General features: G+C 43.7%; 1 pseudogene; it reads left to right on the top strand.

The window, feature by feature from the left end:
• Positions 1-38297: 38297 nt before the first annotated feature.
• Positions 38298-55648, top strand: LOC134337803 (protein DEK-like; annotated as a pseudogene).
• The last annotated feature ends 12420 nt before the right edge of the window (positions 55649-68068 follow it).

Here is a 68068-nt window from a genome sequence, read left to right as displayed (position 1 = left end):
TTGACTAAAAGCTTTCATAAATACATGAAGTGAAAAAGATTAGCGAAGGCATCTTATAATCAGAAATATGTGAAGATTGGTGAAGATTTGTGAAGATTGGTGAAGATTTGTGAAGAAATATGTGAAGATTGCTGAAGAGATACGTGAAGATGTAGATATGTGAAGATTGGTGAAGAGTCAGAAGGTGAATGTATAAGGGGGCAACAAAGGTATGAATACTACATTGAGTATGTCTTCAAACAAAAGGCACTGATAATCACCCAGAGAAATTAGGCAACGTTAGATGTCAGTGAGTGGGAGAAAGAGAAAGAAATCAATATTAGTAATGAAAAGATGTTCAGGGAGATGATGATATTGAAGCCCAGGGTCCAAAAGTCTGTGGACAAAGGAGACTACAGTGACTGGAGTCAGGAGCAAAGGAGAGAGCTCGGCAGCTCAGAGTGAAACCGACTTTGTTGAGTTTCTGTCACCTGGAGTGACAATTCTTCCCCTGTTCTTACCTCTTCTAATGCAATACCTTCCTGTCACGGTGCCATATTTCAGGATTGTTTTCGACATTTTCATCACCTTTGGAATTTTGAATAGGTGGTCCACTGGATAGAAATGAAATAGCTTCTTCTGCTGACTGGAGAAATTGAAAACAAAATTAAGAATGCTAGAGCTGTCTCTTGCCTTACCATCAGGAGAATTCTCACATGGCTAAATGGGAGCTCGTCACAAAAGCATATTGACGGTAATTCCTTGCTTTTGTTTCTTAATTGACTGTCTTCAGAACCTTCTGCATTAGGGCATCAATGGAATGTTTATCCAATTTCAGGTCTTTGATTCTTGTTGTGGTTTCTGTGACATGCTAGGAAGCAAGCACATAAGTAGAATATAATTGTGAAAATTCGATACTCCTCACTATTCACCAATTCATCCCTAATTCATTTTTAAACATTTATTAACATGCTTCATGGACTTTCAATGAGACAAAAGATCTTTCTCCATACAGATGCCCTTCTACTCAAGGCTTGATATTGTAAACCCTCAAGACTCCCCTCAAACGCAAGATTTTCGCACAGTTAAAAGTACGGTGAAATTTATTTGTGATATGCATGACCAGAAATGCTTTCTCTCTGTCTGGTGGATTTTATTTCAAACATTTTTCCTTTCAGAATTTTTTATATATCCTGTCATTCCGAATTTTAGGAACAGTTTCTTTCCCTCTGCAATCAGGTTTCTGAATGGTCCATAAACTCTCACCCTCCCTCTCCCTCCAACTATCTATCTATCCATCCCTCTCTCTTCCTCTCTCTTTCCCTCTCCCACCCTCTCTCTCTCTCTCTACTTATATGTTGTTTGTCCATCGTTGACGTCGATGAGGACCTCGACACCATTATGATGGTGTTGAAACTAGCGCGTGACTTGGATTTAAGTGAGGGAGAGTTGCGCAGCGTCAGCCTCACTCTCTCTTCCCAATTCCCATCTGGATCCAGTGGCAAGACAGAGTTGAGGCGGCTGGAGATGGGACTAGGCGCAGTGGATGACCAGGACGTCTTCTGTGTCTTGTCCTGCTCTACACGTTCCACGACGCTTGCAGAGACCACCTTCTTGACCGTTGGACCTTCCATTGGTCTTGTCCACTCAATCCGCTGGAGTCTGTCTTCACATGCTGGGATAGACAACTCCCTATCTCACCGAGGGTTTGAGACCCGTCGGCTACCCTCACCTGGTTTAGCCGGCTTGTTGAAGCCGTTGCTCAGGGTGTGGCCACTGTCGCATGCAAACAGCTACGGGGAGCCACAGGTGAGAGCTGAGTGCCAGGTGGGGACCAAAGGTGGACTAACAGCCCTGAAAAGGACGTGACATGTTCCCCCACCAGAGGTGCTACCCCTCCCTGACACCCCATACCCCAAAGTATATATATATATATATAATTGTATATTTTATATGTTGCACCATATTGCTACCTTAAAGCAACAAATATAACAACATACAGTTAATGATAATTAGTGTGATTCTGAGAAGTTGGTAGTGAATCATAAATAATGCAAATAAATTGATGTCAAACTTGAGTAAATTTATTATCTAAGTACACATATGTCAGCAGATACAGTTCCTATAGCTCTTATTCAAAATAAGAGAAAATAATATAAGCAGTAGATCTGGAATCAAAGAGTCATAGATAACTCTGTATACAAATTTATATTACAACTCCTTTGCAACACACACAAGATGGTGGAGAAACTCAGCAGATCAGGCAAGAGCTGTGAAAATGAATAAACAGTCAACGTTTCGGGTCGAGACCCTTCTTCAGGACTGGAAAGGAAAGGGAAAGATGTCAGAATAAGAAGATGGGGGAGGGGAAGGAAGCTAGCTAGAAGGTGACAGGTGAAGCCAGGTGGGTGGGAAAGGTAAAGGGCGAGAGAGGAAGGAATCCGATAGGAGAGAAGAGTGCACCAGAGCAGAAAAGAAGGAGCCGGGGAGCCGGGGGGAGGTGATAGGTAGGTTAAGAGGCTGGAGAGGAAAAAACTACAGGAAGGAGAAGTTTATTCATGTCATCAGGTTGAAGGCGACCTAGACAGAATATGAGGGGTTTTCCTCAACTCTGAGAGTGGCCTCATCGTAGTAAAAGATGAGGCCCAAGTCAGAACCGATGGCCAGCCATTTTACTTTCTATCCCCATTCCCTCGTTGCTTGTAAAAAAGGCACAACAAAGACTCTTCTTCCTCAGAAAGCTGAAACAGGCCCGACTCCCACAAAAGCTGTTGCTTAACTTCTACAGAAGCACAGTTGAAACCATCCTGACCAACAGTGCCACAGTGTGGTATGCCAGCTGCACAGCGGCTGAGCGACAAGACCTGCATCGCGTGGTGAAGGCGGCCCAGCGAATTGTCAGGATGGAGCTCCCAGGGCTGGACACCCCCTACTCCAGCAGACTCAGGAGGAAAGCAATCAGCATAACCAGAGACACCACACACCCCGGCCACTCCCTGTTCGACCCGCTGCCCTCCAGCAAAAGGTTCAGGACACTAAAAGCCAGAACAAATAGACTGAGGAACAGCTTCTATCCCAGAGCTGTGGCCTCCATCACACCACTCCCACAGAACAATGACTGAAACTGTGAGCACACACATGTCCATACAAGGACTCAAATACTTGCACTAATGGCACTTTGTGCATTACTGTGATATTCTGGTGCTGTTGCAACTTATTTTCTGTTATTTATCTATTTACTATTGTTTTTCTATTACTGTCTTGTTTTTATCTACCACTTTATTTAATTGCCTGAGAGGAAGCCAAACAGAGTTTCATCGTACCTATGTATAATGACAATAAAGATCATTCAATTCAATTCAAAACAGGAGGCCACGGGCTGACATGTCAGAACAGGAATGTTCCCACATTCCAACCCACCTGGCTTCATCTATAGCCTCCTAGTTAGTTTTTCTTCCCCTCCTCCTATATTTTTATTCTGACGTCTTCTCCCTTCCCTTTCAATCGTGAAGAAGGGTCTCAGCCCGAAACATCAACTGTTTATTCATTTTCATAGAATTTCTGGAACAAACGGGACCTTTTCAGTATGGCAGGCAGTGACTAGTGGGGTACCGCAAGGCTCAGTGCTGGGACCCCAGTTGTTTACAATATATATTAATGACTTAGACGAGGGAATTAGATGCAGCATCTCCAAGTTTGCGGATGACACAAAGCTGGGCGGCAGTGTTAGCTGTGAGGAGAATGCTAAGAGGATGCAGGGTGACTTGGATAAGTTAGGTGAGTGGGCAAATTCATGGCAGATGCAATTTAATGTGGATAAATGTGAAGTTATCCACTTTGGTGGCAAAAACAGGAAAACAGATTATTATCTGAATGGTGGCCGATTAGGAAAAGGGGAGGTGCAATGAGACCTGGGTGTCATTATACACCAGTCATTGAAAGTGGGCATGCAGGTACAGCAGGCGGTGAAAAAGGCGAATGGTATGCTGACATTTATAGCGAGAGGATTCAAGTACAGGAGCAAGGAGGTACTACTGCAGTTGTACAAGGCCTTGGTGAGACCACACCTGGAGTATTGTGTGCAGTTTTGGTCCCCTAATCTGAGGAAAGACATCCTTGCCATAGAGGGAGTACAAAGAAGGTTCACCAGATTGATTCCTGGGATGGCAGGACTTTCATATGATGAAAGACTGGATTAACTAGGCTTATACTTGTTGGAATTTAGAAGATTGAGGGGGGATCTGATTGAAACGTATAAAATCCTAAAGGGATTGGACAGGCTAGATGCAGGAAGATTGTTCCCGATGTTGGGGAAGTCCAGATCGAGGGGTCACAGTTTGAGGATAAAGGGGAAGCCTTTTAGGACCGAGATTAGGAAAAACTTCTTCACACAGAGAGTGGTGAATCTGTGGAATTCTCTGCCACAGGAAACTGTTGAGGCCAGTTCATTGGCTATATTTAAGAGGGAGTTAGATATGGCCCCTGTGGCTAAAGGGATCGGGGGTATGGAGGGAAGGCTGGTACAGGGTTCTGAGTTGGATGATCAGCCATGATCGTACTGAATGGCGGTGCAGGCTGGAAGGGCCAAATGGCCTACTCCTGCACCTATTTTCTATGTTTCTATATTTCTGCCTGACCTGCTGAGTTCCTTCAGTATTTTGTGTGTGTTGCTCTGAATTCCCAGCATCTGCAGAATCTCTTGTGTCTAAAATTCCTTTAAAATTCTATAGAGACTGGTGCTGTCAATTTGTTTCATTGGCTCACCTAGATTATTGAATCAAAATTGACAAAAGAAAGTCCAGTTATTACCTGGAAATGATACTATGATTCAGATTTGGACAGTCTGCAAAATTTATTTTTTCATTTGGGTCCTAATGAAGGGTCTCAGCCTGAAAACCTGACTGTATAATCCTTTCCATAAACGCTGCCTGACCTGCTGAGTTCCTTCTCCATTTTATGTGTTCTTTATTATTTTCCATGCATTTTCTTCTCTCCTTTATCCTGCACATGGTCACTGCTTTCAGGGGAATGACAGCATGCGTTCAGATGTCAAATTCAATCACTTGCTCAGGGAGTAAAAGTAATGAAAAATACAGCAAAAATAATTCAGTGGCAAGCACAAAGACAACAGAAAGGTGCAAAGTAGTGCACAAAGAAATGCTGAACGGGCAATAATAGCAGAGGTTGAATTAGTGTTCGAGAACATAGAATAGTACAGCACAGTACAGGCCCTTCGGCCCACAATGTTGTGCTGACCCTCAAACCCTGCCTCCCATATAAGCTCCCACCTTAAATTCCTCCATATAGCTGTCCAGTAGTCTCTTAAACTTCACTAGTGTATCTGCCTCCACCACTGACTCAGGCAGTGCATTCCACGCACCAACCACTCTCTGAATAAAAAGCCTTCCTCTAATATCCCCCTTGAACTTCCCACCCCTTACCTTAAAGCCATGTCCTCTTGTATTGAACAGTGGTGCCCTGGGGAAGAGGCGCTGGCTATCCACTCTATCTATTCCTCTTAATATCGTGTACACCTCTATCATGTCTGCTCTCATCCTCCTTCTCTCCAAAGAGTAAAGCCCCTAGCTCCCTTAATCTCTGATCATAATGCATACTCTCTAAACCAGGCAGCATCCTGGTAAATCTCCTCTGTACCCTTTCCAATGCTTCCACATCCTTCCTATAGTGAGGTGACCAGAACTGGACACAATACTCCAAGTGTGGCCTGACCAGAGTTTTATAGAGCTGCATCATTACCTCACAACTCTTAAACTCCATCCCTCGACTTATGAAAGCTAACACCCCATAAGCTTTCTTAACTACCCTATCTACCTGTGAGGCAACTTTCAGGGATCTGTGGACATGTACCCCCAGATCCCTCTGCTCCTCCACACTAGAATTAGTGTTAGAGAACATGTAGGCGCCACCAGGAAGGCAAAGTGAAAGAGATGACGGGTTCAGGCGTCTCAGACTGACATTCAGCTTTAAGATCACCAGCATATGCTGTGGAATTTGTTGTTTTGTAGCAGTAGCTACAATATATAATAATGAAAGCCGTAAATTACAGTAAGGAATATATATATATATATATAGATATAATTATATAATATAATTACACACACACACACACACACACACACACACACACACACACACACATATATATATATATAGAGAGAGAGAGAGAGAGATACGTATTTACCAAAGGAGGCATAAGCCCAGCCCTCCCTTCCGCTAGCCTGCAGGTCACCCTTGGGCAAGGTGTAGCACATGTTTAGCAGGCAGACAATCTCTGAAGAGTATAGATAATGCCTGGAGTCACCCGTCTTGTAAAGACACTGCCCAGAAGAGGGTAATGACAAACCACTTCTATAGAAAACTTTTCCCAGAATAATCCTGCTCACCACAATCATCTACGTCATACAACACGGCACATGATGATGATGACAGATGTAATTAACTTAAGCAATGCAAAACAGAAAAAAATATATAGTGAGGTAGTGTTAATGGATTTGCTGTCCGTTTAGAAACCTGATGTGGAGAGGAAGCACCCGTTCCTGAATCATTGAGTGTGTGCCTTCAGGCTTCTGTACCTTCCCTCCTGATGGTAGCAGTGAGAAAAGGACATGCCCTGGTGATGGGGGTCCTTAATGATGGGTACCGCATTTTAGAGGCATCGCTCCTTGAAGATATCCCAGATGCCGGGGAGACTAGTGCCCATGATGGAGCTGACTGAATTTACAAGTTTCTGCAGCATTTTTCCAATCCTGGGCAGTGGCCCCTCCATACCAGATGGTGATGGAACCAGTTAGAAAGCTCTCCATGGTACATCTGTAGAAACTTGCAAGTGCTTGGTGACATACTTAATCTCCTCAAGCTGACAGCTGTGAGGAAGAAGCTGTTCTTGCATCTGACCATCCAGGATTTTAAGCTCCTGTATCTTCGTCCTGAAGATAGAGGCAAGAAAGGAGTGGCCATGATGGCAGGCATCCTTGACGATTCTGTCCTGCCGATGGTCTGGATTGAAGGAAGCGACAAGCCTCCAATGCGCTGGACAGTGCTCACCTCTCAGGCTCTATCAGTCTAGAGCAGAGCAGTTGCTGTGCCAGGCTGAAATGCAACCCACGAGGATATTGCCTATAGCACATCTGTGGAGGTTCGAGAGAATCTCTGTGGGCAAGCCAATTCTTCTCTGATGCCTAAAAATAGTGTGTAAGCTGATGTGCTTTCTTGATCACTGCAACAGTGTGGAGGGGACAGATGATTATGGATACCTGCAAACTTCCTGGTAACAGCATTGTTCCAGGGCCAAGGTGCAAGACACATTACCAACAGCACACAGCAAGCTGCACATGGCACAAATTGCACATTTGGTTACGATTTCAGAAAAAAAACTATACAGTCACAAAAAAAAAGCAAATAACGTAGCCCAAGTTCCGGGGCTACAGGATGGGAGAATTGATGGCAAGTTGTCCTGGCACAGCTTGCTCTTCCACTGAGCGAACACAGGAGGGCAGCACTGACGGGCGGTGGGGGTGGGAAGGTCAGCCCCCAACCCAAGTATGGATTCTGGAGGTCTTCCAGCAAGACTTCCCCTATTCCACCTCGGTATCTCCCCTCCTAAGTGGCTGCAACAGGCAAGCCTGCAGCTTCAGCCTAGTCTTCACCACAACTGAGGCAATGGAGATTGTCATAGTCATAGTCGTACTTAATTGATCCCGGGGGAAATTGGTTTTCGTTACAGTTGCACCATAAATAATAAATAGTAATAAAACCATAAATAGTTAAATAGTAATATGTAAATTATGCCAGGAAATAAGTCCAGGACCAGCCTATTGGCTCAGGGTGTCTGACCCTCCAAGGGAGGAGTTGTAAAGTTTGATGGCCACAGGCAGGAATGACTTCCTATGACGCTCTGTGTTGCATCTCGGTGGAATGAGTCTCTGACTGAATGTACTCCTGTGCCCACCCAGTACATTATGTAGTGGATGGGAGACATTGTCCAAGATGGCATGCAACTTGGACAGCATCCTCTTTTCAGACACCACCGTCAGAGAGTCCAGTTCCATCCCTACAACATCACTGGCCTTACGAATGAGTTTGTTGATCCTGTTGGTGTCTGCTACCCTCAGCCTGCTGCCCCAGCACACAACAGCAAACATGATCGCACTGTCCACCACAGACTCGTAGAACATCCTCAGCATCATCTGGTAGATATTAAAGGACCTCAGTCTGCTCAGGAAATAGAGACATCAGCTTTGCCAATGAACCAGTGAACCAGACTTCTACATCACAGGGCCTTGCGATCTCAATCAAAACATCCTAGACAATCACTCACACTGTGCACCGTCCAACGGTACACAAATCCAGCTCGATCGCTATGGAGCAGCTTGCAGATGGGGTAGTTATTATACACTTCATGTTCAGTACTCAATGTTCTTAGTATCTAGCAGGGACTTGCAAACATAAAAAAAGAAATATGAGGAGAACAAATACTCCTTTTATTTGACCTGGAGAGGCTGCTCTGTCTGAATGCACTGCCATCTTAGCAGAAGGTCTCCATCCCATAATTTTTGTCAATCCAGCTGATAGCAGTAGCATCATCAGTAAACTTGGTAGTGTTAAAGATAAAGATTAAAGGTTTGCTATATTTGTCACATGTACATCGAAATATCAAAACGTGGAGTGAAATGTGACGTTTGCGTCAACAACAGTCCAAGTACGAGCTGGGGGCAGCACGGAGACAGCGCTGATTTAGCTGCACACTCCTACACGCACAAGGAGCAGAGCAGGGCAACAAGCATGGCCTTTCTCTTTGCTTGCAGTAGGATGGCGGCAGATGCAAACACAGCAATTTTTCTTTGTAAAGTTAGTTTTTTACGATTCAGACACAACTCTGCTCCAAGAACGTCGGGTACTGCAGGGCTACCCCATCAGTGAGCTGTTCATTGATTGGAGTAGCTGGACCAGTGTTGGTGGCGGAGACCGCCATGCAGTCGAAGGGGCTGGCCAGGATGTCGGAGGCTGGAATGGTGGAGAGGAACAGCTGAGGTAACAAAGGAGCTGGTTGGGTTATCGGGAAAGGAGGCAGCTGGGATACGGGAGGAGCCTGTCAGGATACCGAAGGAACCGGCTTGGGTTCGGAGGAGATGACCTGGCTGCAGACCCCAGCGCCTGCTACTCAGAAGCATCGGATTTGGAGCAGTATAACCATGGGAGATTGCCTCTGACACTTCACTTGCGATCACAAGACTCTGTTGGACAGTGATAATGTAAGTTGCTGCAGGTCTGTTACCCTTAGAAAAAAGTGCAGTCGATGTTTTGGGCCGAGGTGTCGACTGTCTGTCCTGCCGAAGGGTCTCGGCCCAAAACGTCGACTGTACTGTTTTCCGTAGGATCTGCCTGGTCTGCTGAGTTCCTCCAGCATTTTGTGTGTGTGTTGCTCGGATTTCCAGCATCTGCAGATTTTCTCTTGTTTGTGGCCTATTACCCTTGTCTGGTGGTAGGACAGTTGACATGGGAACTGCATAGCCATGGTCGTAGGGAGAACTAGGCCACAAGCCTCACGCTTGCCTGCTGCTGCAGGCCAGGTGGGAGATGCGGAAGCGTTTACAGCGTGGCGTCCAAGCTCAGCTGGGGCCTGGCCTCTTCCATCAGTCAACGTTTCAGGCCGAGACCCTTCGTCAGGAGGGGCCCTATAAAGAAGGTGGGGGGAGGGTGGGAAGGAGAAGGCTGGTAGGTGCCAGGTCCCCAGCACTAAGCACATCTTTCCCTCTCCACCCCTCTCCGCTTTCCGCAGGGATCGTTCCCTCCGCAACTCCCTGGTCCACACGTCCCTCCCCACGGATCTCCCACCCGGCACTTATCCCTGTAAGCATAAGTGCTACACCTGTCCCTACACCTCCTCTCTTGCCACCATTCAGGGCCCCAAACAGTCCTTCCAGGTTAGGCAACACTTCACTTGTGAGTCTGTTGGGGTCATCTATTGCATCCGGTGCTCCCGGTGCAGCCTCCTCTGCATCGGTGAAACCCGACGCAGATTGGGGGACCGCTTCGTCGAGCACCTCCGCTCCGTCCACCACAACAGACAGGATCTCCCAGTAGCCACCCACTTCAACTCTGCTTCCCATTCCCATTCGGATATGTCCATACATGGCCTCCTTTACTGCCATGATAGGGCTAAACTCAGGTTGGAGGAGCAACACCTCATATACCGTCTAGGTAGTCTCCAGCCCTGTGGTATGGACATAGAATTCTCCAACTTCCGGTAATTCCCTCCCCCTCCCTTCCCCTATTCCTATGTCACTCTTCCCCCTCCCCCAGCTGCCTATCACCTCCCTCATGGTTCCGCCTCCTTCTACTACCCATTGTGTTTTCCCCTATTCCTTCTTCACCTTTCCTGCCTATCACCTCCCTGCCTCCCCTCTCCCACCCCTTTATCTTTCCCCTTACTGGTTTTTCACCTGGAACCTACCAGCCTTCTCCTTCCCACCCTTCCCCGACCTTCTTTATAGGGCCTCTGCCCCTTCTCTCTACAGTCCTGACAAAGGGTTCCGGCCCGAAACGTCGACTGATCGTTTCCACGGATGCTGCCCAACCTGCTGAGTTCCTCCAGCGCGTTGTGGGTGTTGCTTTGACCCCAGCATCTGCAGATTATTTTGTGTTTACTCTTCCATCAGTGCTGTCCTCCTGTGTTTGAGCAGTGGAATGACAGGCTGGACGGTGTGCATCTGTACAGTGCTGGGAGTCTGTATCATTGACTGCTGGACATTATTGCTCAAGCTCTTGGACTATATAATATATATGTCTTTATGGAGTGAATATACTTTGAATCTGTTACTCATTTTTTCTGAATGTTTGCTTGCTATTTTGAACGTTTTTCACCTTGGCCCCAGAGAAACACTGTCTCATTCAGCTGTATCTGTGTATGGTTTGAATGATAATTAAGCTGGATTTGATTTGATTTGCTTTTGAACCAATCCCATGCGGGTGTTGGGGCCCAGCGGCTGAGGGCCTGGTCTGAAGATCTGCAAGACCACTGGGGAAGTTGGAGGTCCAATGTTAGTGAGTTTGTAAGTCAACTAAAGACTGCAGGCCCAGAGCACCCCTGTCCTGGGGGTTTGAAGACTGTCTGTGTTTGTGAGTGGGTGGGAGAGGGGGTGTAGGATTTGTTAGGCTGCAGTTGTTTCATTGCTGCTGTTCAATAGGTCAATAGTTCCATTTAATATCAGAGAATGTATACAATATACAACCTGAAATTCTTGATCTTCGCAGACATCCACAAAAACAGAAGAGTGCCCCAAAGAATGAGTGACAGTAAAAACATTACAACTTCAAAGACCTCCCCTACTCCTCCCTCCCACGCACAAGCAGCAGCTAAACAACGACCCTCCCCCTTCCCCCACTTACTTCAGCAAAAAGCATCAGCACAACACCCTCCACCCACCAAGCACGGAATAGCAAAGCCCCCCAAGAAAGACAATGATCTGCAGAACAACAAAAACTAATTGTTCACCCTGACAATTTGACATACAACTCTTTCTCTCCAACTAAAGGGGGAGAAGGGTGTCACACTTTCACGGGGAGAAGGGTGTCACACTTTCACAGGGAGGGGGAGTCATAAACAAAACAACTCGCCAATTTAAGGTGATAGGGTCTGCCATGTCGCTTTTATTCTGAGTTCTCTGACTCGAGGATTGGCAACAGACTTTCCCCCACCAACAAGAGGAAGACAGAGAGCGCGCGATTCACCGAGTACCAATCCCCCAACAGCTGATCTGCTATTTCCGATTTTCCTTTACCTTCTGCAACAATTCAGACAGCAGCCATGGCACAGAATTGGCTCATCCCCAGGGTGCGAAGCCTCGGAACCCTGAGGGCACTCTCGTCTTCCAGGCTGCATCCTTGGGATATTGAGAAAACAGTCTGTCGATGAGCTCTGGGAGTGGGTCTCTCCGCCACAAAGAACCGAAGTTTGAGCATAGCTATAAGTCATCAGCAGAACATAGTCTACCTTGAAAAGGAAGGAAAGTGGGAATTAAAGGTAGAAGTTAAGCAGTTTCCACAGATAAGCCCAAAGTAGTCATAGTCGAGCACCATTGCAGCTATGTTGATGCTGGAACGTGTGGCAAACCTTACGTGCTGCTTCCAGTACATCCTCAGGTTGTGTTGGTTGTTAACACAAACTACATGTTTCAGTCTATGTCTCAATGTACATGTGATAAATGAATGAATCTAAATCTGAATCTGTGAGTTCTGGTGTTGAGAGTCGATGAGATGCATGACTGAAGTTCTCCAGTCCAAAATAATCCACTCAGCTCTTTTTCATTCACATGAGACCATAAGATAGTGGGGCAGAATTAGGCCATCTGGCTCATCGAATCTGCTCCGTCACAGCTGACTGATTTTCTCTCTCAGAATCACTTCATTGTCAGTCTGTGAAACGTACCAGAATTGATTGATTGTTCTTCGATGCCAAGCATAAAACAGAGGACAATACCGTAACAGAAACACAATAGCCGCCAACAATTTAGAAGATAATAGTGCAAACAACCATAAGCAATTGACAATTGGCACCAATGTCAATAATCTCTTCTGTCTTGATACTCTCCAACCTGATATCATGAATATCAATTTCTCTTTCTGGTAACCAAATTCCGTCCCCACTCTATTCCCCACTTTGACCTTTTACTCTTGCTCACTTGCCTATCACTTCCCCCTGGGTCCCCTCCTCCTGTCTTTTCTCCTACTGTCCACTCACAAATCAGATTCTTTCTTCTCTAGCCCTTGACCTTTCCCACTCGCTTGGCTTCAGCTATCACATTCCAGCTAGCCTCTTTCTCCACCCCCAACCTTTTAATTCTGGAATTTTTCCCCTTCCTTTTCTGTCCTTGAGAAGGACATGTTGAGGAACCCATTCTAGGCCATTCTAGACTGGGTATTGAGCAATGAGGAAGGGTTGTGCAAGGCCCCTTGGGTAAGAGTGACCATAATATGGTGGAATTCTTCATTAAGATGGAGAGTGACATAGTTAATTCAGAAACAAAGGTTCTGAACTTAAAGAGGGGTAACTTTGAAGGTATGAGACGTGAATTAGCTAAGAGAGACTGGCAAATGACACTTAAAGGGTTGACGGTGGATATGCAATAGCAAGCATTTAAAGATCGCATGGATGAACTACAACAATTGTTCATCCCAGTTTGGCAAAAGAATAAACCAGGGAAGGTAGTGCACCCGTGGCTGACAAGGGAAATTAGGGATAGTATCAATTCCAAAGAAGAAACATACAAATTAGCCAGAAAAAGCAGCACACCTGAGGACTGGGAGAAATTCAGAGTCCAGCAGAGGAGGACAGAGGGCTTAATTAGGAAAGGGAAAAAAGATTATGAGAGGAAGCTGGCAGGGAACATAAAAACTGACTGTAAAAGCTTTTATAGATACGTGAAAAGAAAAAGATTGGTTAAGACAAATGTAGGTCCCTTACAGTCAGAAATAGGTGAATTGATCATGGGGAACAAGGACATAGCAAACCCATTGAATAACTACTTTGGTTCTGTCTTCACTAAGGAGGACATAAATAATCTTCCAGAAATAGTAGGGGACTGAGGGTCTAGTGAGATGGAGGAACTGAGGGAAATACATGTTAGTAGGGAAGTGGTGTCAGGTAAATTGAAGGGATTAAAGGCAGATAAATCCCCAGGGCCAGATGGTCTGCATCTCAGAGTGCTTAAGGAAGTAGCCCAAGAAATAGTGGATGCATTCGTGATAATTTTTCAAAACTGTTTAGATTCTGGACTAGTTCCTGAGGACTGGAGGGTGGCTAATGTAACCCCGCTTTTTAAAAAAGGAGGGAGAGAGAAACTGGGGAATTATAGACCAGTAAGCCTGAGATCAGTGGTGGGGAAAATGCTAGAGTCAGTTATCAAAGGTGTGATAATAGCACATTTGGAAAGTGGTGAAATCATCGGACAAAGTCAGCATGGATTTGTGAAAGGTAAATCATGTCTGACGAATCCGATAGAATTTTTTGAGGATGTAACTAGTAGAGTGGATAGGGGAGAACCAGTGAATGTGATATATTTGGATTTTCAAAAGGCTTTTGACAAAGTCCCACACAGGAGATTAGTGTGCAAACTTAAAGCACATGGTTTTGGGTGTAAGGTATTGACGTGGATTGAGAATTGGTGGATAGAGACAGGAAGCAAAGAGTGGGAATAAACGGGACCTTTTCAGAATGGCAGGCAGTGACTAGTGGGGTACCGCAAGGCTCAGTGCTGGGACCCCAGTTGTTTACAATGTATATTAATGACTTAGACGAGGGAATTAAATGCAGCATCTCCAAGTTTGCGGATGACACGAAGCTGGGTGGCAGTGTTAGCTGTGAGGAGGATGCTAAGGGGATGCAGGGTGACTTGGACAGGTTGGGTGAGTGGGTAAATTCATGGCAGATGCAATTTAATGTGGATAAATGTGAAGTTATCCACTTTGGTGGCAAAAATAGGAAAACAGATTATTATCTGAATGGTGGCCGATTAGGAAAAGGGGGGGTGCAACGAGACCTGGGTGTCATTATACACCAGTCATTGAAAGTGGGCATGCAGGTACAGCAGGCGGTGAAAAAGGCGAATGGTATGCTGGCATTTATAGCGAGAGGATTCGAGTACAGGAGCAGGGAGGTACTACTGCAGTTGTACAAGGCCTTGGTGAGACCACACCTGGAGTATTGTGTGCAGTTTTGGTCCCCTAATCTGAGGAAAGACATCTTTGCCATAGAGGGAGTACAAAGAAGGTTCACCAGATTGATTCCTGGGATGGCAGGACTTTCATATGAAGAAAGACTGGATGAACTGGGCTTGTACTCGTTGGAATTTAGAAGATTGAGGGGGGATCTGATTGAAACGTATAAGATCCAAAAGGGATTGGAAAGGCTAGACGCAAGAAGATTGTTCCCGATGTTGGGGAAGTCCAGAACAAGGGGTCACAGTTTGAGGATAGAGGGGAAGCCTTTTAGGACCGAGATTAGGAAAAACTTCTTCACACAGAGGGTGGTGAATCTGTGGAATTCTCTGCCACAGGAAACAGTTGAGGCCAGTTAATTGGCTATATTTAAGAGGGAGTTAGATATGGCCCTTGTGGCTAAAGGGAGCAGGGGGTATGGAGAGAAGGCAGGTGCAGGGTTCATAGTCATAGTCATAGTCATAGTCATACTTTATTGATCCCGAGGGAAATTGGTTTTCATTACAGTTGCACCATAAATAATTAAATAATAATATGTAAATTATGCCAGGAAATAAGTCCAGGACCAGCCTATTGGCTCAGGGTGTCTGACCCTCCAAGGGAGGAGTTGTAAAGTTTGATGGCCACAGGCAGGAATGACTTCCTATGACGCTCTGTGTTGCATCTCGGTGGATTGAGTCTCTGGCTGAATGTACTCCTGTGCCCAATCAGTCCATAATGTAGTGGATGGGAGACATTGTCCAAGATGGCATGCAACTTAGACAGCATCCTCTTTTCAGACACCACAGTCAGAGAGTCCAGTTCCATTCCCACAACATCACTGGCCTTACGAATGAGTTTTTTGATTCTGTTGGTGTCTGCTACCCTCAGCCTGCTGCCCCAGCACACAACAGCAAACATGTTAGCACTGGCCACCACAGACTCGTAGATCATCCTCAGCATTGTCCAGCAGATGTTAAAGGACCTCAGTCTCCTCGGGAAATAGAGACAGCTCTGACCCTTCTTGTAGACAGCCTCAGTGTTCTTTGACCAGTCCAGTTTATTGTCAATTCGTATCCCCAGGTATTTGTAATCCTCCACCATGTCCAAACTGACCCCCTGGATGGAAACAGGGGTCATCGGTGCCTTAGCCCTCCTCAGTTCTACCACCAGCTCCTTAGTCTTTTTCACATTAAGCTGCAGATAATTCTGCTCACATCATGTGACAAAGTTTCCTGCCGTAGCCCTGTACTCAGCCTCATCTCCCCTGCTGATGCATCCAACTATGGCAGAGTCATCAAAAAACTTCTGAAGATGACAAGACTCTGTGCAGTCGTTGAAGTCCGAGGTGTAAATGGTGAAGAGAAAGGGAGACAAGACAGTCCCCTGTGGAGTCCCAGTGCTGCTGATCACTCTGTCGGACACACAGTGTTGCAAGCACACGTACTGTGGTCTGCCAGTCAGGTAATCAAGAATCCATGATACCAGGGAAGCATCCACCTGCATCGTTGTCAGCTTCTCCCCTGGCAGAGCAGGATGGATGGTGTTGAACGCACTGCAGAAGTCAAAAAACATGACCCTCACAGTGCTTGCTGGCTTGTCCTGAGTTGGATGATCAGCCATGATCATACTGAATGGTGGTGCAGGCTCGAAGGGCCCAATGGCCTACTCCTGCACCTATTTTCTATGTTTCTATGTTCCTTAGTCCTGAGGAAGGGTCTTGTCCTGAAACGTTGACTGTTTATTCATTTCCAAAGATGCTGCCTGATCTGCTGAGTTTCTTCGGTGTTTGTGTATGTTGCTTTGGATTTCCAGCATCTGCAGACTCTTTTGTATTTATAATCTCTCAACCCCATTTTCCTTCCTTCTCTCTTTAACCTTGAATGTTCTCACTAATCAAGAACCTGTCAATCCCTGTTTTTCATACTTCCAATGACTCGGCCTCCACAGCTGCCAGTGGGAATAAATTCCATGGATTTGCCATTCTCTGGTTAAAGAAATTCCTCCTCATCTCCGTTCTAAAGGGACATAAGGGTTTAACGGCAGAGTGATATAAGACCACAAGACACAGGAGCAGAATTAGGCCACTCGGCCCATCGAGTCCACTTCACCATGGCTGATTCAATTTTCCTCTCAGCCCCAGTTTCCTGCCTTCTGTCTGTATTCCTTCATGTCCTGACCAATCGAGAATTTGCCTTAAATACTTGACGTCCACAGCTGCCTGTGGCAATGAATTCTGCAGATTCTGCACAAATTCCTCTTCATCTCCATTCTAACAGGACATCTCTCTATTCTGAGGCTGTGTCCTCTGGTCTTAGACTCTCCCACCATAGAAAACATCCTCTCCACATCCACTCTATCAAGGCCTTTCACCGTTTGACAGATTTCAATGATGTCACCCCTCATTCTTCTGAATTCCAGCAAATACAGGCCCAGAGCCATCAAGCACTCTTCATATGACAAGTCATTCAATCCTGGAATCATTTTCATGAACCCTTTCCAGTCTCAGTACATCCTTTCTCAGATAAGAGGCCCAAATCTGCTCACAATACTCCAAGTGAGGCCTCAACAGTGCTTCATAAAGTCTCAATATTATATTCTTGCTTTTATATTCTAGTCCTCTTGAAATGAATGCTAACAATGCATTTGCCTTCCTCACCACTGACTCAACCTGCAAATTAACCTTTAGGGAATCCTGCACAAGGACCCCCAGGTCCCCTTGTACCTCAGTTGTTTGTATTTTCTCTCCATTTAGGAAATGGTCAGCCCTTTCATTTCTTCTAACAGGATGCATGACCATACACTTCCGAACATTATATTCCATCTGCCATTTCTTTGCTCATTCTCCTAATCTGTCTAAGTACTGTAGCCTCTCTTCTTCCTAAAAACTACCTGCCCTTCCACCTATCTTCATATCATCTGCAAACTTTGCAACAAAGCAATCAATTCCATGATCTAAATCAGTCCCCAAACAGTCCCTTGTGGAACACCACTAGTCATTGGCAGCCAGCCAGAAAGGAACTCCCTGGTTTCCTTGGCTGCGTAAGTCCAGGGAAGACACTCTACGGCTCTGCCAGACTTGCGAGATTCTGACAGCTCGACCACCCCAGACCCCGGTTTGTGTGGACACTGTGTAATTTGCTACCCTGTTACAACTCAGTGCCATGAACTAACAGACAGCACACTGCATCTGGTTAAAGGAATTATACTTACCAATCTAACTCTTTAGTTAGTAAAGAAAAGAGCCCATTTAAATTAAAACAGTCAAATGTGCACAAGTTGGAGCTCACCTTGAACTTCTCTGTCACTCGCGCACTGGGCCCTCGGTCAGCGTGAAAGCACATAACAACTTCCGAATGTCGCTTGCAATCCAACTCGAACAAACAGGTCTCCCACCGGGTCATATCCTACGGCCGGGTCTCCCCAGCATCTTCTCTCTTCATCTCCCATCAAACAAAAAACAAAAAACCCCAAGACCAACCTTAGTGTCTCTCACCAGAAAAACCTCCCCTCAGCTCGACCATCCGAATTGGATGGCACACATTCCTCATCCCCCCTTATCTTCAACAATAGCCCAGACAGGCTGAAAGCAGAACAGACTGCTCGTACAGAACTGCTAAATGGAATACATACAGCATAACAATAAAAAATGTGAACCAGGGCATTACACAGGGCTTTGCCTCCTGCCTATTAGCCACTGTTTTATCCATGCTAGAATCTTTCCTGTAATACCATGGGTCTGTAGCTTGTTAAGCAGTCTCTTGTGTGGCACCTTGACAAAAGCCTTCTGAAAATCCAAGTACACAACATCAACCGATTCTTCTTTGTCTTATACCACTTGTTAGTTCTTCAAAGAATTCCAGCAGATTTCTCAGGCAAGATTTTCCCTTGAGGAAACCATGCTGACTGGCCTATTTTATCATTTGCCTCCAAGTACTCTGAGAACTCATCCTTAATAATTGACTTCAACATCTTCCCAACCACTGAGGTCAGAATAACTGTCCTAGTTTCCCTTTTTGGAGAGTAAAGTGACATTTGCAATTTTTCAGTCTTCTGCAACCATTTCAGAAACTAATGATTCTTGAAAGATCATTACTAATGCCTCTCAAATCTCTTCAGCCATCTCTTTCAGAACTGGGGTGTACACCATCTGGTCCAGGTGACTTATCTACCTTCAGACCTTTCAGTTTCCCAGGAACCTTCTCTCTGGTTATGGTAATTTCACACACTTCATGCCCCTGACACCTGGAACTTGTACGATACTTCTAGTGTCTTCCACAGTGAAGAATGATGCAAAATACTTATTCAGTTCATGTGCCATTTCCTTGTCCCCCATTACTTCCTCTCCAGCATTGTTTTCCAATGGTCTATTACCCACTCTCATGTCTCTTTTACACTTTTTGGATCTGAAGAAACCTTTGGTACCTTCTTTAATATTATTGGCTGTCTTACTTTCATATGCCATCTTTACCTTCTTAATGACTTTTTTATTTGCCTTCTGTTGGGTTTTAAAAGCTTCCCAATCTTCCAATTTCCCACTAGTTCTTGCTCCATTATATGCCCTCTCTATTTGGCTTTTATGTTGGCTTTGACTTCTCTTGTTAGCCATGGTTGTGTCATTTTGCCTTTAGAATACTTCTTCCTCTTTGTGATGTATATATCCTCTACCTTCCAAATTGCTTATAGGAATTCCAGCTAATGCTGCTCTGTTGTCATCCCTGCCAGTGTTCATTTCCAACCAATTTTGGTCAAATCCTCTCTCATGCCTCTATAATTCCCTTTACTCCACTGTAATGCTGATACATCTGACTTTAGCTTCTCCTTCTCATATTTTAGGGTAAATTTGATCATATTATGATCATTTCCCTGAAGAGTTCTTTTACCTTAAGCTCTCTAATCAATTCTGGTTCATTGAACAACACCCAATCTGGAATTGCTGATCCTCTGGTGTAGGGTTTCTCAACCAGTGTTCTGCAGAGCCCTGGGGTTCTGTAAGAGTTCACGTGGAGAGATAATTGCGCAACATGCGAAGCTCGCACTTGCAGTTGTGGGCAGTGACTGAGCTAGCAATCTCAGCACAGCATGGAAGTGTGCACTTCGACCATGTTTATTTGTTGGAGTCCATTCTCAGCTTTTGATACAAGATGGGGAGGCCGTTGATAATTTGTGAGTTCTGCACTGCACAGAGGGAAAGACAGTAGTCCATTGAGTGTGAAGTGCGTTTTCTGAGTTTCAAGTGGACTCGCCAAACTTGGACTGTGATGTCAGCTTTCCCTTCCAAATTATCTCCCACAGCTTGCCCATGCGCACCGCTGACTGACTTGTGGGAGCGAACAAACTTCTAGTGTAATAGAAAATTGGAGAGAAATTTTCATTCTAAAGACTGTCCAGTGTGGCAATTTTTGAAGAGGAGGTGTGAGATGGGAGAAGAAGATTCCAGGCCTAGGCCTATGGACAATTCTGATAAGGTTAATGATCTCACTGCACTGTATTCTGATCATGTACTCAAGGAGAGGTTTACTGACCTGCTCCTGGACAAGTTCTGGATTTTTGTGAAAGAAGAGTATCCTGCTATTCTTAGGAAAGCAATGAACATTTTTCAGAGTAGTTTTCAACTTCTTACATCTGTGAGCAAGCTTTTTCTTGTTTAACAAACATCAAGAGCAAGGATAGAAGTTGCCTCATTTCAAATGAAGGTGAAATCTGTGTGCTTATGTCAAGTTAGACCCAGAATTGAGAAATGAATTATGTTTGTGTTACCCCCTGGGAAAGGCTTCACTGCTGATGTAATGGTCTTGCTGTAGAAGCACTGCTAATGTAACGGTCTTTCTGTAGGTACAGTGTTTGGGTTATGGCTAGAGATAACGGGAGCTTTAGAATGTGAGCCATCCAATGAAGGGAGTGTTTTTTTTTGTTGTGTGCCTGAGACCGAGGTGATCTGGGCCTGTTGTTCGGCGGAAGCTGGGGAGAGAAGATGCCAGAAAGGAGAGGTGGTAGACACCAGAGAGGAGTGGACTTGGAGTGGGGCTGGGAGTTGATGAAGCCCAGGGAAATCAATGGAGGACCAGTGGAAGGGAAACCCTGAGCTCCAACTTGTGCTCATCAGACTGTTTCACTAAAATGGCTCTTTTCTTTTTGTTTTTGTTTACTAATCCTTTAGTCAAATTAAGAATTATAAAGCAAGACCGTTTAATTGCATATGGTGTACTGTCTGTCATTTCATGGTACTGATTTGTAACAGAGTAACACATCACAACACTTCAACTACTGCACAGAGTCTTGTCATCTTCAGAAGTTTTCGGATGACTCTGCCATAGTTGGATGCATCAGCAAGGGAGATGAGGCTGAGTACAGGGCTACGGTAGGAAACTTTGTCACATGGTGTGAGCAGAATTATCTGCAGCTTCATCTGAAAAAGACTAAGGAGCTGGTGGTAGACCTGAGGAGTGCTAAGGTACCGGTGACCCCTGTTTCCATCCAGGGGGTCAGTGTGGACATGGTGGAGGATTACAAATACCTGGGGATACGAATTGACAATAAACTGGACTGGTCAAAGAACACTGAGGTTGTCTACAAGAAGGGTCAGAGCCGTCTCTATTTCCTGAGGAGACTGAGGTCCTTTAACATCTGCCGGACGATGCTGAGGATGTTCTACGAGTCTGTGGTGGCCAGTGCGATCATGTTTGCTGTTGTGTGCTGGGGCAGCAGGCTGAGGGTCTTAGACACCAACAGAATCAGCAAACTCATTTGTAAGGCCAGTGATGTTGTGGGGATGGAACTGGACTCTCTGACGGTGGTGTCTGAAAAGAGGATGCTGTCCAAGTTGCATGCCATCCTGGTCAATGTCTCCCATCCACTACATAATGTACTGGTTGGGCACAGGAGTACATTCAGCCAGAGACTCATTCCACCGAGATGCAACACAGAGCGTCATAGGAAGTCATTCCTGCCTGTGGCCATCAAACTTTACAACTCCTCCCTTGGAGGGTCAGACACCCTGAGCCAATAGGCTGGTCCTGGACTTATTTTCTGGCATAATTTACTTTTTACTATTTAACTATTTATGGTTCTATTTCTATTTATTATTTATGGTGCAACTGTAACGAAAACCAATTTCCCCCGGGATAAATAAAGTATGACTATGACTATGACACAGCATCCACACAAATGGGATTTTTTGCAGCTCAGATTCCACACATTTGGCAGGGCCGGAGATTGTCTTCCCTGGACTAACATCGCCGGCTGAATTTGAGGGTTACGTTTTCCTTATGAATTTTTAAAATTTATGAAAGGAAAAGAAAGAGAATAATTTCAGTGAAGGTAAACTAAGCTTAACTTCCTGTTTTTTCCAAGAAAGATTGGCTAAAAATTTATTCTCTACTCAAAATAACTTTGACAATTATGTTTGGATTATTATATCTACAACTTACTGATCACATTAATATACTGTGAGCTCTTGATATAATAATTCTTACGCAGGGGTTCCCTGAGACCTGAAAATTATTTCAAGGGTTTCTACAGGACCAAAATGATGAGAAAGGCTGCTCTAGTGGGCTCAACTAGGAGTTACTCTAAAAAACCATCTCGTACATACTCTAGAAACTCCCCCTCCTGTAATCCAGCACCAACCTGATTTTCCCAATCTACCTGCATATTGAAATCCCCCTTGACTATTGTAACATTGTCCTTTTGGCAATTTTGTCCTTGTCACTTATCGTATGTCCTTATCTCAGTATTGTGATGCGGTCCTGAATTACCCCTATGAACTGTGCTTTTGAAAAGAGAGAGAGAGAGTGTTATTTAACACCAACATGTTGTTTTGAAAGAGAGAGAGAGAGAGATGAAGACTGCTCACAGGTTGTTTATACTTTCTTCAAGGACATCGCCTGCTTGCATTTCTTACAGAGAGAGAGGAAGGAGGAGTTATTTGAATGACAGCTGGTATCCAGTACGGTGAGATAAATAGGAGGTCAGATGATATAGACACATGTTTTGGACACTGAATGAGCTTTGTTGTGCCCGCAGAAAAAGTGGATTTTTGGAGGATCAATCAGGCAGATCGGTCAGTGGCTCTTGCAGTGAAAAGAAAAGGGGTTGACTGGTGGGGAGTTGTCTATGTGTCCACCCTTGCCTGGGTGATAGCTCTGCCACAGAAAATCTGTCCCCTTTGTTGAAGTCACAGTTGATGACTTTTAAAGGATTTCGGAGGACAAGGTGAAGATCGATGGCATCAGCTCACCTGAAGACTCAAATCTCTCCCTCTCTCTCTCTCTCTCTCTCTCTCTCTGTCTCTCCATCACTACTCAACTAAATACCATGAACTGAACTGAACTGAACTGAACTTTACTCATCGTCATAAGACTGTATCTTTTTACCCCTAGACGTGAAGAAGCTTGGTTTTCATACATATATTTCCACACTTACTGATTTACTTATTTATATATATAATCATTACTAACCTGTTTGATTTATCTACATTTATATTACTGTATTGCGTAGTTATTAATAAATATTATTAGTTAATAGCAATACTGGACTCCAAAGTGTTTTCCATCTCTGCTGGTTCTTTATTCCCGTCACAGGGTGCGTGACAGTATAGAATGTACAACCTTGGGATTCGTCTTCTTGCAGGCAGCCGCAGAACAAAGAAACACAATAAAAGGAAATATCCCACACAACAAAGACCATGAAACACCCACTGTGTGAAAAAATAGATAGTGCAAACAACAAAAAAGAAAAGAAATAGCACAGAGAACACGAACTGCAGAATTACTTAGTTTATTTATTTTTTAAGGATTACAAGCATGAAACAGAGGGATAAGAAACAAGATGGGAGAGGAAGAGAGAGGCAGAGAAGGAGACAGAGAGAGAGAGAAAGAGAGAGAGAGAGAAACAGACAGAGAGATTCTGAAACAAAAGGACAAAGAGTTCAGGAACAGTTATTACCCTCAACCATCAGGTTCTTGAACCAAAGAGGATAATTTCACTCAATTTCACTTACCCCATCATTGAAATGTTCCCACAACCCTTGGACTCACTTTTAAGGACTCTTCATGTCATGTTCTTTGTATTTCTTGCTTTTTTTTTCTTTTTGCACAATGGTGCTTGTCTGTCTTGACTGGTTGTAGTTTTTCATTGACTCTATTGTGTTTCTTTGCATTTACTGTGAATGCCTGCAAGAAAATGAATTTCAGGGTGGTATACAGTGAAATATATGCACTTTGATAATAAATTTACTTTGAACTTTGAATACACACTATTAGATACGTGGGTTATGGCCGTTGTGGCTAAAGGGATCGGGGGTATGGAGGGAAGGCAGGTACAGAGTTCTGAGTTGGATGATCAGCCATGATCATACTGAATGGCGGTGCAGGCTCGAAGGGCCGAATGGCCTACTCCTGAACCTATTTTCTATGTTTCTATGTCTCTATTAAAAAAATGGCTGGAGTCACTTAGCACTTTAGTGTAAGGTTGTTTATTAGATGCTTCAAAAATTTGAACTTTAAACGTTGAATTTCTTACAGTTGTCCCATGGACAGCATTCTAACTGGCTGCATGACCATCTGGAATGGGGAAGAGGCTAATGCACAGATTGAAATAAGCTGCAGAGAGCACTCGTGGGTACTAGCCCCTGTAGTATCCAGGACATTTTCAAGGAGCGATGCCTCAAAAAGGTGACATCCATCATTAAGGACCCCCAACAGCCAGGACATGCTCTCTTCTCATTGTTACCGTCAGAAAGGAGGTACAAGAGCCTGAAGGCACACACTCAATGATTCAGGAACAGCTAAGGTCTTCACTTTTACTGCAGTGCAGCCACTCCTTGGGCAGGCAGGGGGTCATTCTGAGAGATTGAAGGGAAGAAAATTCAACTCCTGTCTCTTGAGTGCAAGTGGACAATAACTGAACACAGCAATAATGGCTTGAAATGTCACGTATTATTAAAGATGCTGAAGGCAGAAATAAATGATTTCTAACATGAGCAATATAATAAGGATTGTATGCATCTAGCAGATTGTGCGTTGATTTTTAAAAGTCAAACTTATCAAAGGGCATTATTAATATACATTATGTGGAAAGATTTTCACTTTTATCAGGAATTTAGTTGGTTAATTTTTGCACATTTTAAAATTTTATTTGATATATTTCAGAGTGAAGGTATCTGCCACAATCAGTCAGAAATTGTTGTGGGTCATATTTGGCCTACGGGCAGATTTTGAAAAAAGACCTAATTTGTGATGCTATTTTTGAGAGAAGCAAAGGATTTTATTGATGTAAAGAAACGGCTGTATGACTTTCATCCAAAGAATCAAAATAATCTGTACCCTTGCTGCAGAACAGCTATGGATTTGGTAAAGTGCATTGTTTGGTGTGAAGTCTCTGGCTCATTGAGTGACTTGACACAATTTCCCTGAAGTCGACTGAAACGCAACGAAAGATCAAGAAATTGCAAATTACCTTCAGCTCATGTCAGGTCTCCATGATATTCTGCGCTTGCTACATTGGAGGTCGTGTCTCCTATTCCTCTACAGAACGATAAATAAGCTTAATAACCTGCCAGTAAGAGTACTCAACTCTAAACCTTCATCAAAGTCCCTGCAAATTAACTTTATTTTGGTACAAGAAGATTAATCCATAAGCTTCATATATTTGGATGCTTATAAAAAATATTTAATTGATGAAACTGACAACATAACTAAATAATGATTTCTGTGCCCTAAAACATACAGTACTGGTGGAGGCAGAGGTATACACTCAGTAGCCACATTATTGGGTACAGGAGTGGAACCCAGTTGTAGCCCATCCACTTCAAGGTTTGATGTGCTATGCATGCAGAGATGCTCTTCTGCACAACACTACTGTGTGAGGGGATCCAGGAGTTCCCCTATTAACTACTTGAAGAGAGATAGAGAGAGACAGTTATCATTGATGGTTTGTTTGGAAAAGAGGGAGAGACAAAGATTGACGGTTGGACTGTCACTTTAAGGCATTGGAAGTAACTTTGGATTTTTACTGAGTTTGGAGTTGGAGACAGCACTGAGCAGCTCGAAAGTTGCTAAGGTGACCGAAGGCAGGTTGTTGATATTACTTTCAAGGACGGTTTGCCTGCTTGTGCATTTCTTCACAGACAAAAGAAGGAGGGACTCTTTGAGTGACAGATGATGCTCAGCCTGGTGAAATAAATAGGAGATCAGATGCTACAGACCTCAGACACATGATCTGGACACTAAATGAGCATTGTTGTGCCCGCAGAGAAAGTGGGTTTTGGAGGATCGATCAGGCGGATCGATCCAAATTGCTATTCCATCGGTGAAGAAGGGGTTGACTGGTGGGGAGTTGTCTATGTGTCCACCCTCGCCTGGGTGATAGCTCCACCACAGGAAAACCGGTCCCCCTGGTTAAAGTCACAGTCGGTGACTTGTAAAGGATTTCGGAGGACGACGAGGAGATCAACAGCATCAGCTCACCTGAAAACTCAACTCACTCTCTCTCTCCATCACTACTCAACTAAACACCACGAACTGAACTGAACTTTACTCAACATCGTAAGACTGTATCTTTTTACCCCTAGACTTAAAGAAGCTTGGTTTTCATACATATATATTCCACACTTACTTTTATATATAAAATCATTGCGAACCTGTTTGATTTATTTACATTGATATTACTGTATTGCGTAGTTACTAATAAATATTAGTAGTTTATAGCAATACTGGACTCCAAAGTGGTTTCTATTTCTGCTGGTTCTTTATCCCCATCACGGGGTACGTGACAACTGTAACTTCATTGAATTGAATTGACTTTATTTCTTACGTCCTTCACTACATGAGGAGTAAAAATCTTTACGTTATGTCTCTGTCTAAATGTGCAATGTGCAATCATAGTAATTTATAATAATTTATAATAAATAGAACAGTCAATGCAACATAGAAATACACTCAAATCAGCGTGAGTTAATCAGTCTGATGGCCTGTCCCGGAGCCTGTTGGTCCTGGCTTTTATGCTGCGATACCGTTTCCCAAATGGTAGCAACTGGAATAGATTGTGGTTGGGGTGACTCAGGTCCCCAATAATCCTTCGGGACCTTTTTACACACCTGTCTTTGTAGAAGTCCTGAATCATGGGAAGTTCACAACTACAGATGCGCTGGGCTGTCCGCACCACTCTCTGCAGAGACCTGCGATTATGAGAGGTACAGTTCCCATACCGGGCGCAGTCAGGATGCTCTCAGTTGTGACCCTGTAGAACATTCCTTGGATATGGGGACCCATACCAAACTTACTCAACCATCTGAGGTGAAAGAGGCGCTGTTGTGCCTTGTTCACCACACGGCTGGTGTGTACAGACCACGAGGTCCTCGGTGATGTGGTCCTCTCAACCCCAGATCCACTGATGTCAGTAGGGTTTAGCCCATCTCCATTCCTCCTGTAATCCACAACCAGCTCCTTTGTTTTTGTGACATTAAGGGAGAGGTTGTTTTCTTGACACCACTGTGTCAGAGAAATGACTTCTTCCCTTTAGGCCACCTCGTTATTGTTTGAGATTAGGCCAATCAATGTGGTGTCATTAGCAAATTTAATTAGCAGATTAGAGCTGTGGGTGGGGACACAGTCATGAGTATACAGCGAGTGAAGGAGGGGACTTAGTACACAGCCCTGAGGGGCTCCTGTGTTGAGAGTCTGCGGGGTGGAGCTGAGGGAGCCCACTCTTCACAATCTGCTGGCGATCTGACGGGAATTCCAGGATCCAGCTGCACAAGGTAGGGTGAAGGCAGAGGTCTCTGAGCTTCCCGTCGAGCCTGGATGGAATTATGGTGTTGAATGCTGAACTGTAGTCCAAGAACAGCATTCTCACATCAGCATCCCTCTTACCTAGGTGTGTAAGAACGGTGTGTAGAGCCGTGGCTATTGTGTCGTCTGTCGATCAGTTGTGTGTTGGTAAGCAAATGGCAGGGGGACCAGTTTTGGTGGCAGCAAGCTGCAGGTGCAGTCCTTGACCAACCTCTCAAAGAATTTGCCTATTATTGAGGTGAGTGCGACAGGACGCCATTTGTTCAGGCATGTTACAAATAATACATGGTTGTTTCAGTTACTGTCACCTTCCCGTCAGCTTGGCCAACCTGGCCATTCCCTTCTGACTTCTATCATTAACAAGGTGTTTACGCCCGCAGAGCTGCAGCTCACTGGATGTTTTTTTGTTTGTCGCACCATACTCTGACACAGTTGTGTGTGAAAATCCCAGGAGATCAGTAGCTCCTGAGGTACTCAAACAACCCTGCCTGACACCAACAATCATTCCACAGTCAAAGTCACTGAGATCACATTTCTCCCCCAGTCTGATGTCTGATCTGAACAACAGCTGAACATCGCAATCATGTCTGCATGCTTTTATGGACTGAGTTGCTCCCACACTTAGAGCCAGAAGGGGCCATGAGAAGGCCTTGGTGAGCAGGATTAAGGAAAAGTCCAAGGCATTCTACAAGTATGTGAAGAGCAAGAGGATGAGCCGTATTAGAACAGGACCAGTCAGGAGTGAGAGTGGATATATATGTATGGAGTCGGAGGAGGTAGCGAAGGTACTTAATGAATACTTTGCTTCAGTATTCACCAGTGAAAAGGACCTTGGCAATTGTGGGGATGACTTACAGTGGACTGGAATGCTTGAGTCTATAGACATTAAGAAAGAGGATGTGCTGGAGCTGTTGAAAGGTATTAAGTTAGATAAATCGCCGGGACCAGACAAGATATACCCCAAGCTACTGTGGGAAGCAAGGGAGGAGGTTACTGAGACTCTGGTGATGATCTTTACATCATCAATAGGGATGGGAGAAGTACCAGAGGATTGGAAGGTTGTAAACGTTGTTCGCCTGTTCGAGGAATGGAGTAGAGATAACACAGGAAATTATAGATCAGCGAGTCTTACTTCAGTGGTGGGCAAGTTGTTGGAGAAGATCCTGAGAGGTAGGATATATGAGCATTTGCAGAGACATAATCTGATTAGGGATAGTCAGCAAGGCTTTGACAAGGGCGGGTCAAACCTTTTGACCCTAATTGAATTATTTGAGGAGGTAACAAAACACATTGATGAAGGTAGAGTAGGCATTTGATAAGGTTCCCGATGCAAAGCACATTCAAAAAGTAATGAGGCATGTGATCCAAGGAGACCTTGTTTTGTGGATCCAGAAGGCAAAGGGTGGTTGTAGATGGTTCATACCCTGTATGGAGGACGGTGACCAGTGGTGTCTGGCAGGGAGCTGTTCTGAGACCCCTCCTCTTTGTGACAGTTCAGCATTCAACACCATAATTCCCTCCAGGCCTGACAAGAAGCTCAGAGACCTCGGCCTTCACCCTGCCTTGTGTAGCTGGATCCTGGACTTCCTGTCAGATCGCCAGCAGGTGGTAAGAGTGGGCTCCCTCATTTCTGCCCCGCTGACCCTCTACACAGGAGGCCCCCAGAGCTGTGTCCTAAGCCCCTCCTTTACTCTCTGTAGACCCGAGACTTTGTCACCACCCCCAGCTCCAATCTGCTAATTAAATTTGCAGACAATACTACATTATTGGCCTCATCTCAAATAGTAGTAAGATAGCCTACAGAGAAGAAGTCATCACCCTGACACAGTGTGTCAAGAAAACAACCTCTCCCTCAATGTTGCAAAAACAAAGGAGCTGGTTGTGGGCTACAGGAGGAATGGAGACAGGCTAACCCCTATTGACATCAATGGATCTGAGTTTGAGAGGGTGAACAACTTCAAATTCCTCAGTATACACATCACTGAGGATCTCACTTGGTCTGTACATATCGGCTGTGTTGTCAAAAAAGCATAACAGCACCTCTTTCACCTCAGACGGTTGAAGAAGTTCGGCATGCGTCCCCAAATCCTAAGGTCACAATTGAGAGCATCCCGACTGGCTGCATCACTGCCTGGTATGGGAACTGTACTTCCCTCAATCGCAGGACTCTGCAGAGAATGGTGCGGCCAGCCCAGTGGATCTGTAGTTGTGAACTTCCCACTACTCAGGACATTTACAAAGACAGGTGGGTAAGAAGGGCCTGAAGGATCAATGGGGACTGGAGTTACCCTAACTACAAACTGTTCCAGCTGCTACCATCCAGGAAATGGTACCGCAGCATTAAAGCTAGAACCAACAGGCTCAGGGACAGCTTCTTCCACCAGGCCATCAGAGTGATGAACTCACGCTGACATAATTATATTTCCAAGCTATATTAACTGTTTTGTTGTATGTCTTAATGTACATAGTATTTATTACAAATTACTATAATTTGGACAATGCACATTCAGACGGAGACGTAACGTAAAGATTTTTACTCCTCACGTATGTTAAGGATATAAGATACAAAGTCAATTCAATTCATTTTGCTGATGACACAAAAGTTGGGGGTGTTGTGGATAGTCTGGAGAGCTGTCAGAGGTTACAGCAGGACATTGATAGAATGTAAAACTGGGCTGAGAAGTGGCAGATGGAGTTCAACCCAGATAAGTGTGAAGTGGTTCATTTTGGTATGCCAAATTTGAAGGCAGAATATAATATCTACGATAGACCTTAGTTAGACCCCAGTTAGAGTGCTGTGTTCAGTTCTGATCATATCATTACAGGAAGGACGTGGATACTATAGAGAGGGTGCAGAGGAGACTTACAAGAATGTTGCCTGGATTGGAGAGCATGCCTTATGAGAATAGGTTGAGTGAACTTGGCCTTTTCTCCTTGGAGCAACAGAGGATGAGAGCTCTGGGCCAATGTTCACTGGAATTCAGATGAATGAGGGATGACCTCATTAAATGGTGAAAGGCCTTGATAAAGTGGATATGGAGAGGATGTTTCCTATACTGGGAAAGTCCAAGACCAGAGGATATAGACTTAGAATAGAGGGGTGTCCTTTTGGAATGGAGATGAGGAGAAATTTTTTTAGCCAGAGGGTGGTGAATCTGTGGAATTATTTGCCACTGGCAGCTCTGGAGGTCATGACTTTATGTATATTTAAGGCAGAGGTTGATAGATTTTAGATTAGTCAGGCATGAAGGGATATGGGGAAAAGGCAGGAGATTAGGGCTGAAAGGGAAATAGATTAGCCATGATGAAATAGTGGAGCAGACTTGATGGGCCAAACAGCCTAATTCTGGTATAATAATTAAGAATAGATTAGATGAGATGAATGGAAGAAAAAATAGAGGGTTATGGGCTGTGTAGGAGGGAACAGTTAGATTGATCGTGGACTGGGTTTGTACAGGCCAGCACAGCTTTGTGGGCTGAAGGGCCAGTACTGGGCCTTTGGTCCTTCAGCTTCACCAGTTAACAGTGTGAATTGACAGCACTGATCTGCTGGCAGTAAACCAAATAAAAGCTTCTGTTCTGGGCATCAGGGCAGGTTGGCAAGGATGGCTGTCATGTGGTGGAGAGCAAATAATCTCTTTGCTCAGACTGCTCTGTTGTTTTACATACCTTGTGTTAGGTTAGTATCTGCCTAAGGAAGGTCTTTAAAGTTCTAATTGTAACTTAGGTACAGAATCAGATTTATTTACCACAGGTACAGTTCTGAGCAAAATTCTTAGACACAAATCTATAGCAAGGTTGCCTAAGACCTTTGCACAGTACTACAGTAATTTTATGTTTTGCACTGTACTGCTGCCATGAAAAAAGTCAAATTTCATGACATATGTCAGCGATGATAAACCTGATTCTGATACGGGTCTCTATTGTGGACTGAGAGTGGGAAGGGGACAGGGAGAGGGGGAGAGGGGAATCATGATTGGGAAAAGGAGAAGGGAGAGGGGAGGGAGTGGGAAGCAGCAGAGAGACATTTTGTAATGATCAATTAACCAATTGTTTGGAATCAAATGACCTTGCCTGGTGTCTCAGGGCTGCGTGTGTCTGCACCCGCACCACCCCCACCCCAGCACTCTTTCTCTGCCACTCGTCCCACACCCCTCCTGTGGCGCTCCACCCTCACCATTCCCAACAACCTTTGCTCCTACCGGATTTACAAACTTGCCTTCCGCTCCACGTTGACAAATACAGTACAATCTTAGGCACCCTCGCTATTTACATGTGCCTAAGATTCTTTCAGGGTACTGTAGATTGGCACAAAGAGTGAAATAGATATTTGTGCTAATTCTCTGTTGTTGCTTTCTCACATGGCATTTTCCATTTTGTGTTGTTTGTGTTATTCTGCTGAGCGTTGCAGACCTGCTACGTTTGCGTCAAAATGTCAGGTGACACTTGCGGACTGCCCCCAGCACACCCTCGGGAAGAGAAGCAAACAAAAGAGAATCAATTATTTATGTGCTAAATTACATGAGTACTAAATGACGTACCAGAAAAACCAAACAGCTGGTTGTTGGCTACAGGGGGAGAAAACCTGGGGTTCGTGAACCAGCCTCGTCAGGGGATCAGGGGAGGAGAGGGTTGGTAACTTCAAATTCTTTGGTGATGCCATTTCAAGGATCTGTCCTGGGTCATCCACATAAGTGCTATTACAAAGAAAGCCTTTACTTTCTTGGAAGTTTGTGCAGATTCGATATGTCATCTGAAACTTTGACAAACTGCTATAGATGCACAGTGGAGTAAATGCTGACTGGCAGCATCGCAGTCCAGCATGGAAACACCAATGCCCTTGAACAGAAAAGCCTTTTGAATTGGATGAACAACATTAATCCATGTCTGTAGCGTGGACAAATTCTTCCATAACCAATGGTTATGCGAATAAATTTCAATCAAAATTTAAACCCAAAGAAAAGTTCATAAATCCTATTGTATTTCTTTATTTTCCTGTAAATGCCTACAAAAATTAATCTCAAGATAGTATATAGTAACATATACTGTACTTTGATAATAAATTCCATTTCAACTTTGACTTTGACTAGAATCCCCAAATCCCTTTGCACTGCAAATTCCTGCAGCAGGTTTCTCCCTTTTTTTTTTATTAAGTGCAATCATGAACAACAGCCAGATCAGAAATGCTGATCAAGTCAACTAGTTCCCAAAGAGAACTCTGATAGGCCAATCAGATGGTTCACTGCTGCTCAGCGATAGAACACAAAAAAAATCATATTTACAATTAAGAAACAGTAAAAATAGTAGAAATACTGGAGTCATGATGATCATGATGAAGTCTGCTGGAGAGAGACGTTGATACACATGCTGTTCTCCACAGTTCAAAGAGATTGAAGGACAAGGTTGCAGGGTGACAAAACATGGCAAGAGCACTTGGAACTAAAAACTAATCCTTACTGGGAGAAAACAGCACCTGTTCTATTTTGATGATAACTTGTCCTCCCAAAATGAATGGTACATTTTAAAACTTCCTGCAATTTTGCTGCAACTTGCCATCCCTTCCATTGTATTCCAGGGGACATTCTTTGATTACTTATAAGAAAAATTACACTCTTTCAAGGGTTAGAGATCTTGATCCCAACCAGGACCTCAGACCATGTCTTATCAACATCCCTTCTGCCCAAAGTTCAAAGCAAATTTATTATCAAAGTAGATATATGTCACCAAATCTTATCCTGACATTCATTTTCTTTCAGTAGAACAATGAAGTACAAGAGAATCAATGAAAAGCTACTCAGAAACGAAGACTGACAAACAACCAATGTGCAGAAGAAGACAAACTGTGCAAGCTCAAAGCAAACAAACAAATAAGTAGAGAAATACTATAGATAATACTGCGAAGTCACTGAACGTGAGTCGGTTGGCTGATTTCCATCATCAGTTCAGAGTAGAGGTGAGTGAAGTTATCCATGCCTGAAGGTTGAGGGGCAATAACTTTTCCTGGAGCTGGTAGTGTAGGACCCAAGGCTCCTGTGCTTCCTTCCCAGTAGCAGCAGCGAGAAGGCAGCATAGGCCGAATGGCAGGTAAATGGAAGCTGCTCTCTCACGGTAGTTCTCCTTGTAGATGTGCTCAATGGTGGGGATGGATTTTCCTTTGAGAAACTGAGCTATACCCACCATTTTGGTAGGCTTATGATGCAAACACCACATCTTCATTTCCTTCATCAACCACTGCCTTTTACAATCTGTTATGACAGCTGAATTTTATTACATCCAGCTTGGGATCTAATTTCCAGCTGAGATCATCGACCTTTGATAAAACTATCAGTGTGTTTTACCAGAACAGCAGTGGATATTTGGCCATCAACAGGAATTCTGCACATGCTGGAAATTCAAGCAACACACATCAAAGTTGCTGGTGAACGCAGCAGGCCAGGCAGCATCTCTAGGAAGAGGTACAGTTGACGTTTCAGGCCGAGACCCTTCATCCCCTACTTTGATGTGTGTTGCCTGGATATTTGGCCATCGCTGGTTTACAGACAATTTTTCATGCAAATGATAAATGTTGTATGGATTATCCAAAACAATTCCAACTTTTCTTTGGATTTAAATTTCGATTGAAATTTGTTCACATAGCCATTGATTATGGAAGGATTTGTCCAAGCTACAGACATGGATTAATGTTGTTCATCCAATTCAAAAAGCTTGACATGCATTGGAAGAGATTTACATTTCATCACAACTAATTTTCATCATACCTAAAGTACATGGTTTATTACTTTTGATTTAGAGGATAAAATTATTTACATTGTTCATTTAAATTCTGAGTTTACTGAATGCAGTTCTACTCATTAAGGACTGTGTTGAATTAAATTAAATGTATTGAAGAGCATTGAGTGAAATACCCACACTCAGATTTATTAAATTATATCATTAAAATGAAACCTAGGACTAATCTTCCCCATCCTCTCCTCTCCCCATTCTTATTGTGGCTTCTCCTCGAATTAACATTGGTTTTGTTAGTACTGTGTGAGTGACTGAAGACAAAACTCTTTGGAGTGGAGTAATAAACTAAAGAAACAGTCACTCAGTCCTGGCCTCATGGATTATATGGAAATCTTCTGCTAACGGGCTTCTCAATCTGTGTATGGTTGTCCAGTTTAGAGAAAGCCATATTGCACATGCCAGATGTTCAGTCGGAAGCATTACAAGCAAATGTGTGTTTCATCTGGAAGGAGTTAACCCCATTTCACTCTTACAGAAAAAAAAAATCATTTATTACTTGGGTGGCAGTGAAAGTAATCATTCATTGGTAAATCTAGGGAAAAACAATGTGCCATATTAATTCTTGTTGCCCGACAGAAAAGGTCTTATTCGTCTCGAATGAGATATTTTTAAAAGCCTGCACCTGTCAACATTATAGATGTATAATTGCCTTAGTTATCTGGATGAAGAGAAGTCGTTTTCTTGCGGGATTATTCATTGCAATTTTTTCACTGGGATTATTCATTGCAGTTTTCTTGCTGGGATTATTCATTGCAGTTCTCTCACTAAAATTATTCTTAGCAGTTCTCTCACTTTGATTATTCTTTGCAGTTTTCTCATTGGGATTATTCATTATAGACAATAGACAATAGACAATAGGTGCAGGAGTAGGCCATTCGGCCCTTTGAGCCAGCACTGCCATTCACTGTGATCATGGCTGATCATCCACTATCAGTATCCAGTTCCTGCCTTATCCCCATAACCTTTGATTCTGCTATCTTTAAGAGCTCTATCCATCTCTTTCTTGAAAGCATCCAGAGACTTGGCCTCCACAGCCTTCTGGGGCAGAGCATTCCATATATCCACCACTCTCTGGGTGAAAAAGTTTTTCTTCAACTCCGTTCTAAATGGCCTACCCCTAATTCTTAAACTGAGGCCTCTGGTTCTGGACTCACCCATCAATGTCTTATCCTTGAAAAGGATATTAGGCATACCTGAAGGAGGAAAATTTCTGTACATTTGTTTATTAGAGTGGAGAAAGCTTTGCAGATCAACGCACACAAAATATCGGAGGAGCCACAGTAATGTAGTGGTTGGCACAATGTTATTACAATTCATGGTGTCAGAGTTCGGATAGCCCGCCATCGAGGACATATATTCAGAAAGGTACCGGAAAAGGGCCAGTAACATCATGAAGGATCCCACCCACCCTGCTCATGGACTGTTGTCCCAGTCCCCTCAGGGAGGAGGCTACATAGCTTCCACACCAGGACAATCAGACTTGAAAATGGCTACTTTCCCCAAGCAGTAAGGCAGATCAACATTAACTCACCACTACCTTATGTACAGCCCAGCATCACAATATGGACATACAATCAATCTATGTTTATAAGCTATCTTAGGTCTTTATATTTATTATGTGTTTATCATTATTATTGATATTATTATTGTGTTCTTTATCTTTTGTGGGTTTTGTTGTGTGCATCAGATCTGGAGTAACAATTATTTTGTTCCCTCTTACACTTATACATTGGAAATGACAATAAACAATCTTGGATCTTGAATCTGTAAGGAGTTTGAATAGTCTCTCCATGACTGTCTTTTGGTTTATGCTCTGGAGTTCAAAGACGTGCAGGTTAGTTGGTTAATTGGTCAGTGTAAATTTTTCTGTGATTAGGAGGCTAGAGTTAAATAGGTGGATTGCTAAACTCCAAATAGTAGCCAAGGTGTGGAGTTGAGTTGCAAAGAGAGCTGGAAAAGGCATGTAATAAGAGTAATGTCAAAATTGTAATGGGTGATTTCAATATGCAAGGGGATTGGGAAAATTAGATTGGTGTGGGATCGCAAGAGAAGGAATTTGTTGAATACCTTTGAGATAGATGGCTTTTTAGAGCAGCTGGTGCTGGAGTTTACTCAGGGAAAGGCTATCTTAGATTGGGTGTTGTGTAATAACCCAGATCTTATTAGGGAGCTTAACATAAAGGAAACCTGAGGAGGCAGTGATCACTATATGATTGAATTCATGCTGCAATTTGAGAGAGAGAAGCATAAGTCACGTGTATCAGTATCACAATGGAATAAAGAGAATTACAGAGGCATGAGAGAGGAGCTTGCCCAGGTGGATTGGAGGAGGATACTGGTGGGAATGAGAGCAGAGCAGAGATGGCTAAAGTTTCTGGGAATAGTTTACAAGCTGCAGGATAGGTACTGTATGTCCCACAGAAGAAATTGTTCCCAAATGCAGGGGTAGGCAGCCATGGCTGACAAGGGAAGTTAAGGACTGCATGAAAGCCAAGGAAAAGGCATATAATGTAGCAAAAGTGAGTGAGAAGTTTGATGATAGGGAAGCTTTTAAGATCCAACAAATGCAACTAGAAAGCTGTAAGAAGGGAAAAATATAATATGAGGGCAAACTAGCCAATAACATAAAGCAGAATGGCAATTTTTTTTCAGTATTCTAAAGAGTAAAAGGGGGGTGAGAGTTCATATTGGACCATTGGAAAATGATGCTGGTGAGTTAGTAACGGGGGATAAAGAAATTGCAGATGAACACTCAGAGACGCTCAAAGCTGCTACGCAGGTTGACTCTGTGGTTAGGAAAGCATACGGAGCATTGGCCTTCATCAACCGTAGGATTGAGCTTAAGAGCTGAGAGGTAACGTTACAGATATATAGGACCCAGGTCAGACCCCACTTGGAGTACTGTGCTCAGTTCTGGTCACCTCACTACAGGAAGGATGTGGAAACTATAGAAAGGGTGCAGAGGAGATTTACAAGGATGTTGCCTGGATTGGGGAGCATGCCTTATGAGAAAAGGTTGAGTGAACTCGGCCTTTTCTCCTTGGAGTGATGGAGGATGAAAGGTGACCTGATAGAGGTGTATAAGATAATGAGAGGTGTTGATTGTGTGGTTAGTCAGAGGTTTTTTCCCAGGGCTGAAATGGCTAACATGAGAGGGCTAATTTTAAGGTGCTTGGAAGCAGGTACAGAGAAGACGTCAGGGATAAGTTTTTTACGCAGAGAGTGGTGAGTGTGTGGAATGGGCTGCCGGCAGCAGTGGTGAAGGTGGAAACGATGGGGTCTTTTAAGAGATTCCTGGATCAATACATGGAGCTTAGAAGAAGAGAGGAGTATGGGTAAGCCTAGGTAGTTCTAAGGTATGAACAAGTTTGGCACAGCTTTTGTGAGCCAAAGGGCCTGTGTTGTGCTACAGGTTTTCAATGTTTCTATGTTCTATGTTTCTAACAATGGGTACTTTGCATCAGAAGACATTAGAAGTGTGCAGAGATCCATGAATGTCAGGGAGTAGGAGTTAGTGCCATTACAAAGGAAAAGTGCTTGGCAAACTGAAAGGTCTTAAGGTGAATAAGTCACATCCCAGAGTCCTGAGAGAGGATGCTGAAGAGATAACAGATGCATTGGTCATGATCTTTCAAGAATCACTTGATTCTGGCATGGTCCTCAAAGACTGGAAGAATGCAAATGTCACTCCACTCTTTAAGAAGGGAGGAAGGCAAAAGCAAGGAAATTCTAGACCAGTTAGCCCAACTTCAGTGGTTGGGAAAGTGTTGGAGTCTATTATTCAGGATGAGGTTTCAGGGTACTTGGAGACTAATGATAAATTAAGTCAAAGTCAGCATGGTTTCTGCAAAGGGAAATCTTGCCTGACAAATCTGATAGAGTTCTTTGAGGAAGCAACAGACAGGGTAGACAAAGGAGAGGCAGTGAATGTCAATTTTTGAATTTTCAGAAGGAATTTGAAAAGATGCCACACATGAGGCTGCTCATCTTGATAAAATCTTATGGTGTTTCAGGAAAGATGCCGGCATGGATAGTGGAATGACTGACAGTCAGGAGGCAGCAAGTGGGAATAACAGGTGGCTTTTCTGGTTGGCTGCCAGTGACTAGCGGTGCTCCTCAGGGGTCAGTATTGAGACTGTTAATTTTCACATTGTTTGTCAGTGATTTTGATAATGAAATTGATGGCATGAAGATACAGTGCCTATAAAAGTATTCACCCCCCCCGAAAGTTTTTATGTTTTATAGTTTTCACCCCACCCCCACCTTTAATATGACACACCAACTCATCCCTGGTGCAGCAACTGGTTGTAGAAGTCATATAATTAGTTAAATGGAGATCTGTTTTTGGGAGACCTGTGTGCAGTCAAGGTTTTCAATTGATTGCAGTATCCTGGCAAAAACTTCACCGTCAAGACAAACGAACACTCCAAGCAACTCTGTGAAAAGGTTGTTGAAAAGCACAAGTCCGGAGATAGATACAAGAAAATTTCCAAGTCACTGAATATCCCTCGGAGTACAGTTAAGTCAATCATCAAGAAATGGAAAGAATATGGTACAGCTGTAAATCTGCCTAGAACAGGCCTCCTCAAAAACTGAGTGACCGTGCAAGAAGGAGACCAGTGACAGAGGCCACTGAGAGACCTATGACAACTCTGGAGGAGTTACAGGCTTCAGTGGTGGAGATGGGAGAGACTATGCATACATCAACTGTTATCTGTGTACTTCAGGAGTCGTAGATTTATGGGAGAGTGGCAAAGAGAAAGCTACTGTTGAAAAAAAACTCACATGAAATCTCAGCCACAGTTTGCCATAAAGTATGTGGGAGACTCTGAAGTCAGCTGGAAGAAGATGAAACCAAAATTGAACTTCTAGGCCATCAGACTAAACGCTATCTGTGGCATAAGCCAAACACCACACACCATCCCTACCATGAAGCATGGTGGCAGCTGCATTATGCTGTGGGGATACTTCACACTGTAGCAGGCCCTGGAAGACTTGTGAAGGTAGAGGGTAAAATGAATGCAGCAACACACAGAGAAATTGTGGAGGAAAACCTGATACAGACTGCAAGAGGACTGTGACTTGGGAGAAGATTTGTTTTCCAGCAAAACAATGACCCCAAGCAAAAAGCCAAAGATACACAGCAATGGTTTAAGAACAACATTGTTAATGTCCTTGAGTAGCCTAGTCAGAGTCCAGACCTCAACCAAAATTGAGAATTTGTGGCTGGACTGAAAAAGGGCTGTTCATTCATGATCCCCGTGAAATCTGATAGAGCTTGAGCAGCTTTGCAAAGAAGAATGGGGAAAAATTACAGTGTCTAGATGTGCAAAGTTGATAGAGACCTATCCACACAAACTCAAAGCTGTAATTACTGCCAAAGGTGCATCTACTAAATACTGACTTGAAGGGGGTGAATACTTAGGCAATCAATTATCTTGTGTTTTCTATTTGTAATTAAGTTAGATCAATTTATAGAGATCTGTTTTCACTTTGACACGAGAGAGACTCTTTCTGTTGATCAGTGTCAAAAAAGCCAAATTAAATCCACAGTGATTCAATGTTGTCAAACAATAAAACATGAAAACTTCTGGTGGGGGTGTGAATAATTTTTATAGGTACTGTACGTGGAGGGGTAGGTAGTGCTGAGGAAGCAATGTGATTGCAGCAGGACTTAGACAAATTGGAAGAATGGGCAAAAAAGTGGCAGATGGAATACAGTGTTAGATGATAGACAATAGACAATAGGTGCAGGAGTAGGCCATTCAGCCCTTCAAGTCAGCACCACCATTCACTGTGATCATGGCTGATCATCCACAATCAGTACCCTGTTCCTGCCTTCTCCCCATATCCCTTGACTCCGCTATCTTTAAGAGCTCTATCTAACTCTTTCTTGAAAGAATCCAGAGAATTGGCCTCCACTGCCTTCTGAGGCAGAGCATTCCACAGATCCACAATGCTCTGTGTGAAAAAGTTTTTCTTCAACTCCGTTCTAAATTGTCTACTCCATCTTCTTAAACTGTGGCCTCTGTTTCTGGACTCCCCCAACATCGGGAACATGTTTCCTGCCTCTAGTGTGACCAAACCCTTAATAATCTTATATGTTTCAATCAGATCCCCTCTCATCCTTCTAAATTCCAGTGTATACAAGCCCAGTCGCTCCAATCTTTCAACACATGATAGTCCTGCCATCCCTGGAATTAACCCAGTGAACCTATGCTGCACTCCGTCAATAGCAAGAATGTTCTTCCTCAAATTTGGAGACCAAAACTGCACACAATACTCCAGGTGGGGTCTCACCAGGGCCTTGTACAACTGCAGAAGGACCTCTTTGCTCCTATACTCAACTCCCCTTGTTATGAAGGCCAACATGCCATTAGCTTTCTTCACTGCCTGCTGTACCTGTATGCTTACTGTCAGTGACTGATGAACAAGGGCACCTAGATCTCGTTGAACTTCCCCTTTTCCTAACTTGACACCATTTAGATAGTAATCTGCCTTCCTGTTCTTGCCACCAAAGTGGATAACCTCACATTTATCCACATTAATCTGCATCTGTTATGCAGCTGCCCTCTCACCCAACCTGTCCAAGTCACCCTGCATTCTCATAACATCCTCCTCACATTTCACACTGTCACCCAGCTTTGTGTCATCTGCAAACTTGCTAATGTTACTTTTAATCACTTCATCTAAATGATTAATGTATATTGTAAATAGCTGCGGTCCCAGCACCGAGCCTTGCGATACCCCACTAGTCACTGCCTGCCATTCTGAAAAGGACCCGATTACCTGACTGGCAGACCACAGTACGTGTGCTTGCAACATTGTGTGTCCGACAGAGTGATCAGCAGCACTGGGGCTCCACAGGGGACTGTCTTGTCTCCCTTTCTCTTCACCATTTACACCTTGGACTTCAACTACTGCACAGAGTCTTGTCATCTTCAGAAGTTTTCTGAAGACTCTGCCATAGTTGGATGCATCAGCAGGGGAGATGAGGCTGAGTACAGGGCTACAGTAGGAAACTTTGTCACATGGTGTGAGCAGAATTATCTGCAGCTTAATGTGAAAAAGACTAAGGAGCTGGTGGTAGACCTGAGGAGAGCTAAGGTACCGGTGACCCCTGTTTCCATCCAGGGGGTCAGTGTGGACATGGTGGAGGATTACAAATACCTGGGGATACGAATTGACAATAAACTGGACTGGTCAAAGAACACTGAGGCTGTCTACAAGAAGGGTCAGAGTCGTCTCTATTTCCTGAGGAGACTGAGGTCCTTTAACATCTGCCGGACGATGCTGAGGATGTTCTACGAGTCTGTGATGGCTAGTGCTATCATGTTTGCTGTTGTGTGCCTGGGCAGCAGGCTGAGGGTCTTAGACACCAACAGAATCAACAAACTCATTCGTAAGGCCAGTGATGTTGTGGGGATGGAATGGACTCTCTGACGGTGGTGTCTGAAAAGAGGATGCTGTCCAAGTTGCATGCCATCTTGGACAATGTCTCCCATCCACTACATAATGTACTGGGTGGGCACAGGAGTACATTCAGCCAGAGACTCATTCCACCGAGATACTACACAGAGCATCATAAGAAGTCATTCCTGCCTGTGGCCATCAAACTTTACAACTCTCCCTTGGAGGGTCGGACACCCTGAGCCAATAGGCTGGTCCTGGACTTATTTCCTGGCATAATTTACATATTATTATTTAACTATTTATGGTTTTATTACTATTTATTATTTATGGAGAAACTGTAATGAAAATGCAATTTCCCCTGGGATCAATGAAGTATGACTATGACTATGACTAATCCCTACTCTTTGTTTCCTGTCTGCCAACCAATTTTAACATGCAGGTAGACTGGGAAAATCAGGTTGGTACTGGACCCCAAGAAAGGGAGTTTGTGGAATGCCTCAGAGATGGATTCTTAGAGCAGCTTGTATTACAGCCTACCAGGGAGAAGGCAATTCTTGATTTAGTATTGAGTAATGAGCCAGATTTGATAAGGGAACTCGAGGTAAAGGAGCCATTAGGAGGTAGTGACCATAATATGATAAGGTTTAATCTACAATTTGAGAGGGAGAAGGGAAACTCGGAAGTGTCAGTATTATAGTTGAACAAAAGGGAATATGGACCCATGAGGGAGGAGCTGGCCAAAGTTGACTGGAAAGATACCCTAGCAGGGACGACAGTGGAACAACAATGGCAGGTATTTCTGGGAATAATACAGAAGGTGCAGGATCAGTTCATTCCAAAGAGGAAGAAAGATTCTAAGGGTTGGGAAAAGTATGATAAAGCATTTTGGAAAAAGAAACAATATTGCAGACTATTATCTAAATGGGGAGAAGGTTCAAATATCAGAGATGTAGCGGGACTTAGGATTCCTCGTGCAACTCTCCCAGAAGGTTAATTTACAGATACATCTGTGGAAAGAAAACAAATTCAATATTGGCATTTATTTCAAGGGGAATAGAACATCAAAGCAAGGAGATAATGTAAGGGTTTATAAGACACTAGACAGGCCGCACTTGTAGTATTGTCAGCGGTTTTGGCCCCATATCTGCAAAAGGGTGACTTGTCATTGGAGAGGAGGCTCACAGGAACAATTCTGGGAATAAAGGGATTAATATATGAGGAGTGTTTGGCTGCTTTGGGCCTGTACTCAACTGGAATTTAGAAGAATGGGGTGGGGGGGATCTCATTGAAACCTACCAAATGTTGAAAGAACTAGATAGCATGGATGTGGAGAAGGTGTTTCCTATGGTGGGGTATCCAGAACTAGAGGGCACAGCCTCAAAATTGAGGGGTGACCCTTTAGAACACAAGTAAAGAGTATTTTTTTCAGCCAGAGAGTAGTAAATCTGTGGAATGCTCTGCCACAGACTGCGGTGAAGGTCAATTCCATGGGTATATATGGTGTAAAAGTGTTATTTTTCTAGTATTTTAACCTTGCTGTGCTTGTTTGTATTTTTATATAATCGCCGATGTACATCTGATAGTTCATTGATTTTTTTCAGTTATTATGTTCCTATATTTGTTCCTATATTTTTCTAGAAACCTCTTGATTTTCAGTAGCAGGAATCTGGCTACTTTATAGGCTAATTGCTATTATCTCCATTTTGAGTCTGAGATGAACACAACTCTGTTTTCCTTTGTATTTTCTTTGTTCTCTCAGATACGCTTTCATTTTCAGTTTCTGTTCTTGCTCTTGTAACACTGAATAAGCCAAACACAATTTTATGCCTGATTCTTGACTTCATGTGAAATATTCTGTTCACGTTTATTGTTAACCTCTCATGGTCTCAGAACACATCCTACACAATGAAGAAAGTTCACCAACACCTCTGATTTTTGATGAGGCTGAAGTGAGCTGGTCTGTGCAAATCTATACTCACGACTTTCTACAGATGCGCAGTAGAGAACATCCTAATAAGACGCCTCACGGTTTGGTGAGGAAACTGCACTGCAGCAGATAGGAAGGCTCTAGACTCATCTGCCCAATGCATCACCAACACCAGTCTAGCTACCATCAAGGGCAAACATACAGAAAGTTGCTGGAAAAGAGCCATTAATGTCATGAAGGATCCCATCCACTGTGCACATAGACAACTTGTCCCACTCCCATTGGGGAAGAGGGTACATAGGATCTACGCCAGGACCACCAGACTCAAAATATTTACTTTACCTGAACAGTAAGTCTTGTCAACACTTCCACCCACTAACCCACTGCTCCTCACCACCCCCCACCATTACTTTATTATTTCTTGTCAGAGTCACCTTATGTACAGACACTCCTGTGGCTAGTATCACTTCATGGACCTACAATCAATCTGTGTATATAACCTACCTTCTGTATTTATATTTACTGTGTTCTTTAATTATTGTGTTCTTCATATTATATATTTTTTGTGCTACATTAGATCCAGAGTAACAACTATTTCATTCTCCTTACACTTGGTGTACTGAAAATACAATCGATCTTGAATCTTGAGCCCTGCAATGACACAACACAGTGTACAAGTTGCTGTATCGTTTATGTGCTGGGTTTTACTGGAGTTTAACATGGAAGTTCCCTGTGAGATAGAACTTCGTAAGATATTGTGAAGATTTTCAAAGGAAAATTCTTGTCTTGCACACAGGGGTGAAGAAACAGAGGCTGTTTGTCACCATTGGCAGTTTGATGTCAATTGCCAACATGCTGATTACCTTCTTTTTCAATGAGAATCAGAACCAAGTTTACTATCACTGACATTGCATCATGACATTTGTAGATTTGCGGCAGCAATGCATAAAATATACAATCAATTACAGTAAGAGATATATATACTGTGTGGACACGATATAACATATACGTATAGCATGCGATCGTGCAAAAAGAGAGCAAAAATATTCAGAAATCTGATGGTGGAGGGCAAGAAGCTGTTCCTAAAACACTGAGTGTGGGTTTTCAGGCTCCTGTACCTCCTTCCTGATGGTAGGAGTGAGAAGCGGGCATCCATGGGCAGTGGTTAATGTTGGATGCTATCTTGTTGAGGCACTGCTTTACACTAACTGTTCGTCCTAAAACACTTAAGCAATTCTCATAATAGTTTGTTAAGATCCCATATGTAGATTTTGAGAACAGCTGTCAGGAACCATCCAGGGGATGGACTCAAAATGGTGAACCATCTGCTCTTAGCACAAACATATTGTTGCTCAGGATGCTTTGAAATAGCTCACAGACTCTGTTAATCTGTCGTCTTGCTGTGGTTGTGCCTCGAAGATAATGAATTATTTTATTTATTTATTTATTTATTTAACTTGGAATCTTTTAATTAAAAGTTGTGAAACATAAGCACAAGTTCTACAGAGTGCAAGAAAAAGCCTCTTTTTTAAAGTTAAATACTGAACAGCTTTCACAACACAATATTAAGGTTGCATGACAAAAAAGCCACCTGTGATTTTGCAGAACCATTCAGTTCCTTTAATTTGTAAATTTAATATTGGATTCTAACCACCTATCGATAGTTGTTGCAAGTAGTGACCAAGAAATTTGGAACTGTATCAAGGATTGTATTTGTTTTGAAAGAAATTTATTTCTATCCTTCTAGTGTCAATGAGTTATTTGAAAGCAATCCTGTTAGTTGTTTGGAAAACACACTGCATTTATAGCCAGAGCTATAATTACCTCAGTCAAGTGTACAAGACAGTTGTTTTTTTCTGCCAGAGATTTATTTTTATTAGCAATGCACAAAATTCTGGAGGTACTTCTGTCAGTCAACATCTATGGAGAAGAACAAACAGTCGATGCCTTCAGCCAAGACCCTGATGAAGGGTCTGGCCCCAAAACGCCGACTGTCTATTCCTCTCCATAGCCGCTGCCAGACCCTCCGCCTTCCTCCAGCATTTTGTGTGTGTTACTCTGGATTTCCAGCATCTCATGTTCATGGATAATCATTAATATCCAAGTTTTGGAACAGGAAAATCAAAGTATACTTGCATTTTCTTCAGTTGACAATCCAAATTGACAGTTTGTTAAACTAAATGCTGGTTTGAAAACGTGCAAATAACACTGCCTTTTAATTCTCATCAACCTGAGTGCTATTAAAATATGACAGTTCTTTCACTGCCTAACCTAAATCCTTTTGATCTTATTTATAGTAAAAGTTTCAATTTTTTTAAAGCCTGTATATATCGATGTAAATGTTTCATTTTGGTAGAATTGCCGCCTCTGTGTCTGCTTTCTGCAAATAGAAAAAAAGTACTGCTAGAATTAATTTGAGCTGAGCTATAATGCCAGTTTGCCTTTGGGGTAATTTAAACTAAACAATCTCAGGTACTGCATTTTCAGCCTTCCTTAATCCACAATTAGTTACTTTATTAAAAACTTGGCTGTAATTTCTCATTACCTTGCAAACTTGTTCAGCAGCAACCTGATCTAAAATTTAAGTTAGCATGCTATAATGTATGACTATAATACTGTATGCAAATTAGAATTATTTTAGTTCAGGCATTGCATAATGCTAACAGCTTGCCTAAAGTTTGTTTTCCAATGCAAATTCATAACTTTGTTCTGAAGTTGTTTGAAATGATGAATATCAAAAATAGTAAGATTACTTTCTCCCTTTATCAGTTAAACTTGAAACATAGAAACATAGAAACATAGAAAATAGGTCCAGGAGTAGGCCATTCGGCCATTCGGCCCTTCGAGCCTGCACCGCCATTTATTATGATCATGGCTGATCATCTGACTCAGAACCCCGCCCCAGCCTTCCCTCCATACCCCCTGACCCCCGTAGCCACAAGGGCCATATCTAACTCCCTCTTAAATATAGCCAATGAACTGGCCTCAATTGTTTCCTGTGGCAGAGAATTCCACAGATTCACCACTCTCTGTGTGAAGAAGTTTTTCCTAATCTCGGTCCTAAAAGGCTTCCCCTCTATCCTCAAACTGTGACCCCTTGTTCTGGACTTCCCCAACATCGGGAACAATCTTCTTGCGTCTAGCCTTTCCAATCCCTTTTGGATCTTATACGTTTCAATCAGATCCCCCCTCAATCTTCTAAATTCCAACGAGTACAAGCCCAGTTCATCCAGTCTTTCTTCATATGAAAGTCCTGCCATCCCAGGAATCAATCTGGTGAACCTTCTTTGTACTCCCTCTATGGCAAGGATGTCTTTCCTCAGATTAGGGGACCAAAACTGCACACAATACTCCAGGTGTGGTCTCACCAAGGCCTTGTACAACTGCAGTAGTACCTCCCTGCTCCTGTACTCGAATCCTCTCGCTATAAATGCCAGCATACCATTCGCCTTTTTCACCGCCTGCTGTACCTGCATGCCCACTTTCAATGACTGGTGTATAATGACACCCAGGTCTCGTTGCACCCCCCCTTTTCCTAATCGGCCACCATTCAGATAATAATCTGTTTTCCTATTTTTGCCACCAAAGTGGATAACTTCACATTTATCCACATTAAATTGCATCTGCCATGAATTTACCCACTCACCCAACCTGTCCAAGTCACCCTGCATCCCCTTAGCATCCTCCTCACAGCTAACACTGCCACCCAGCTTCGTGTCATCCGCAAACTTGGAGATGCTGCATTTAATTCCCTCATCCAAGTCACTAATATATATTGTAAACAACTGGGGTCCCAGCACTGAGCCTTGCGGTACCCCACTAGTCACCGCCTGCCATTCTGAAAAGGTCCTGTTTATTCCCACTCTTTGCTTCCTGTCTGCTAACCAATTCTCCACCCACACCAATACCTTACCCCCAATACCGTGTGCTTTAAGTTTGCACACTAATCTCCTGTGTGGGATCTTGTCAAAAGCCTTTTGAAAATCCAAATATACCACATCCACTGGTTCTCCCCTATCTACTCTACTAGTTACATCCTCAAAAAATTCTATGAGATTCGTCAGACATGATTTTCCTTTCACAAATCCATGCTGACTTTGTCCGATCATTTCACCGCTTTCCAAATGTGCTGTTATCAAATCCTTGATAACTGACTCCAGCAGTTTCCCCACTACCGACGTTAGGCTAATCGGTCTATAATTCCCCGGTTTCTCTCTCCCTCCTTTTTTAAAAAGTGGAGTTACATTAGGCACCCTCCAATCCTCAGGAACTAGTCCAGAATCTAACGAGTTTTGAAAAATTATCACTAATGCATCCACTATTTCTTGGGCTACTTCCTTAAGCACTCTAGGATGCAGACCATCTGGCCCTGGGGATTTATCTGCCTTCAATCCCTTCAATTTATCTAACACCACTTCCCTACTAACATGTATTTCGCTCAGTTCCTCCATCTCACTGGACCCTCTGTCCCCTACTATTTCTGGAAGATTATTTATGTCCTCCTTAGGGAAGACAGAACCGAAGTAATTATTCAATAGGTCTGCCATGTCCTTGCTCCCCATAATTAATTCACCTGTTTCTGTCTGCAGGGGACCTACATTTGTCTTTACCAGTCTTTACCAGAAAAAGGACCGCAAAGGTAGTAATCTCGGGATTACTGCCTGTGCCACGCGACAGTGAGAGTAGGAATGCGATGAGGTGGAGGATAAATGCGTGGCTGAGGGATTGGAGCAGGGGGCAGGAATTCAAGTTTTTGGATCATTGGGACCTCTTTTGGCGCAGGCGTGACCTGTACAAAAAGGACAGGTTACACTTGAATCCTAGGGGGACCAATATCCTGGCAGGGAGATTAGCGGGGGCTACTGAGGTGACTTTAAACTAGAATGGTTGGGGGTTGGGAATCAAATTAAAGAGGCTAGGCGTGAGGAGGTTAGTTACAACAGAGGGATGGGAACCAGTGCAGAGAGACAGAGGGGTGTAAAGTGAGCGTAGAAGCAAAAAGTACAAAGGAGAAAAGTAAAAGTGGCAGGCCGACAAATCCAGGGCAAGCATTAAAAAGGGCCACTTTTCAACGTAATTGTACAAGGGCTAAGAGAGTTGTAAAAGAGCGCCTGAAGGCTTTATGTGTCAATGCAAGGAGCATTCGTAATAAGGTGGATGAACTGAAAGTGCAGATTGTTATTAATGATTATGATATAATTGGGATCACAGAGACATGGCTCCAGGGTGACCAGGGATGGGAGCTCAACGTTCAGGGATATTCAATATTCAGGAGGGATAGACATGAAGGAAGGGGAGGTGGGGTGACGTTGCTGGTTAAAAAAGAGATTAACGCAATAGAAAGGAAGGACATAAGCCGGGAAGATGTGGAATCAATATGGGTAGAGCGGCGTAACACTAAGGGGCAGAAGACGCTGGTGGGAGTTGTGTACAGGCCACCTAACAGTAGTAGTGAGGTCGGAGATGGTATTAAACAGGAAATTAGAAATGTGTGCAATAAAGGAACAGCAGTTATAATGGGTGAATTCAATCTACATGTAGACTGGGTGAACCAAATTGGTAAAGGTGCTGAGGAAGAGGATTTCTTGGAATGTATGCGGGATGGTTTTTTGAACCAACATGTCGAGGAACCAACTAGAGAGCAGGCTATTCTGGACTGGGTTTTGAGCAATGAGGAAGGGTTAATTAGCGATCTTGTCGTGAGAGGCCCCTTGGGTAAGAGTGACCATAATATGGTGGAATTCTTCATTAATATGGAGAGTGACATAGTTAATTCAGAAACAAAGGTTCTGAAATTAAAGAGGGGTAACTTTGAAGGTATGAGACGTGAATTAGCTAAGATAGACTGGCAAATGACACTTAAAGGATTGACGGTGGATATGCAATGGCAAGCATTTAAAGGTTGCATGGATGAACTACAACAATTGTTCATCCCAGTTTGGCAAAAGAATAAATCAAGGAAGGTAGTGCACCCGTGGCTGACAAGAGAAATTAGGGATAGTATCAATTCCAAAGAAGTAGCATACAAATTAGCCAGAGAAAGTGGCTCACCTGAGGACTGGGAGAAATTCAGAGTTCAGCAGAGGAGGACAAAGGGCTTAATTAGGAAGGGGAAAAAAGATTATGAGAGAAAACTGGCAGAGAACATAAAAACCGACTGTAAAAGCTCTTATAGATATGTAAAAAGGAAAAGACTGGTAAAGACAAATGTAGGTCCCCTGCAGACAGAAACAGGTGAATTGATTATGGGGAGCAAGGACATGGCAGACCAATTGAATAATTACTTTGGTTCTGTCTTCACTAAGGAGGACATAAATAATCTTCCAGAAATAGTAAGGGACAGAGGGTCCAGTGAGATGGAGGAACTGAGTGAAATACATGTTAGTAGGGAAGTGGTGTTAGGTAAATTGAAGGGATTGAAGGCAGATAAATCCCCAGGGCCAGATGGTCTGCATCCTAGAGTGCTTAAGGAAGTAGCCCAAGAAATAGTGGATGCATTAGTGATAATTTTTCAAAACTCGTTAGAATTGGAGGGTGGCTAATGTAACCCCACTTTTTAAAAAAGGAGGGAGAGAGAAACCGGGGAATTATAGACCGGTTAGCCTAACGTCGGTGGTGGGGAAACTGCTGGAGTCAGTTATCAAAGATGTGATAACAGCACATTTGGAAAGCGGTGAAATGATCGGACAAAGTCAGCATGGATTTGTGAAAGGAAAATCATGTCTGACGAATCTCGTAGAATTTTTTGAGGATGTAACTAGTAGAGTGGATAGGGGAGAACCAGTGGATGTGGTATATTTGGATTTTCAAAAGGCTTTTGACAAGGTCCCACACAGGAGATTAGTGGGCAAACTTAAAGCACACGGTATTGGGGGTAAGGTATTGGTGTGGGTGGAGAATTGGTTAGCAGACAGGAAGCAAAGAGTGGGAATAAACGGGACCTTTTCAGAATGGCAGGCGGTAACTAGTGGGGTACCGCAAGGCTCAGTGCTGGGACCCCAGTTGTTTACAATATATATTAATGACTTGGATAAGGGAATTAAATGCAGCATCTCCAAGTTTGCGGATGACACAAAGCTGGGTGGCAGTGTTAGCAGTGAGGAGGATGCTAAGAGGATGCAGGGTGACTTGGATAGGTTGGGTGAGTGGGCAAACTCATGGCAGATGCAATTTAATGTGGATAAATGTGAAGTTATCCACTTTGGTGGCAAAAATAGGAAAACAGATTATTATCTGAATTGTGGCCGATTAGGAAAAGGGGAGGTGCAACGAGACCTGGGTGTCATTATACACCAGTCATTGAAAGTGGGCATGCAGGTACAGCAGGCGGTGAAAAAGGTGAACGGTATGCTGGCATTTATAGCGAGAGGATTCGAGTACAGGAGCAGGGAGGTACTACTGCAGTTGTACAAGGCCTTGGTGAGACCACACCTGGAGTATTGTGTGCAGTTTTGGTCCCCTAATCTGAGGAAAGACATCTTTGCCATAGAGGGAGTACAAAGAAGGTTCACCAGATTGATTCCTGGGATGGCAGGTCTTTCATATGAAGAAAGACTGGATGAACTGGGTTTGTACTCATTGGAATTTAGAAGATTGAGGGGGGATCTGATTGAAACGTATAAGATCCTAAAGGGATTGGACAGGCTAGATGCGGGAAGATTGTTCCCGATGTTGGGGAGGTCCAGAACGAGGGGGTCACAGTTTGAGGATAGAGGGGAAGCCTTTTAGGACCGAGATTAGGAAAAACTTCTTCACACAGAGAGTGGTGAATCTGTGGAATTCTCTGCCACAGCAAAACTGTTGAGGCCAGTTCATTGGCTATGTTTAAGAGGGAGTTAGATATGGCCCTTGTGGCTACAGGGGTCAGGGGGTATGGAGGGAAGGCTGGGGTGGGGTTCTGAGTTGGATGATCAGCCATGATCATAATAAATGGCGGTGCAGGCTCGAAGGGCCGAATGGCCTACTCCTGCACCTATTTTCTATGTTTCTATGTTCTATGTTTTCCTTTTTACATATCTGTAAAAGCTTTTACAGTCCGTTTTTATGTTCCCTGCCAGTTTTCTCTCATAATCTTTTTTCGCCTTCCTAATTAACCCCTTTGTCCTCCTCTGCTGAACTCTGAATTTCTCCCAGTCCTCAGGTGAGCCACTTTCTCTAGCTAATTTGTATGCTTCTTCTTTGGAATTGATACTATCCCTAATTTCTCTTGTCAGCCACGGGTGCACTACCTTCCTTGATTTATTTTTTTGCCAAACTGGGATGAACAATTGTTGTAGTTCATCCATGCAACCTTTAAATGTTTGCCATTGCATATCCACCGTCAACCCTTTAAGTGTCATTTGCCAGTCTATCTTAGCTAATTCACATCTCATACCTTCAAAGTTACCCCTCTTTAAGTTCAGAACCTTTGTTTCTGAATTAACTATGTCACTCTCCATCTTAATGAAGAATTCCACCATATTATGGTCACTCTTACCCAAGGGGCCTCTCACGACAAGATCACTAATTAACCCTTCCTCATTGCTCAAAACCCAGTCCAGAATAGCCTGCTCTCTAGTTGGTTCCTCAACATGTTGGTTCAAAAAACCATCCCGCATACATTCCAAGAAATCCTCTTCCTCAGCACCTTTACCAATTTGGTTCACCCAATCTACATGTAGATTGAAGTCACCCATTATAACTGCTGTTCCTTTATTGCACACATTTCTAATTTCCTGTTTAATACCATCTCCGACCTCACTACTACTGTTAGGTGGCCTGTACACAACTCCCACCTGCGTCTTCTGCCCCTTAGTGTTACGCAGCTCTACCCATATCGATTCCACATCTTCCCGGCTTATGTCCTTCCTTTCTATTGTGTTAATCTCTTTTTTAACCAGCAACGCCACCCCACCTCCCCTTCCTTCATGTCTATCCCTCCTGAATATTGAATATCCCTGAATGTTGAGCTCCCATCCCTGGTCACCCTGGAGCCATGTCTCTGTGATCCCAACTATATCATAATCATTAATAACAATCTGCACTTTCAATTCATCCACCTTATTACGAATGCTCCTTGCATTGACACATAAAGCCTTCAGGCGCTCTTTTACAACTCTCTTAGCCCTTGTACAATTATGTTGAAAAGTGGCCCTTTTTAATGCTTGCCCTGGATTTGTCGGCCTGCCACTTTTACTTTTCTCCTTTGTACTTTTTGCTTCTACACTCACTTTACACCCCTCTGTCTCTCTGCACTGGTTCCCATCCCTCTGTTGTGAACTAACCTCCTCACGCCTAGCCTCTTTAACTTGATTCCCACCCCCCAACCATTCTAGTTTAAAGTCACCTCAGTAGCCCCCGCTAATCTCCCTGCCAGGATATTGGTCCCCCTAGGATTCAAGTGTAACCCGTCCTTTTTGTACAGGTCACGCCTGCGCCAAAAGAGGTCCCAATGATCCAAAAACTTGAATCCCTGCCCCCTGCTCCAATCCCTCAGCCACGCATTTATCCTCCACCTCATCGCATTCCTACTCTCACTGTCGCGTGGCACAGGCAGTAATCCCGAGATTACTGCCTTTGCGGTCCTTTTTCTCATCTCCCTTCCTAGCTCCCTATATTCTCCTTTCAGGACCTCATCCCTTTTCCTACCTATGTCATTGGTACCTATATGTACCACGACCTCTGGCTCCTCACCCTCCCACTTCAGGATATCTTGGACACGATCAGAAATATCCCGGACCCTGGCACCAGGGAGGCAAACTACCATCCGGGTCTCTGGACTGCGTCCACAGAATCGCCTATCTGACCCCCTTACTATCGAGTCCCCTATCACAACCGCCCTCCTCTTCCTTGCCTACCCTTCTGAGCTACAGGGCCAGACTCTGTGCCGGAGGCACGGCCACTGTCGCTTCCCCCAGGTAAGCTGTCCCCCCCAACAGTACTCAAACAGGAGTACCTGTTGTTAAGGGGCACAGCCACCGGGGTACTCTCTATTACCTGACTCTTCCCCTTCCCCCTCCTAACCGTGACCCACTTGTCTGCCTCCCGTGGCCCCGGCGTGACCACCTGCCTTCCACTCCTCTCTATCACCTCCTCACTCTCCCTGACCAGACGAAGGTCATCGAGCTGCAGCTCCAGTTCCGTAACGCGGTCCCTTAGGAGCTGCATCTCGATGCACTTGGCGCAGATGTAGACATCCGGGAGGCTTGGAGACTCCAGGGCCTCCCACATCCGACACCGAGAACAGCAAACTGCCGTCACACTCATAATGCCCCTCTCCTCAAATAACAAATGAAAATGAATGTCAAACCTTCCTCGCCTCGCCCGCTTCCACCTAAGCCCGTTGAGCCGAAGCCCTTAAGTCTTCACTCTGCTCCCGGCTCACTCTGCCGCCCGCAAACTACGCTGTCCGCTCTATGAGGCTTTGTTCCTTTTAAATCTGCCGCGCTGCACAGCCCGACATCATACGCCTGCGCAGTCCCGCCTCTCAGAAAGCCGTTGGAGAAAAAAAAATAATGAAAATTTCAAAAATGTCTTTCTCGGCACTCCCACTCAAACTCTCAGACTCCTTCTTCGAATCAAACCCGAAGCAGGATGTCTGCCCTTTTAAATCTGCCGCGCTGCACTGCCCGACGTCACAGGTATAATGATCAAATGAGTTTGCAGAAAGATTTTTTGTAAGCCAGTCATACTGCCAATTTATAAAGAATTTTAAAAAGTCTGAACTGTCTCCTTGCACTTTTATTTCATCTTCAAGCTGGGGCATGTTAATAGTCAAAACAGGTTCTACAAAGAACTGAATTACGAATGTACATATTCTGCATCACTAATAAAACCTCCCCTCTTACAAAATTAAAACTGCAGATTTGCTTTGAGAACATTTAAATACAGAACAAATCAAAGATAAAAATTAAATTGTTTTAGCAGTACATGCAACTTTTCCAATTATTCAGCTGAACTTGAGCTACTAAGAAAAAATGCTTAACCATAATCAAGTTATTGGGTAATTTATTCACAACTCATCAAATTTACAGGTCATAAACAGGTTTTAAAAAACTAGTATACTACTAGAAAATTTAACAGATAAAAGTTCAAGTCTTAAAAGGCAGAACTATAGCACAAAATCTTATACAATAGGACAGGTTTGCTTCCCACATTGAAGAAAAACATTCGTCTCTTCACTGGATTCTCCTTTGAAAGTGGCAGTGACCAGCACAAGAAAAAAGAAGAGATACTGAAAAAGAATCCAATATCAGTATTGAAGGTGATCTGTACTGTCCTGGATCTGGAAAGAAAGGGCACTAAAGATGATCTTGTATCAAAAATTTTGAACTTCTTGATGAGACCCAAAGCATCTGGGAAGAAAAAGCGTCAGAAGGGTGGAAAGAAGGAACGTTCAGGGTCCATGAAGAAATCAAAGGCTTTAGAAGAGATTCTTACAGATGAATCCAGCAGTGAGGAAGAAAAGAAAGAACAGGAAAAATCTTCACATGAAAGCGATGTGGAAGAAACAGTGGAGCCACCAAAGAAAGGAACTAAAAAAGAGAAGGCCACAACAAAAGCAGCGTCCAAAGGCAAGAAGGGACAAAATACTAAAATAACAAATGTGAAAAAAGCGGACAGTAGCACTGCAAAGAAAACTGCAGCTCCTGCCAAGAAGGAAAGTGAATCAGAGGATGGTTCTGATGATGAACCATTGATTAAGAAACTGAAGAAACCACCTACAGATGAAGAAATAAAGAAAACTGTCATGAACTTGTTGGCTGATGCAAACTTGGAAGAAGTCACAGTGAAACAAATTTGCAAAAAGGTATTTGCTGTCTATCGAGAATATGACCTCTCAGACAAAAAAGATTTTGTCAAGAACACTGTGAAAGCGTGTATTTCATGAAGTGGTCCTGGTTCAAAGAAATCAGCCCAAGTGATGTTAAGACGGCGTTGATACCATATTCCTGATCAATTGTGAGAATGAATGAACACCAGCACAAATAAGGATGCTTGAGTGGGGAGTGAAGTAGATTATCTTATGCCAATATCAATTGACTATCTTTCAAACTAGATTTGGCTTCTTTAGCTATAGTTCTGCCTTTTAAGACTTGAACTTTTATCTGATAATGAATTATTTTAAAGACCCGGACATTACCTTCAAGGAGGTATCATTCATTCCAGTCTCAGAATTGCAGTTTATGGTCTTTTATTGCAAATGTGTCACTTATATGTTTGCTTTAGCTCTTCAGATCAATGGGGATGAATATTGAATTGATCTAATTTTGAAATTATGACATTAGAATCAGAATCAGATTTACTGTCACTGAAAATGAAATGATATTTGTTGTTTTGCAGCAACAATACAGTGAAAGACATAAGAACCTGTAAATATCAATAAATAAATAAACTGGCCAAATAGGACTTACCAGCTGTGGTTGGCAGCTCATCGGGGAGAAGGAAAACTCTGATCTCAATCCTCCACTGCCTTGTGGCTATACCCACTCATGGGGAAGACTTTGGGGGTAAACCTCGACGAATAATCCAGAGCTGGAGTCCCTAAGACAGTCCTACATTGAGTTCAACACTGACAGGTAACTCATGTAACACCACTGGTGCCAAACTGTATCAGTCTTTGCTGTTCCTTTGGATTCATCAGCAGCGTGCAGAGGGGGAACCTACTATACGGGCAACAGCTTGCTCTCCATACCGTACTGCCCTGGTTTTTGTATCACGTAGACAGCTGGCACGCAACATCCATGGTCAACCCGACCAACATAGAGTCTCAGAGACAGGGAAGTAATGGAAAAAATGGAATAATGAAGGAAAAAGAAAAATTAGCTTTACTTGCCACATGTCACCCAAAACATCGAAACATAGAGTGAAATGCTTCGTCTGCTGCAACAACCAACACTGTCTAAGGATTGTGCTGGGAGCAGCCCGCAAGTGTCACCATGCTTCTGACACCAACAGAGGATGCTGACAACTCACTAACCCTAACCTGTATGTCTTTGGACTGTGGGAGGAAACAGGAGCACCTGGAGAAGACCGATGTGGTCATGAGGAGAACGTGTATACTCCTTGCAGACATTGATGGGAATCGAAACCTGATCTTCCATTTGGCACCTTAAAGCATTACACTAATTGCAGTGCTACTGTGCTGACCTCAACAAAGTAGTATATGTTATGTTCAAAACATTAAACGAATTCAAAGGAAAACATGGGAGTCCAAAGTGTGTGTTTAACTTTGTGTTTTACCTTAAGGAGGTGTGCACGTACCATGTGGCTGCGTCATGACTTATGTAATTCACGTACTTTTACATACAATCCATCATGAATTATATAAACAGCAAAGAATGCTTAACCATCAATATATTTATAAGATTACTCAAAGATAACTGAAATATTAAATACACAGTGTTCATTGACCATTCAGAAACATGATGGGAAAGGGGAAGAAACTGTTCTTTAATCATTGAAGTTGGATCTTCAGGTTCCCTCAATCAACTTTTACCTGGATCATAAAAAGCGGTAAGATCACATAAACCAAAGAATTGAGGAAGTAGATCTAAATACTGTTAATTCCTCTGGATATCCAGCATCATGGTGGGTATGCTATGTAGAGACCAGAATGTGTAGAGATACTTGCACTCAGCCCCAGTATATCCTTGAGTGTGTTGGTTGTTAACACAAACAATGCATTTCACTGTATGTTTTGATGTACTTGTGATAAATAAGTGAATCTGAATTTGATGAGGTCAATGGGCAACTCAAAGGTTTGACCACAGGAGAAGGAGGTCATAAATAGTGAGAACAAGTGGAAATTTGTACCTGTCATGTTTACTTTTTAAGCAAGACTTCTATAAACTCCTGATACATGGAGTCATGTTTATCAAGCCCAGCCAAATGCCTCTTCTCCATTTGAGGAGGGATTGGACTAAGAGTTGCCAGGAGTCTTGTCAGAGTTTTTTTGAGGAAACTTTGAGGACATTTTTGAATCTTTTCCTTACTCTACTTGGTAATCAGATTGGGATCTGTGAGTAACATATTTTGTTCAGCAAGGCTAAATGCACTTCTGATTTCTTCCTGAACCTCTGCAATGTTTCAGAGCAAACTACACCTGATTTATTCCTGACCCTCTACGTATGTTTCAGAGCAAACTACACTTCTGATTTATTCCTGAACCTCTATGTATGTTGCACACAGTGGTCACTTTATTACAAACCTCCTGTCCCTATTGAAATCACCACTGAGTATACGTTCATGGCATTTTGCTGCTGTTGCCTATCCACTTCAAGGTTCAATGTTTTGTGTGTTCAGAGATGCTCTTCTGCACACCACTGTTGTAATGCCTGGTTATTTGAGTTACTGTTGCCTTCCTGTCAGCTTGAACCAGTCTGGCCATTCTCCTCTGACCTCTCTCATTTTTGCCAACAGAACTGTCTCTTACTTTTTGTTTTTCACACCATTCTCTGTAAACAGGAGGTCAGCAGTTTCTGAGACACTCAAACCACTCCAGCTAGTACCAACAATCATAAGACCATAAGACGTAGGAGCAGAATTAGGCCATTTGACCATTCAACTCTGTTCCGCCATTCAATCATGGCTGATCCTTTTTCCTATCTCCTCCTCAACCTCAGTTCCCAGCCTTCTCCCCGTAACCTTTGATGCCATGTCTAATCAAGAACCTATTAATCTCTGCCTTAAATACACCCAACAACCTGGCCTCCACAGCTGCATGTGGCAACAAATTCCACAAATTCACCACCCTTTGGCTCAAGAAATTCCTCCACATTTCTGTTTTGAAAGGGCGCCCCTCTATCCTGAGGCTGTGTCCTCTTGTCCTAGACTCTCCCGCCATGGGAAACATCCTTTCCACATCTATTCTGTCTAGGACTTTCAACATTCGAAAGGTTTCAATGAGATCCCCCCTCAGCTATCTGAATTCCAGCGAGTACAGGCCCAGAGCCATCAAACGTTCCTCGTATGATAACCCTTTCATTCCTGGAATCATCCTTGTGAACCTCCTCTGGACCCTTTCGAATGCCAGCACATCTTTTCTTAAATGAGGAGCACAAAACTGTTCACAATACTCAAGGTGAGGACTCACTAGTGTCTTATAAAGCCTCAGCATCACATCCTTGCTCTTGTATTCTAGACCTCTTGAAATGAAGGCTAACATGGCATTTGCCTTCCTCATCACTGACTCAGCCTGCAAGTTAATCTTCAGGGTGTTCTGCACAAGGACTCCTAAGTCCCTTAGCATCTCAGATTTTTGGATTTTCTCCCCATCTAGAAAATAGACCACACATTTATTGCTACTATCAAAGTGCATGACCATGCATTTTCCAACACTGTATTTCATTTGCCACTTTCTTGCCCATTCTCCTCATCTGTCCCAGTTTTTCTGTATCCTACCTGTTTCCTCGACACTACTTGCCCCTCCACCAATCTTCGTATCATCTGCAAACTTCGCAACAAAGCCATCTATTCCATCATCTAAATCATTTATACACAGCATAAAAAGAAGTGGTCCAACACTGACCCCTGCGGAACACCACAAGTCACTAGCAGCCAACCAGACAGGATCTTTTTATTCCCACACACTGCCTCTTACCAATCAGCCAATGCTCTAACCATGTTAGTAACTTGCCTGTAATACCATGGGCTCTAAACCTGGTAAGCAGCCCCATGTGTGGCACCTTGTCAAAAGCCTTCTGAAAGTCCAAATATACAACAGCCATTTCATCCCCTTTATCTATCCTATATGTAATCTCCTCAAAGAATTCCAACAGGTTCATCAGGCAGGATTTTTCCTGAAAGAAACCATGCTGACTTTGTACTATCTTGTCCTGTGTCACCAAGTGCTCCATCACCTCATCCTTAACAACTGACTCTAACATCTTCCCAACCACTGAGGTCAGGCTAACTGGTCTATAATTTCCTTTCTGCTGCCTTTCTCCTTTCTTAAAAAGTGGAGTATCATTTGCAATTTTCCAGTCTTCTGGCACTATGCCAGAATCCATTGATTTTTGAAAGATCATTTCTAATCCCACAAGGATTCAACGTCTTCTGATCCTATGTCACATCTTTCTACTGATTTGATGCCATTCTTTACCAGTAGAGCCACACCACCACCTCTCCCTTCTTTCCTATCCCTTTGATATAATGTGTAACTTTGGACATTCAGCTCCCAACTACAACCATCCTTCAGCCACAATTCAGGGATGGCTACAACATCATACCTGGCAATCTGCAATAGTCATCCACCTTTTATCTTATACTATGTGATTTAGATACACCTTGAGTACCGTATTTGCTCTCCTTTCTGATTCTGTTTTAATACTCAGCCTGTAGGCTACAACTGTCCCATCACCTGCCTGCCTGTCTGACTGTACGCTATCTTTACTTTTTTATCATCTGTCCTATCCTGAGTCCCTTCACTCTGGTTCCCAACAGCTCTAACAAACCTGCCCACAAGAATATTGGTCTCCATTGGATTCAGGTGCAACCTATCACTTTTGAACAGGCCATACCTTCCCTAGAAGAGATCCCAATGATCCAAGAGCCTGAAGCCCTCTCCCCTGCACCAGCTTCTCAGCCACAAATTTATCTGCTATATCATCCTGTTTCTACCCTCACTGGCACATGGCACAGGCAGCAATCCAGAAATTTTTACCCAGGAGGTCCTGCTTCTCAGCTTTCATCTAGCTCTCTAAATTCTCTTTTCAGGACCTCTTTGCTTTTCCTTCCTATGTCATTGGTACCAATATGTACCAAGACATCTGGCTGCTCTCCCTCCCCCTCCAAAATGTTGTGGACGTGATCTGAAATGTCCTTGACCCTGGCACCTGGGAGAGAATGTACCATCCAAGTGTCCTGTTCACGTCAACAGAATCTCCTGTCTTTTCCCCCCACTACTGAGTTGCCTATCACTACTGCTCCCTTCTTCTCTCTCGTTCCATTCTGCACCATGGACCTACGCTCAGTGCCTGGAACCCGGTTGCCATGGCATTGCCCTGGGAGGTCGTGCCCCACATAAGTACCCAAAGCGATATACTTATTTTTGAGGGGAATGGCCACAGGGGTGCTCTGCTCTAACGGCCTATTTCCATTTCTCCTGACGGTCACCCAGCTACTCGCCACCTGCAACTTCGGGGTGACTACTTCCCTGCAGCTTTGATCAATTATATCCTCGCTCTCCCGTACAAGCCGAAGGTCATCCAGCTGCTGCTCCTGATCCCTAACACGGTCTTCAAGGAGCTGCAGCCGGATGCATTTCATGCAGATGTAGTTCCCCGGGAGACTCTGGGGCTCCCAGTTCTCCAACTTCCAACACAAAGAACACAACACAGTAAGAGAGGAAAAAAAGACAAAAAGGAAACCTTAACAGATGCCCACGTCTCTTCCAAGCCGAAGCCTGTCGCTTCTACTCTTGCCACTGGCCTACTTCCGAAAATGGCCACTCCACTTATCCCTTCTTGTACTTTTATTTTATTCACAGAGCTGCTGATAGGCCCTGTATAACGGACAAACGCCCGTGAAGTACTCTTTTTAAATAATCCCCACCGACCTGCGAGAATCAAATTAAAGAGGCTAGGCGTGAGGAGGTTAGTTCACAACAGAGGGATGGGAACCAGTGCAGAGAGACAGAGGGGTGTAAAGTGAGGGTAGAAGCAAAAAGTACTAAGGAGAAAAGTAAAAGTGGCAGGCCGACAAATCCAGGGCAAGGATTAAAAAGTGCCACTTTTCAACATAATTGTATCAGGGCTAAGAAAGTTGTAAAAGAGCGTCTGAAGGCTTTGTGTGTCAATGCAAGGAGCATTCGTAATAAGGTGGATGAATTGAAAGTGCAGATTGTTATTAATGATTATGATATAGTTGGGATCACAGAGACATGGCTCCAGGGTGACCAGGGATGGGAGCTCAACATTCAGGGATATTCAATATTCAGGAGGGATAGACATGAAGGAAGGGGAGGTGGGGTGGCGTTGCTGGTTAAAGGAGAGATTAACGCAATAGAAAGGAAGGACATAAGCCGGGAAGATGAGGAATCGATATGGGTAGAGCTGCGTAACACTAAGGGGCAGAAGACGCTGGTGGGAGTTGTGTACAGGCCACCTAACAGTAGTAGTGAGGTCGGAGATGGTATTAAACAGGAAATTAGAAATGTGTGCAATAAAGGAACAGCAGTTATAATGGGTGACTTCAATCTACATGTAGATTGGGTGAACCAAATTGGTAAAGGTGCTGTGGAAGAGGATTTCTTGGAATGTATGCGGGATGGTTTTTTGAACCAACATGTCGAGGAACCAACTAGAGAGCAGGCTATTCTGGACTGGGTTTTGAGCAATGAGGAAGGGTTAATTAGCGATCTTGTCGTGAGAGGCCCCTTGGGTAAGAGTGACCATAATATGGTGGAATTCTTCATTAAGATGGAGAGTGACATAGTTAATTCAGAAACGAAGGTTCTGAACTTAAAGAAGGGTAACTTTGAAGGTATGAAACGTGAATTAGCTAAGATAGACTGGCAAATGACACTTAAAGGGTTGACGGTGGATATGCAATGGCAAGCATTTAAAGATCGCATGGATGAACTACAACAATTGTTCATCCCAGTTTGGCAAAAGAATAAATCAAGGAAGGTAGTGCACCCGTGGCTGACAAGAGAAATTAGGGATAGTATCAATTCCAAAGAAGAAGCATACAAATTAGCCAGAGAAAGTGGCTCACCTGAGGACTGGGAGAAATTCAAAGTTCAGCAGAGGAGGACAAAGGGGTTAATTAGGAAGGGGAAAAAAGATTATGAGAGAAAACTGGCAGGGAACATAAAAACGGACTGTAAAAGCTTTTATAGATATGTAAAAAGGAAAAGACTGGTAAAGAAAAATGTAGGTCCCCTGCAGACAGAAACAGGTGAATTGATTATGGGGAGCAAAGATGTGGCAGACCTATTGAATAATTACTTCGGTTCTGTCTTCACTAAGGAGGACATAAATAATCTTCCAGAAATAGTAGGGGACAGAGGGTCCAGTGAGATGGAGGAACTGAGCGAAATACATGTTAGTAGGGAAGTGGTGTTGGGTAAATTGAAGGGATTAAAGGCAGATAAATCCCCAGGGCCAGATGGTCTGCATCCTAGAGTGCTTAAGGAGGTGGCCCAAGAAATAGTGGATGCATTAGTGATAATTTTTCAAAACTAGTTAGATTCTGGACTAGTTCCTGAGGATTGGAGGGTGGCTAATGTAACCCCACTTTTTAAAAAAGGAGGGAGAGAGAAACCGGGGAATTATAGACCGGTTAGCCTAACGTCGGTGGTGGGGAAACTGCTGGAGTCAGTTATCAAGGATGTGATAACAGCACATTTGGAAAGCGGTGAAATGATCGGACAAAGTCAGCATGGATTTGTGAAAGGAAAATCATGTCTGACGAATCTCATAGAATTTTTTGAGGATGTAACTAGTAGAGTGGATAGGGGAGAACCAGTGGATGTGGTATATTTGGATTTTCAAAAGGCTTTTGACAAGATCCCACACAGGAGATTAGTGTGCAAACTTAAAGCACACGGTATTGGGGGTAAGGTATTGGTGTGGGTGGAGAATTGGTTAGCAGACAGGAAGCAAAGAGTGGGAATAAACGGGACTTTTTCAGAATGGCAGGCGGTGACTAGTGGGGTACCGCAAGGCTCAGTGCTGGGACCCCAGTTGTTTACAATATATATTAATGACTTGGATGAGGGAATTAAATGCAGCAACTCCAAGTTTGCGGATGACACGAAGCTGGGTGGCAGTGTTAGCAGTGAGGAGGATGCTAAGAGGATGCAGGGTGACGTGGATAGGTTGGGTGAGTGGGTAAATTCATGGCAGATGCAATTTAATGTGGATAAATGTGAAGTTATCCACTTTGGTGGCAAAAATAGGAAAACAGATTATTATCTGAATGGTGGCCGATTAGGAAAAGGGGAGGTGCAACGAGACCTGGGTGTCATTATAGACCAGTCATTGAAAGTGGGCATGCAGGTACAGCAGGCGGTGAAAAAGGCGAATGGTATGCTGGCAGTTATAGCGAGAGGATTCGAGTACAGGAGCAGGGAGGTACTACTGCAGTTGTACAAGGCCTTGGTGAGACCACACCTGGAGTATTGTGTGCAGTTTTGGTCCCCTAATCTGAGGAAAGACATCTTTGCCATAGAGGGAGTACAAAGATGGTTCACCAGATTGATTCCTGGGATGGCAGGACTTTCATATGAAGAAAGACTGGATGAATTGGGCTTGTACTCGTTGGAATTTAGAAGATTGAGGGGGGATCTGATTGAAACGTATAAGATCCTAAAGGGATTGGACAGGCTAGATGCAGGAAGATTGTTCCTGATGTTGGGGAAGTCCAGAACGAGGGGCCACAGTTTGAGGATAGAGGGGAAGCCTTTTAGGACCGAGATTAGGAAAAACTTCTTCACACAGAGAGTGGTGAATCTGTGCAATTCTCTGACACAGGAAACAGTTGAGGCCAGTTCATTGGCTGATCATTGGATGATCAGCCATGATCATAATAAATGGCGGTGTAGGCTCGAAGGGCCGAATGGCCTACTCCTACACCTATTTTCTATGTTTCTATGTTTCTAAGCACCTTTTCGTAGAGCTCTATTGACGCCACTGATTGCCCTGTACAATCATTCCACAGTCAAAGTCACTTAGACCACACTTCTTCCCCATTCTGATGTTTGGTCTGAACAGCTGAATCTCTTGACCATGTCTGCGTGCTTTTATGCATTGAGTTACTGCCATGTAATTGATTGATTAGATATTTGCATTAATGCCATTGTGTGTATCTTTCTGTGATTCACATAGAAACACCTCCTGCTTCCTCTGAACCCCATCGCCTTCAAATCCTTCATCATTTACAAATAACTCTGTTTCTATTGGTCCTACCATTGATAACAAGAATGACAGTTACATTTCTAAATGCTGCAAGAAATCCGACAATATAATCAGAGATTTCCAGTCTCCTGCTTCATGAATGGTGAATCATTGCTTGGAATTTCTCACTTACTTGCCAACTTTAGCCCAAAACACTTCCCTCTTAGTTACCATTTAGCCTGGTGATGCTGGATATCTGACCTCAAGATATTAAGAGCCTCTAATACAGGTTTTTTTTAATGCCATGAACACTTATCATTAACCAAGGTGTCCGTGGACCCTAGGATGGGAACCTCTGCTCTAATGTTTCTGCGATAACAATGAAGGAAAATATTTTCTGCACCTCTTTATGCACCTTTTTATATTTGCATATTTCTGATTCCAAGCAGATTCATCATTTGAATACAGCCAATGAAGCTACAAATAAATGCAACCAAACTCAGTTTAACACCATTTAATAAACCAAACAATCTGAGTTTTTGCCAAGAGCAATCCTGTCTAACTGGGTGTTGGGATGGAGATATGTCTCTATCATAGGAGGGGTAAGGATTTCCATCCCTCTGCTAGCCTGCATGTCACCCTTGGGCAAGGTGTAGCACCTGCTGAACCTCCCCAGTCAGAGTCACGTGAAGCCATGGGAAGCAGCTGGTGTATATCACAAATCCTGGTATGTGACCGAAGAATATTGATAATAGCAGGGGTTCTTCCAACTTGTAAAGACACTGTTCAGAGGAAGACAATGGAAATGTGCATCTAAACCCTGCTACGTGCGTCTGGTGAAGAGTAAACCTGCAACCTCGAGGACAGTGAGGAAATGGTCGGAGGAGGCTTATGAGGCGCTCCAGGGTTGTTTTGAGGTGACAGACTGGCAGGTACTCTGTGAGCCACATGGAGAGGATATTGATGGGCTCACAGAGTGCATCACTGATTACATCAACTTCTGTGTGGACTGCAATGTTCTGACAAGAACTGTCCTTTGTTATTCAAATAACAAGCCATGGGTGACAAAGGACATTAAGGACATCCTGAACACTAAAAAGAGGGCGTTCAGAGATGGAAATAGGGAGGAGCTGAGGGCAATACAGAGGGACCTGAAAGCCAGGACCAGGGAGGCTAAAGACAGGTACAGGAGGAAGCTTGAGTGGAAACTCCAGCAGAACAACATGAGAGAGGTCTGGAAGGGGATGAGGACCATCACTAGGTTCCGGCAAACTAGCAACAGAGGAGCTGAAGGCAGTGTGGACAGGGCCAACGAACTTAACCTGTTCTTTAACAGATTTGACATTGTGGCCCCTGCCCATCCCCCCCATGAGTCATCTGTTGTCGGCCCCCAACCAACACATATTCCACTCTCCCCTCCTACCCCTCCTCACAGTCCCCCACCCTGCTGTCATGACTATACCCCTTCCCCACACGAAACCACCATGGTGGGCTTCACAGCTGAACAGGTGAGAAGACAGCTGAAACGTCTCAACCCAAGCAAGGCTGCAGGACCGGATAGTGTCAGTACCAGGGTGCTCAAAGCCTGTGCCCCTCAGCTATGTGGAGTACTTCGCCATGTCTTCAACCTGAGCCTGAGGCTCCAGAGGGTTCCTGTGCTGTGGAAGACTTCCGGCCTCATCCCTGTGCTGAAGCCCCAGCGGCCTCAATGACTACAGACCGGTGGCATTGACCTCCCACATCATGAAGACCCTGGAGAGACTTGTTCTGGAGCTGCTCCGGCCTATGGTCAGGCCACACGTAGATCCCCTCCAGTTCACCTACCAGCCCCGACTAGGAGTTGAGGATGCCATCGTCTACCTGCTGAACCATGTCTATGCCCACCTGCACAAGCCAGCGGGCACTGTGAGGGTCATGTTTTTTGACTTCTCCAGTGCGTTCAACACCATCCGCCCTGCTCTGCTGGGGGAGAAGCTGACAGCGATGCAGGTGGATGCTTTCCTGGTGTCATGGATTCTTGATTACCTGACTGGCAGACCACAGTACATGTGCTTGCAACACTGTGTGTCCCACAGAGTGATCAGCAGCACTGGGGCTCCACAGGGGACTGTCTTGTCTCCCTTTCTCTTCACCACTTACACCTTGGACTTCAACTACTGCACAGAGTCTTGTCATCTTCCGAAGTTTTCTGATGAGTCTGCCATAGTTGGATGCATCAGCAAGGGAGATGAGGCTGAGTACAGGGCTACGGTTGGAAACTTTGTCACATGGTGTGAGCAGAATTATCTGCAGCTTAATGTGAAAAAGATTAAGGAGCTGGTAGTAGACCTGAGGAGAGCTAAGGTACCGGCGACCCCTGTTTCCATCCGGGGGTCAGTGTGGACATGGTGGAGAATTACAAATACCTGGGGATACGAATTGACAATAAACTGGACTGGTCAAAGAACACTGAGGCTGTCTACAAGAAGGGTCAGAGCAGTCTCTACTTCCTGAGGAGACTGAGGTCCTTTAACATCTGCCGGACGATGCTGAAGATGTTCTACAAGTCTGTGGTGGCCAGTGCTATCATGTTTGCTGTTGTGTGCTGGGGCAGCAAGCTGAGGGTAGCAGACACCAACAGAATCAACAAACTCATTCATTAGGCCAGTGATGTTATGGGGATGGAACTGGACTCTCTGATGGTGGTGTCTGAAAAGAGGGTGCTGTCCAAGTTGCATGCCATCTTGGTCAATGTCTTCCATCCACTACATAATGGACTGGTTGGGTACAGGAGTACTTTCAGCCAGAGACTCATTCCACCGAGATGCAACACAGAGCGTCATAGGAAGTCATTCCTGCCTGTGGCCATCAAACTTTACAACTCCTCCCTTGGAGGGTTAGACACCCTGAGACAATAGGCTGGTCCTGGACTTATTTCCTGGCACATTTACATATTACTATTTAATTATTTATGGTTTTATTACTATTTAATTATTTATGGTGCAACTGTAACGAAAACCAATTTCCCCCAGGATCAATAAAGTATGACTATGACTATGACTAAACCACTTCTGTAGAAAAAGTTGCCAAGAAAATGAATGGTCATGGATAGAGAGAAGAGTAAGCAGATTAAAGACAGATGGAAGACCATGACTGACCACTTCATACAACACAGCAGATAATGATGATGACGAATCCTGTAAATAAAATGCACAGCACTGCATATTTGTGTTATATTAAATTTTGTAAAAGATTGTATGAATGTCTGAACAGTTCAAAATGCCAATTTAACTCTTTCTAAACTCAGCGTACGGGGTCTATATATCTGTTCGTGTGTAATGTTTGTGAAGCGTCTGTACAGATTAGACACCGTTAATATAGAATATTTGCTGATAGCAGCCGGATTCTTTCTTAGTCTCAGGCACCATGAACATGAGGATGTCTGTTAATGACTGTTAGTAACTTTGAGAGCGACGTTGATGGATTCTTTCTTAGTGTCTGTCAATTTGGCCTGATGGATTGTTTTTGGATTCCAACGTATTGTTTATATGTATAATTAATGGTCTTCTGTAAGTCCAATAAACTTTGTGTCCAAATCATTGGTGCATTAATGAATAAGGAGTGAACATTAATGTGTTTAATTTCTAATTTATTTATAA

This window comes from Mobula hypostoma, chromosome 2, assembly GCF_963921235.1.
Source record: "Mobula hypostoma chromosome 2, sMobHyp1.1, whole genome shotgun sequence".
Taxonomy (NCBI): Eukaryota; Metazoa; Chordata; class Chondrichthyes; order Myliobatiformes; family Myliobatidae; genus Mobula; species Mobula hypostoma.
Note: the sequence above shows the minus strand (reverse complement) of the source record. Positions and strands in the feature narration are given on the sequence as shown.